This window comes from Cryptomeria japonica, chromosome 8, assembly GCF_030272615.1.
Source record: "Cryptomeria japonica chromosome 8, Sugi_1.0, whole genome shotgun sequence".
NCBI classification, from domain to species: domain Eukaryota; kingdom Viridiplantae; phylum Streptophyta; class Pinopsida; order Cupressales; family Cupressaceae; genus Cryptomeria; species Cryptomeria japonica.
In genome coordinates this window covers 716,984,415-717,056,503 of record NC_081412.1, presented here as the reverse complement: position 1 = coordinate 717,056,503, position 72,089 = coordinate 716,984,415, and the positions used below count along the sequence as shown (strand labels likewise).

Below are 72,089 nucleotides of genomic sequence, written 5' to 3'. Positions count from 1 at the left end.
GTTACTTGTATGAGAATGGACTATATATGAATTCTAAAGGCAGAGATGAGTACTATACATACATTTTCTCCAACATAATATCCATAGATCTTTCAAACAACCAACTGAATGGGAATCTTCCTTTTGATTTGGGAAAGTTGAAGGAGTTGAAGTTTCTCAACCTTTCCATGAACAATCTTAATGGTACTATTCCAAATAGCATTGTTCAGATGACTTGGATGGAATCATTAGATTTTTCTACAAATCATTTTTCTGGATAAATTCCTCGAAATCTTGGTTCTTTGAGCTATTTGGGAGTCTTCAATTTTTATAACAATAACCTTTCAGATAGTATACCACAAGAAGGACACATGACACCATTTAATAAATCATCTTATTTAGGAAATCCAAATTTGTGAAGATGTTCACTTCCAAAGAAATGCTCTTGGGCAGAATTTACTCTAGCTCCTCCCATTTTTACATCAATTAATGAAGAAGAGTAGAGTGAGGAAAGTGTGTGGTATTGGATTATAGTGGGACTGTCATATGGAGCAGGTCTTGCACTAGTGGTGGTATTTATTGTAACAAAAAGGAAGTGGGGGCAAAAATTTGATTTTGAAATTTTGTTTTCCATGAATTAGAAAGTTGACATTATGAAAATTTATGTTTTCTTTGAAGTGAATCAATATAAATATATTACTATTTTTAGAGGCTCATTCAATTTATCAATTTTTTTTAAGTTATTCTAAATTTTATTTTGTTTATATTTTTGTGTTTTACAATCTTAAAATTATTATAAAGGTTTTCCATGTATAATATTTGGATTGAGAAATAATTCACATTAATTATTATAGTGAAATTTCTATTTTAGTAACTAGTTATATTAAGATTTTATGTGTTGAACAACTACTATAAAATGAAATTAGATGTATTAACATAATTTAGTGACCTTGAATTTAAATTGATTTGTAGTTCTTGTTTTTATGATATATTTCTCTTTCTTTTTTTTGTTTTCCTAAATATTTTGTATCAAAAGTCTATACTTTATTTCTAAATATGTTATCCATAATAAGGAGATTAGTTCCTTTAAAACAAAAATTAAACATTATAGTTAAGGTATAATTTTATAAATATTAATGTGATTTACTTCTCTAAGCAAAATGCTAAAAAATAGTGTTTGTTTATTAATTTAGATTCAACATAATTTAAACATTAGATATACAATATGGTCAAAATTTAAGTACATTTCTAGTAAGGCAAGACCACAATAAATACAATACTTTATTACCATTGAATAATAAATTTTCTATTCTTAATTTACAATAATCTAAATATAATGACACTTTTAGGAAAAATTAAGTGAGAATTCATATAACTCGAGAATAATAATTTCATTGAATTAAAACATTTTTTAACTAGCCTTACTATACTTTACAAATTAATAGATTTTAATTCATGATGTTCTCTAGGGGAAAGAACCCAGCAGTTGTGCACCCTAACTTCGCGCTTCTCAAAATCCTACTTGGAAATTTCAAATCACTCTGTTTTTTTACAGCAGCTTACTTGGCAAGTCCCCTGCTTATAACTAAGGTTTCAGGGCCACATCATCAAATATGATGCCACATCAGCATGCTTTTTGCCAAGGTGTCCAAAACAGCCCCCAAAAAAAGTGAGACCAATAGGCGTGCAAAAGAGACCCCAATAGTTGTGCAGCTGACATGGCATCACCTGATTGGTTACTTTTTACAATATTAGTACATTTCTTAACAACTATTGGTACATTTCCTAATAACTGTTGGTACATTTCCTAACAAAAATTGATATTTTTTGTTTCAAACAATAGGTTTTATTTGTTCAATTTTTGGAACAAAAGGTATCAACAACCCTCACAACAATTGGTACATGCTCAACTATTGGGTCCTTTCCCCTAATTTAAATTCTTTAAGCAACACAATCTTATAAGAGTGCCTTAATTGTCAAGAATAATGATATTATATTCGTAATTCATTTACAACTATTTTTATCTATCCCGATTATAATAGAGTTTTGTTTAGAATCGGGTATAAATTTCGACTATTTGTCCATTAAAATGAATGGAGTTATAATCCTGCCGTGAGGGGTGGATAGGTTGCGAAGATTGTTATTTCGTCATCGTAAGGTCGATGGGTGTGCCCGAGAAAGATTTTAGCCTCCACGAGATTATACTCAGACTAACATACACCTATTTATCTCGCCTCACAACTTCTGTTAAAAGCTTCGCGTTGTCAAACAAGCTAACAAAACTAAGGTTCGAGGATTTGTCCAAAGCTGCCAGTGTTCATGATGTATAAAAGGCCGAGGGTAATGGAATTGGGTTTCTGTATTGGTACGTTGATGGAAATTGAAATCCTCGAATCGTCCACATTAATGGTAAGTTGGAGTAAATTATTTTATGAAGATTAATTTACAAGTTAGAACCAATTAATATATTCCTTCTATGTAAATTGTCACTTCGATACAAAAAATTGCCACAAAATGTTAATAATCCTATACTAAGCTACTGTTTCATAAGGCATGATGTATAATTTATTTATTAATTTTTTATGCAGTGTAGGATTAGAAAGATGAAATTTGCATTCAGAAAAGTGAAAGGAAAACGAGCATCCTAAAAAAGACATTAGAGATCAATATGTGCATCCAACATCAATTACAAATGTACGTGCTACTATGTCATAAAATTGAATCAGGCATAGATTGTTTTCCACATTAACACTTAGAGGAAAGAGATTGCAATTTAAGATCTTGCCAGATCAAACAGTAGTTTCAACAACACAAAATCATAAAACATAAGAAAAAGACAAAAGAATAGAACACAGATTTGTTGTGGGGAAAATTCTTTTGAATAAAAAAAAGCACACTCCAAAACTAGAGAGCCATTGTATTATTCAACAACAAAAAAAATAGTTACAATACAATCTTTAGGCTTTAGGCCTTTACATGGATATTTACATCCTACTCCATCTTGGAGAAAATCGGGCAGCATGACCCCTATAAAATCAACTCCTCTCTTTTACAATTCCTCTAGCAATTCTTATCTTTATAGAGCTTACAATGCAAAAACAACAATCTCTCAAAAGTGTCCACATTCAATGTATCTACGAAGGCAAATAGAAAATTCCTTTTGCATAACGCTTGCATAAATAATATTTAATTCAAATATTATTTATTCCATAAACATAAATCATCCAAGATGAAATAAAAAAGCCTTTTGCTAATTTGGGACTTTCTATTTTACTCCAAGCCTATCTAAATGGAAGATTTGATCTCTCTGAGAATCCTTCCAAATCTATGCACAAGAAAGGAAAACGAACTATGCAACCACGTGTTGCAAGGATGGGGTTTTGAAGAGCTCCATATAAATTTTCTTCTCCAAAGTTCCCTCCTTGTGACAAGCATCACAAGTTTGCTTCCTTCTCAATGCTTGTTGCACCCAACTTGCCATCGGGCCCTGCAATTAAGCTTTGCAATTTGGAAACTTAAAATGTTTCATTAAATAAATAAAATCAATACACAAGACTATTAAACTAATTAAATAATTTTCTTGGGATTCCTAAGGTTGAGGCACCTTAATCCCAACAATCTCCCACTTGACGAAGACCTTACATGAGTCATCTCATCGGAAGATTTACACTACTAAGAGCCACCCAAAGAAATCACATCATCACTGCCATCCATAAAACCACATAGATCTCAAACATGTTCTCATGCTACACTCAAGACACCTGCACCAACATCTAAGATATCCACCATCTCAGGCAACAATACCCATCATCCTCCAACATGCCACCTATGGAAGAAAAGGAATAAGCCAAGGTTAAAACGTACCAGTCCAAAAAATATAAACATAAGATCCCAATGATATCAAAGGTTACAGGATATTGCCACCACTCCAATGCGATCACAAGCTATACAGAAGCATCAACAACATCAACTTCAAAGACCGTAACTAGAACACAATTGTGAAGTTATTCTCCAGAATACAAGATAAAACACTAGCCAGAACTACAATCAAACTAACTGCTCCCATCCAACTAATAAATCCATGCAACTGAAAATAGAACCTACAACAAGTGTTAATCCATACAAATCACACATACCTTGAAGGTATACACTATCAGTAAACTCATGCCACTGACATAACCAACCCATAGAAACTACAACCTCAAGCTCCATATGCAAACCAATCAATGAAGACCAAACATGTTCAGGAACTCCCACTTCATGGGTAATGTCAGAAAGGATCAAAGGCATACTGAGTCTGGGTATGTGCAAGATCATGGGGGGCCAAAGAGTGGCAATGGAGAAAAAAATGTGTTTTCAACCTTTCCAAACATGCCAAAATCCGCTTTGACTTTTTGTTTGGGTCGGCCAAAATTTGAATTTGGTTTGGTAATACCAAACCAAATTGGATATCCGATTTGTGATGTCACCATTGTGATATCATACTTTTTCAAATCGGATATCCATTTTTCTCAACATAAAAAATATAGTTTAGTAAAATGGGCATAACTTTTGCATTTCTTATCAAAATTTTGATTTTTTACAAGCGTTGGAAAGGTAATTCAGAGACCTATCAAATGGATGAGGTAGTTGGATGATATTATAGACCAAAAATTAATTATAATCATTTGAAGTTAGTCCTTCAATTTTAAAACTTTAAATACTCACAAATTTTGCGTACAAAGTCTCATTTTTTTCCTATCACCTCCTTTATCTACCACATGTCTATCTATACTTATATAATATATTTTATATATCTCTTTCTTCTCTACTTATGTCACTTATTTTCTCATTCCATCTAGATAAAAAATTCCCAAGTTACATGCATCTCTGCATATATCTCCATCTTTCTATTCCTATCTCTCCCTCTCCCACTCCATCATTGTCACTCCTTATTTCTATATTTCTCTCTAATAATCCTTCTTCTCTCTATTTATCTCCCTCCTCTACCTTATCCTACCTATACTTATATATTACTTGTCTCTATCACCTCCTTTCTCTCCCTATCTTGTCCCCTCTATCTCTATATCCCTATAGATCTATCCTCCTGTATATTTATATCTCATTATCTCTAAATTTCACTTATTCACTCCATCTCTCCCTCCATTTGTCTTACTCTCTCTTTCACTTTCTATCCATATCTGTCTCTATCTCCATCTTCACATCTCCATCTCTTTCCCTATCAATCTCTCTTTTTATATGTTCCTATATCTTTATATATCTTCCTCTATACATGATTAATCTACTTCTCTGTCTCTTCCTCTATCGCCCTCTTGAAGCACCTTTCCCTGTCTCTACTTTTATCTCTTTATTTGCTCCATATTTATATATCTTTGGCTCTCTCCCCACATCCTTCTCTATAGTGCCTTTATATATCTCTATATCTTCCTCTTTCTCTCTCTCCCTCTCTATCTATCCCTATCTATAATCTCTATCTCCCTTTCTCACTCTCTTACACTATCTATATATCTATATCAATCAATATTTCTCTTCCTCTATATCTCTCTATCTCTTCCTTTATATCTCTCTATCTCTTCCTTTATATCTCTCTATCTCTTACTTTTTTTATCTCTCTCTTTACCCCTCTCTATCCATTTTTCTCCATCTCTTCATATATTTATCTTTGTCTTTACCTCTCTCTTTCTATATATCTATTCACCTCCCTCTCCCTTTATCTTCATTTTTTATCTCTATCTTCCTATCTCCTTTTCAATATCTAGATATGTCTACCTCTTTCTATTCATCCTTGTACTTTCATTTTTCTCCCTCTCACTTCATACTCCTTAATATCTATATCTCTATTTATGTCCTTGTCCTTTAGTTCTTTTCCCTCTCTTTAGTTCTTCATCTCTCTTCACCCTTATATCTCTCCTTATTTGAAACTTAGTATATATGGTCTCCTAAGGGGTTATATCATGTCCTAAGGGGTCATAGAACATCATATGACCCCTTAGGACACAATATGACCCCTAACAACACCATGCGATCTCCTAAGGGGTCATATGGTGTCCTAAGGGGTCATAAAACACCATATGACCCCTTAAGATGCAATAAGACCCCTAATGACACCATATGGTGTCCTAAGGGGTCATAAGACACCAAATGACCCTTTAGGACACCATACAACCCCTAATGACACAATGTCATGTCCTAAAGGGTCATATGGTGTCCTAAGGGGTCATAAGATACCATATGACCCCTTAGGACACAATACGACCCATAGCACCATATAGTGTCCCAAGGGGTCATATGGTGTCCTAAGGGGTCATAGAACATCATATGACCCATTAGGACACAATACGACCCATGACGGAACCTAAGGGGTCATATAGTGTCCTAAGGGGTCATAGGACACCATATGACCCCTTATAAAACCATACGATCCTTTACGACACCATATGGTGTCCTAAGGGGTCATATGGTATCCTAAGGGGTCATATAACACCATATGATCCCTTATAACACAATAATACCCATAACGACGTGATATGGTGTCCAAAGGGGTCATATGGTGTCAGGAGACACCATCTGACCCCTTAGGACACAATATGACCCCTAACGATACCTAAGGGGTCATATGGTATCCTAAGTGGTTATATGATGTCCTAGGAACCTTTAGGACATAATATGACCCCTAATGACACAAAATGAAGCCTAAAGATACCTAAGGGGCCATATGGTGTTCTAAAGGGTCATAGGACACCATATGACCCCTTAGAACACCATACAACCCTTAATGACACCATATATCCTAAGGGGTCATAGGACCCCTTAGGAGACCATATGACCCATAAAAACATAAAAATGGTGTCCTAAGGGGTCATAGAACACCATATGACCCCTTAGAACACCATACAACCCATAACGATACCATGTGGTGTCCTAAGGGGTCATAAGACACAATATGACCCCTTAGGACATAATATGACCCCGAACGATGTCATATAGTATCCTAAGGGGTCATACAAAACCATATGACCCCATAGAACACCATATGACTCCTTAGAATGCCATATGACCCTTTACGACACCATATGGTGTCCTAAGGGATCATATGGTATCCTAGTGGTCATATAAAACCATATGACCCCTTAGAACACAAGAAGATCCATAACGACATGATATGGTGTCCTAAGGGGTCGGACACAATATGACCCCTAACGATATCTAAGGTGTCATATGGTGTCCTGAGAGGTTATATGATGCCCTAGGAATCTTTAGCACATAATATGACCCCTTAGCACACCGTACAATCCCAAACGACACCATATGGTGGCCTAAGGGGTCGTAGGACACTATATGACTTGTTAGGACACAATATGACCCCTAACAACACCTAAGGGGTCATATTGTGTCCTAAGGAGTCATAGGAAAATGACCCCTAACGACACAAAATAAATCCTAACGATACGTGAGGGGTCATATGGTGTTCTAAAGGGTCATAGGACACCATATGACCCCTTAGTACACCATACGACCCTTAATGACACTATATGGTGTCCTAAGGGGTCATAGAACACCATATGACCCCTTAGGATGTCATACGATGTATAATGAAACCAAATGGTGTCCTAAGGGGTCATAGGACACCATATGACCCCTTAGGAGACCATGCGACCCGTAAAAACATAAAAATGGTGTCCTAAGGGGTCATAGAACACCATATGACCCCTTAGAACACCATACAACCCATAACCACACCATGTGCTCTCCTAAGGGGTCATAGGACACCATATGACACATAACACCACCAAATGGTATCCTAAGGGATCATATGGTGTCCTAAGGTGTCATAGGACACCATATGACCCCTTAGGACACCATTCGACCCATAGCACCATATAGTCTCCCAAGCATATAGTGTCCTAAGGGGTCATACGACACCCTATGACCCATTAGGATACAATAAGATCCCTGATGACACCTAATGGGTCATATAGTGTCCTAAGGGTTCATAGGACACCATATGACCCCTTAGGACACCATACAACTCCTTGCGACACCATATGGTGTCCCAAGGGGTCGTATGGTATCCTTGGGGGTCAAATAATGTCCTAAGGGGTCATATGGTGTCCTAAGGGGTTATAGAACACCATATGACCCCTTAGGACACCATAAGACCCATAACGACACCATATGATGTCCTAAGGGGTCATAGGACACCATATGATGTCCTAAGGGGTCATAGGACACCATATGACCCGTTCGGACACAATATGACCCCTAACAATACCTAAGGGGTCATAGGATACCATATGACCCCTTAACACACCATACGACCCCTAACGATGCCATATGGTGTCCTAAAGGCTCATAGAACACCATATGACCCCTTAGGACACCATAAGACTTATAACAACATCATATGGTGTCCTAAGGTCTCATATGATGTCCTAAAGGTTCATGAGACACCATATGACCCTTTAGGACACCATTCCATGCATAATGACACCATTCCATGCATAATGACACCATATAGTGTCCTAAGGGGTCATAAGACACCATATGACCCCTTAGGAGACCATATGACCCATAACAACATAATATGGTATCTTAAGGGGTCATAGAACACCATATGATCCCTTAGAACACCACACGGCCCATAATGACACCATGTGGTGTCCTAAGGCGTCATGAGACACAATATGACCCCTTAAGACATAATATGACCCCTAACGACATCATATAGTGTCCTAAGGGGTCATAGGATACCATATAACCCCATAGGACACAATACGACCCCTTAGGACATAAAATAAACCACAATGACACTTAAGGGTTCATAGGACACTATATGACTCCTTAGCACAACATATGACCCCTAACGACACCATAGGGTGTCCTAAGGGGTCATAGAGCATAATATGATGTCCTAGAACACAATACGGCCCCTGAAAACACCTAAGGGGTCATAAGACACCATATGACCCCTTAGGACACCATACGACCCCTTACAAAACCATATTGTGTCCTAAGGGGTCATATGGTATCCTAAGGGGTCATATAACACTGTATGACCTCTTTAAGCACAAGAAGACCCATAACGACACGATATAGTGTCGTAAGGCGTCACATGGTGTCACAAGCCACCATATGACCCCTTAGGACACGATATGGCCCCTAACGATACCTAAGTGGTCATATGGTGTCTGAAGGGATTATATGATGCTATATGAAGGGGTCGTATGGTGTCCTAAGGGGTCATAGGACACTATATGACCCCTTAGAACACCATAAAATCCATGATGACACCATATGGTGTCCTAAGGGGTCATATGACACCATACATGACCCCTTAGGACACAATATGACCCCTAACGATACCTTAGGGGTCATATGGTGTCCTCAGTGGTCATATGATATCTTATGACTCCTTAGCATGCCATACAAACCTTAACGACGCCATATGGTGTCCTAAGGGGTCATAGGATACCATATGACCCCTTAGGACACCATACGACCCATAACAACACCATATAGTGTTTTAAGGAGTCATATGGTGTCTGAAGAGGTCATAGGACACCATATGACCCTTTAAGACACAATATGAACCCTTAGCACACCATATGACCCCTAACAACATCATATGGTGTCCTAAGGGTTCATAGGACACCATATGACTCATTAGGACACAATATGACCCCTAACGACACCTAAGGGGTCATATGGTAAAGTTAGAGGTAAGGATAGGTATGACAGAGAGATGATATTTGGGGAAGAGAGAATTAGAGAGAGTTGGGGGTAATTAGGTGTTGGGAGGAGAGGGGGGATGGGAAAGTATCAACAAAGGGAGAGAGGGAGAGATGAGGAGAGAGGTTCAAAGAGAGAGGTCTAGAGAGAAGGTAATTAGGGAGTGAGGAGAGAGAGGGAGGGAGTATCAACAAAGGAAGAGGGGGGAGAGATGGGGAGAGAGCCCCCTGATTACCCTCTCTCTAGTCCATCTCTTTGTTAATACTTCCCTCTTCCCCTCTACTCCCGCTAACTATCCTCTCTCTATCACTCTCTTCACCTCTCTCCACATCTCTCCCTCTCTCTTTTTGTTGATACTTACTCTTCTCCCTCTCTTCTTATCCGATAATTACACCCAATTCTCTCACATTATTTCTTTCCCTCAATTACCCTTGATCACCTCTCTCCTCCTATGGGTTTATAGATACTTCCCTCTCCCCCTCTCCCCACCCCCTAATTACTCTCTATGTCTCTCTTCACCCCTGTCCCCATCTCTCTTCTCTTTTTGTTGATACTTTCCCCTCTCCCCATCTCCTCCTACCCCCTAATAATCTCAAACTCTCCCTCTCATTCTCTCTTCACCCCAATCACCCCTTCTCTCTCTCTCTCTCTTTGCCTTCCACCTAATTACCTATAGCTCTCTCTCTCTCTCACTCTCTCTTCCCCCCAATTAATATCTCCTTCTCACCTCTCTCCCCCTCTCCTTTTTTTGATACTTCCCTACGCCTCTCCTTGTCCCCTCTGAATTTTGTTGTTAGAGATGAGAAGGAAATGCAGAGAGACTAGTCTAGATCTTAGGGAAGAGAGAATGACATAGATGAGGAAATTATGAAGAGGTAGAAATATAAGCACCTTTTAGAGCTTGAGATATTAAATGAGGTATTCATTGATAGTTAGAGATATAGGTCTAGAGAGAGATGTATTATTATCGACAAAAGAGAGGGAGGAAGAAACAAATAGGTGGAGTGATAGGTTTAGGAGAGAGAGGTGGAGAAAGGAAAAAACATAGATAACATGGTTTATCAAAATTTATCAAACTCAATAAAATTCATAAACTTTCTATTATTAATTAATTACTTATTTAGTTTATTTTGAGATGATTGTTACAAAAATTCATGCAATAGGGAAATCATATGAAAAAGTCATGAGTTTTTTATATTTTAAAAATGAAGGATGAATTTAAATGAATTATAATTATTTTTTAAAACAAATAATTGAAAATATACCTATTCCATATCATAGAGCTCTTAATTACCTTTCCAACGCTTGTAAAAAATCAAAATTTCGATATAAAACGCAAAAGTTATGCCCAATTTACTAAAATATTTTTTTTATTTTTTCAAAAATGGATATCCGATTTTAAAACATAAACTTTTCCCTCCATCTTTTGGTTCGGGTTTGCTTTGGGATTTGGCTTGGAAGTGACAATCCTGGAAAGTCAACTGAAAATACGTGTTTTTCAGTATTCCTTGATTTTCTAGACTTTACACTGGTAGCTAACGACTTTTTTTATAGCCAAAATTAATAAAACGAAAAGGGTTTTTTAAGGAAGTTCTCAGCTTTCCAACAATATAAGGATTTTCTTATTTCGACTTTAGTAAATAATTATTATTTATTTTCTAATTGAATTATGACAAAAGTCCTGATTGATAGACTGATTGAAAAATAATCATAACTTTCAAACCGCATAACATTTTTTGAATCAGAAACATGCGTCACATCCTATGCTTTGTCTACTATAGGGAAAAATTTTAAAAAATTAAATTTTATAAGGTTTTGACCAAGTTAAGGTGGTCAGACGTAGGAGTTTCTGAATTTCTGAAAAACTGTAGTAAAAAATTCATAAATAATTATTTACTTTATAAAAAATTATAAAAAAAATATGTGTCACATCCAGAAATGAGTCTAATACTTATATTATAAATCTTATAAAAAAATATTATGATTTTATTGTGATTAGGGTGGTCAGACATACACCTACTTCATATCTTTTTCCTGAAATTTTTGTACCACTGCATTGAAATTTAAAATTTTCATCAAATAGGATTTTTTTTTTCAAAAAACAACTAGTAGCTTAGAAACTACATTCAATTTTATATATATTCTCTTCTTACATATTTTAAAAATAATGTTCATAACTTATTCAATTTTTCATGTCAAGTTGCATAACTCTGATTTTTTGAAATTTCATTGCCACTTAAGGGCCTGTTTTGGCACAGCATGATCCTGCACATACCCATCTACCAATCACAATACATAGAGAGTGTAACCATACAACATTATGGACCACCCACCGAGATATGCACAACCTATAAACAAAACTCTTGCAAGAAACATCTCTCTCACCAAGTCTCCATAGCTCTTCCAAGTTCTCCACATTTGACAGAAAAAAGAGATACATGAAGCTCAATGTCATCACCCAAGTGACAACATATAACCACAAACTAGTGATCACTACAGCTCCATGCAAAACCTCACATCCAATGCCAAGTGATTCCAAACCTCCTAGAAGATCACTAAGACCAAAGAGAAACTGCAAACCATAAACATGTAGCATGTCCTTCTACAAACACCTCTAAGTGTCGGTTGTGCCAAGTAAGATCTCCTTCACATCCCCATGTGAAAATTCATAACAACATCCAAACCCGTTCAACCTCAAGAGATCAAACATAACATATGCATCATGAATGTGCATGGACGTAAGCCTCTCAAAGAAAATCAAACTACTCCAATTCCCATTTTATGAAATCATCCCACTACCATTCCCTATGATCATTATAAAAGAAAACAAATTCCAAGGAGATAACCATGCTATCTATCTCTCACAATGAATCCTCCAAAACTAAATTTAGCTCAAGATCCATGAATTTGAAAAAAAATCATAACCTACCTGAGAGAAACAATGGGCAATACCTCTCAAGTTATAAACCACCGAGTAGACCAAGAGTGGGGAATGAGAATGCTCCTCCAAGATATCCAAGAGTAATCTCCTCATAGGTGTCTATTGAACTCATGTCTAATCAAGGTGTAGGCTACTTATACTTCTAGTTGAAATATCATCAAGAGTTTAACCATGTCAATACATGTCTCTCATCTCAAGAGAACTACAGCCTAGTCTCCATATATCCATGAGTACTAGCAAATGATCAATCCATGCCAGACTCCAAATGCATCTCTACACTCCCATGAAGTTCTTAGGCATATCGACAATGCACCCAATACAAAGAGAACTCACTAGACTATTGTCAAATCTCCAATCAATTGAATTAGGAACCCATCATGACATTGTGATCTTATGATGTAGAGGTGGGGGTAACATCAATCAACATACAAGATATACTTAAATAAATTCAAGGTGCATTCCAATTACACCACTTAGATACTTTGCTTCTTTGTCTATTTCACACATGTCATCTAAACTCCAGCAAGTACATATAATATTGGCCTGATCATGGTCTCTCACTATGGATTTTGATGGCATAAAAGTCATCACTACATCAAACAACTCAACAATGTATTATTTTGTTAAACCCTCATGACAACATTTACTATGAAAAGACACACAAAAACATCCATATCTTTCCCAAATGATAAAATAACCCAAATTAATTTCTTGGAGCCTTGTACAGAAATGTAAAGAAGACTCTCACCAATTTTGAGCCTTTTGGGATGATGCAATACAAAGATATAGTTTTTTTAATGCTTGTTGGAAACCCTAGTTTTATCACAGACCTGCTCTCACCAAAAATGTCATAACTCATTCAAAACTTAATGAAATTGGATCAGATCAAAAGGAAATGAAACTAGACTTATTTATCCAAATTTTTCCATTGGTTTCAAAATGTTATTGTATCTTACCAATATATACCATACGTTTCTTTCAAACTATTACAGAAAAATCAGTCATTCAGGATAGCCTGCACCAAAAATTGCATATCTTACACAAAACTCAATCAACTTTAATGAGACAAAAATATTTAGAAACTAGAAAAAAATATCTTTGAATCCATATATTACAATCCTCAATATGAGGCCATCAAAAGGTCATACAATGGCATGTTTCAGACTACAAGTTCTAAAAACTTTAGAAAACAATGTAAAGATGCTACAAAAATAAGTTCCTTCTTTATTCCATCCTTCTCCAACCTTCTCCAACCTCCAAATTCAATTTTGTGAACAAAATTTATACAATGAATCATATTCAACTACTCAAATAACTACAACTACCCATGAACAACTTATAACAGAGTTTTAAAAAGTTGTCATCAAGTTGCAAGAGTTGTCATGATAATTTTGACAACTTTGGAGCAACTTTTACAATTTTTATCCAAATGACTCAAAACTTGACATAATGATCCAAAATGGTCATGAAAGGTCACAAATGAACTTAAAAACATTAAACAACACAAAACAAAACAAAAATATAAATTTTTCCTCTTGTAGGAATATTAGGTCCTAAGGGTGCTCTTGCACTAGGGTGTTATTGCATCGTTTTACCATCCCCTACTAGAAGATCAAATGCTCCAAGTCAACATACCATGATCTCAAGAGGAATTAATCATGCCAAATTATAATGTGCACAATCAAGAGTGTCCCTTGACATAACACCAACATACTCTAAACCAAAATCACCTATCAAGAATCACCAACACCTCAATTCAAAGACTCTAAGAGCACTCCATGGCTCCAAGATGTTACACATCCTCAAATAGTGTACATGCAAAAGATGAAAGAAATATTGTATAGCAATAGGATCTAAGAGTCCCTCCAAACCATCTGTGACACTAAAGAAGATCATCCATTGAACCAAGCGATGAATACACAATCACTGCTAAAGCTCCCACTAAATAGTGATACCGAGCTCTCCAAGCACATGACGCACCATCTCCCAAATCTGAAAATCATCCAGGTCCACACACATACAAGTGTACTATAACACACCAAGTGAAACCAAGATCTCCAAACCAAAGAAATATGCCATCCTACAAGACCCCATAACTGACTATCCAGGTACTCACTTATCATTCATCCTCTCATCCCAGAGCAAACACACCAATGCACAAGTGACCAAAGACAAATCCAGCTATTATTTATGCATCAACGCTAAGTCAAACCTCATGGATATATTATGTCCACATCCGAGTTATCTGACTACAACTGAATAGGTGATCAGTCCACACAATTACATAACTCATAGATCTAATCATTGAAATATAGAAACCCACTAACACAAATTAGCAACGTGAAAAATGAGATCTCAAAGAGAAAAATCATATAGATAACTTGACTCAAACACCAAATCAAGCACAAATCCGATTTGTCAAACATGTACACATCGAGCAACATAGTCTAGGAATCCACCAACAATCACCATAGAAATGTTGAGTGACAAATCACGTACCAAAATCCCCATGCAGAGAAAGCATCTCACCTTCTCTTACCATGCACGAAGCATGCATGCATAACTGCAACTATCTCATCTAGTAACACCCCAAAGGAAACAAGGTCTAGAAAATAGCTCCCCTCAGCTCCTCAAAACCGCAAGTTTTTCTTGATTGTGTAAAACCTACAAAACCACTGTGTTTGAGAACACCCATGCACATCCATACCCACTTCACATATGGAAGACTCAAAAGTCTGAAAAAGAACCAAATAGCTTAAACCAGAATAATGCACTACCATAGATGATTATAGGATGATCATGCATAAATTTATATCCAAATGAATTTCTTTAAATACCATTACATAACAATAAACACAAGGAATGTGTATCAAGTCAACACATGGTAAGAACAAAATATGTGGGAGTTGGAAAAGTTTAAAAATTATTAGTTAGTTTCACATTGTCCAATATCAACTTCATACCATGGGATTGATGCAAGACAAGGAAAAAATAATATATGTCTAGGGAGTCATTGTCTAGACATGGGGAAAGGGCTATAACAAATGTCAAATAATTGTGGTTGTGTTTAGATACGGATAAAGTAAGGTCAAATATATAGGATTGATTGGAGCTCAAGATATGTAAAGGATTGGTCAATGAACTTAACTTTCTAGAAGAACATGCCATTTATTGATATGTAATTGCATTAAGGAATTCTTCCAAAATGAGCTTATTTTTATTTCCACAATGCACCTTATTGGATAAACTATGGATTGTGACATAGAGTTGTTATCAAGGATCTAGTTGATAAGTTTATGACGCTAATATTTCTGCATTGGATAGAGATTGCTTGATCACTTAAGATAGTACTTGAGATGTAATTCTATCAAAAGATCAATAGTAACTAAAATAGTTATTACATAATTAATGGTTAAAGAAATCTCAAGTACAACTTGGAAATAATAGATATTTCCAAAATGAATTGAAATCCATAAAAATATATAACCGTTGTAAACTATTTTAATAAAACCAAAAAATAAATATTATGATACCTATTATAGTTATGATTAATTGTGAATTTGTAAAGATTAATTAATAAAAATATATATTATCACATTTCTATAAAAGTATTAAAAAGGTAATATTTATAGTCAATTGTATATAAAATCATATGAAATTTGACCATGAATGATATTTTATTTTTTATAAAAAGTTCTTTATCAGCAAAAACACATATTCAATTTAAATGATAATCAAATTTTGGGAGAGACCTTTTTTGAAAAATGAAAACCGATCAATAGTGGGCTGAACGGTCATTTCTTTGAGGATCAGTGGTGATCTCCATTGAGGGCCTGAGTCTAATTTGTTGCGGTTATTGTCTACTCACTAGTGGCTTTCACTATTGCTGCCTAAGACTTTGATCAATCTCTTTATTGGTTTTATATTGGAGGCTGCGCATTCCTGCAATCCATGTTTTGGTCGGGACAACGTTAATTCTCGGTGGATGTGGAAGAGATAGAAAATGCTCAGAGCTTGAGATTTTGTGAGGATTCATTTTCCCTAATTGTATTATCCACACTAATGTTCTGAGGTGCTGATTACAACTGTAGTATTGAAAGAGAGCGGCATATACGAACATTGCAAGAGCTTTTGAAAACCATTGCTGGTTCTTCTCATACCAATGACATTGTCTTCACAAAATAGGATTTGACGTGGATGGTTTCATTGGGCATTGGGGTTTTCTCCTTGAGTGTGGAGGAGGTGGTAAGGCCTCCTCCATAGTGGTCTCACTTCTTGGCTCTTTTCATCTTTTATTGTTGCGACCCTTTCTTTTCCGCATTTATTCTGCCTGGTTTTTTTCCTCTAGTTGGCTTGATTGCAGGCATGTGAAGAGTCATCCGTATTGAATGCCCAATGGACGAGGATTCAAGTGGGGTGGGCATTAATTCTGTGCAACTGATGGCCTCGAGTTTGGTGGAAGAAGGTCTTATTGACAAGTCCTTCAGGGATGTCATTGTTGGCGATTATGTGCAGGTCCCCCTCGAGGCTAAGTTTGATCTGGTAAGTGCTTCTTCCTCTGGGTGCAATGGCAGAGATGTAGGACAAGGTAAGGGCTCTTCCTCGCCTCTTTATACCTTTTCTATATCTCCTAATGACTCTATGGCAAAGGATATTGAAATGGAAAATTTCAGGCTTCAAGATATCGTCATTTTCTTTGTTGCTATTGATATTGATAAATGTTTGACTAGAAAGTTTTTAGACGATTGGATGAAAAATGTTTGGAATAAAAGATTAGGGTTTAAATTCTCTTTCTGTAGAATGATTCAGAAAGGTTTATTCATTATTTTTTCAATGATAATAAGACACAGTTGGAGGTCCTCCAAAAACGGTTATGGGTCATTGGTAAAACCACTTTCAAGACTCTTAAATGGTCTTTTGATGCAATTAATGAAGAGATTTTGGCTCTTTCTTGCCCTCGCTGGCTCCTGATTAAGAAATTGCCTCCCATCTTTTGGAATTTTGTTCCCTAGATTCTGGACTCCATCGGTAGAGTGATTAGGGTTGATCACTCATTGAATCTTCTCCCCCACCTGGATGCTAGTCCTGGTCTCCATTAACCCTGGCATTGATATTTCGAGATTTATTGAGATTAAAATCCAAGGTTGACACATTCACATGTGTTATCAAAACCCTAGGAGGCCTGAACTCTTGCTTTCTATGTAGACGTGAAGGCCACATCAGAAGATTGTGCCCTATCCGTGTGGCCAATAGAAGAAATGGTATTAACCCTTCCGAGACCGTTTCCAAGTGAGGTGATGTTGCTCCCCCCAATTCGGCCACTAAGCTTGAAGGAACCCCTCCTATTTTGGATAAATTGGATTCTCTCAGAAAGACCATTAATATTGCCATGGCTAGTTTTTTGAAAGAACAACCTGTGAACCCCCCTGTTATTGAAAAAGGCTCTGTTTTTTGCTCCTTTAATGTCGAACCCCCCCATTCGGCTATTTCTGCTGCCATCTCTCAAATGGAGGGAGTCGAGGGCTCTAGCTTTTAGGTGGTTTCTAGAAAGAATAAGAGGTCTAAGAGAAAAAATGCACAACAATTAGCATTGGATCAAATTAGGGCTAGAGGGCAGGAGAAGCCATGCTCTATCGAGGCCCACATGGATGATGATGCTAGTAGGCCCCCACCTAAGGTTATAATTAATGAATGATTCTGATAAGGATTCTCATGTTAAGTCTATTATTAAGTCTTTTGAAGGGATTGATCAAGGAAAGTGTGGTTTTAGGAGGGATGTAACCTCCTCTCCCTCTAGTGATCCTTCTTCTGCTCCTGACTCTAATCAGTTTTAGGTCTTGTCTGATTTGACCGACTCAACCATAGTGCAGACTGGTTTTGGGGATCCCTAGGGGGATGGAGATTGCCCCCCTCCCTGTCAAACCATTGTCTCTTCAGGCTCTATCCCTATGAAATCTAATTCCCTTATTGATGATGACAGTGTCTTCTATGAGGTTATCCCAGTTGAACCAATGATTGACAATACCAAGCCTAATTTCCCTTCTGAGTTAGGTTTTTTTGAGAATGATACCCCTGAGGAAGCCTCCTCAGTAGAAATTCATGAGTCTGAGATTGAGGCTGAGTTGAGATCCAACTTTTCGGTCACTAGTGGTGAAGGGATTAGGGACAAAGGTAATCCGGATGAGGAGATTTCTGAGGCTAAAGTCGTCACTAGAAGGAAGAGAGGCAAGCCCCTAGGCTCTAGGAAGAAGCACTCTTTGCTGCATAAAAAGTCCAACCGGAAGTCTAGCTTCCCCAAGTGTTTTAGCAGCTTTAAAGATGACAAGAGTGATAATTAATTGATTGGTTACCATGAAGTGGTTATCTTGGAATATCTTAGGGTTGGAGTCCCCTAATAGGAAATATGTGGTGAGAAGGATATTTAAACAACACAAGGATTTGGACTTTTCCTTCTTGCAAGAAGGTAAATCCATTAGCTTCTCGTTGGAGATCAATCTTAATTTTGTGTGGAGAGATGCTCTTAGATTTTGCACTAAGCATGAGAAAGGAAAAGGGGGGGCTGCTATTCTTATCAACCCCAAGTGGAGAAATTTTATCCTTTGCTTAGGGATCTCCCCCTACAATAGGTTTGTATGGGTCACCTTTAGGGATGACGATTCCACCTTTGGTCTTTGCACTGTGTATGCTCCCAATGACTATAGGAATAGATCTGACCTCTAGAAATGGCTTGCATCCCTACTAGATATATCACGTGGATCTTGGGGGGAGACTTTAACATGGTTGAACACAAGGATGATAAGCTAGGGGGAGCCAATGTTCAATGGAGAGGGGGGGAGAAGCTACATTGGGAAAGATTGAAAGGTATCAAGAGACTTTTTGACCTCTTGGATGACTTAAAACAATCTTGCAAAGGAATCTGGTTTACCTGGTGCAATTACCAAAAAGGCAGGAGCAGGATTTTCTCTAGATTCAACAGATTCTACGCCAATAAGGATGCCTTCTCCTTTGTCCCAGATCAGCAAGGGTGCCCGATGGTTGTGAGGCCATCTTTCCTATCTAACCACCACCCCATTCTTGCCAATATTGTCTTCAAGAGCTCTATCAAGGTGGGAAGCAAAGGTGGTGGCAAATTCATTTTAACACTAAATTACTGCAAGATCAAGATGTTTTACCTGCTATCCATATTGTGAGATTGTTCAATAACTGGAATTCTCAAGCTATTTCTAATATTGCTAGGTGGAACACCTCGGTGTCTAGTTGGCATAAGGGTCTTAGTGCCATTGGCAAGAAGAAGGCCAAGGATGCTAGACAGGTAGTGCTTATCCTCTCTTCTAATATTTATAAGGCAGAGGAGGACATTCAAAATGATCCTAGCAATTACATCTTACTAACTTGGTGGCGGTGGCTAGAGATAAGCTTAGAAGAATGCATCATGTAAGAGCCATTGATGCCAGGACTAGGGCTAGGATGCAGTGGTTGTCTCAAGGAGATAAAGGATCTAAGTTCTTCTTCAACCTGCTAAAGCAGAAGCAGATCAGAGAGAAGATAGACAAGTTGTGGGTGGACAACAGGGAAGTCTCTGAAGAAGAAGATATCATGGCATAATTCCTTAGCTTCTACAAGCTTCTTTTCTCCTCAGAAGATTCTCCTTCATCCATTCTTGCTAGAGACAAGTGTCGGTCTCTTCTCCCCAAGATTTTGTCACTTGAAGAAGGCCAGGCTCTTAGTAGACCATTTTCAGTTGAGGAAATCAAAAGAGCCATCAACTCTCTACATAATGATAAGGCCCCTGGGCCAGATGGGCTTACCATTGAATTCTATAAGGCTAACATTAGTTGGATTGCGGATGACTTGCTTGAGGTGTACAAGGAAGCTACTATGACAGGGTCACTGGGTGTTGACATTAATAGAGGCCTTATCAAACTTATCCCTAAAGAAGGGGACACAGCTCTTATCAAGAATTGGCATCCTATTACACTACTTAATATCCTATAAGATTCTTGCAAAGATGCTTGCTATTAGACTGGAAAATAACCTACCTAGGTTTATTTGTGCCATAGAAACCGGTTTTATTAAAGGGAGATACATCATGGAGAACCTCATTACCAGCTGGGAGGCTATGGTGTGGGCTAAAATTTTGGATCAAAAGGTGGTCATGTTTCTGTTGGACTTTGAGAAGGCGTACGACAGGATTGAATGGAACTTTATTTCCATGATGCTTAATGCTTTTGGTTTCCTTGAGGTTTTTTGCCAATATGTTCAGGTTCTCCTTAAGGATGCACATGCCCAAATTGAAGTTAATGGTTCTATCTCTCAGCCCTTCAAGCCTAGTAGGCCTATTAGGCAAGGGTGCCCTCTTGCCCCTACCCTATTTGTGATAGCCTCAGATGCTCTGTGTTACCTACTTAGGGATAACTCTCTCTCCCCTGAATTTAGAGGGATCTCCCTTCCGGATAAATCCGAATTGCTTAACATTTAGTTTGCAGATGACACTGCTCTATTTCTTGAGCTATCCAATGAAAACATAAGTGCTTTATCCACCAAGCTCACCTTGTTCTGTGACACTTCAAGGGCAAGAATTTCCCAAGCCAAATCTACTTTTCTCAGTTGGTTTTAGCGGCCACCAGACTGGCTTTTCATCTATGGGTTTCAATGGGGAGGACCTAACATAGTTGTCAGGTACTTGGGGATTCCTTTCGCAATCTCTCCTTGTCTTAAATATATGTGGTTTTGGATTAAGGGCAAGATTGAACCCAAGCTTACCAAGTGGAATAAACACTACCTATCGCTTGCTGGGAGAGTACAATTTTTTCAAAAGATTCTATCATCCCGCCTCTGTGTGGATGTTTAGTAATTATCAAATCAATGAGTTGTAGAAGGTCGTCAGGGAATTCTTGTGGTCAGATGGTAGAGGAAACAAAAAAGCACACTCATTCAAATGGGAGTGGTGTTGTATGTATAGAGCTATTGGAGGACTGGGCCTTAAGGATCTTAAAGTGCAAGGGATTGCACTTTCTACTAAATGGATCTTCCATGCACTGGAAGGCAACGAACCTTGGAAAGTGCTCATTCGAAACAACATGAAACTAGGTGTTCCAAAGAAGGCTAAATCCTGGGGATCCCTTCCTATTAGTGACCTTATAGCTAGTAATTTCTCAGTCTCTACCTCAGGCCCTGCTATCTTCAAATCTATTTGGAAGGCGTGGGAGAGCGTTAGGCTTAATATTGGTAATCATTGGATCAATCGGGATAAGCAATTTTGTGGGTAAAGATCAATTTGGTGGAACTTAACCCACAATGGAAAACCCCTCGCACTCACTCAAGGGTGTTCGGCGAAGAAATGGGCCAACAAAGGTATATGTTGTTTTAAGCATATTATTATAAATGGTGCTCTCATTTCATGGGACAATATTTCCAGTAAGTATCAACTTCCCTTGTTTAATAGAAGAAAATTTAACATCATGTGCAATGCATGTGGTATCTTGCAGCTTTCTAAAGGATGCAATGTGAATGATGACAGATTTGTATCCTTTTCATGGGTTGATGGCAGCTTGCTTTGTAATGTGAAATCAATCTCTATTTATAAAACTCTGACATATAATGTTAATATTTTTAATCATGTTAATGCTAATTGGCATTCGGATCCATCCCTGGCTCAATGGGGCAAAATGTTTAAGGTTCTTTGGAGCTCTCCTCTCACCCCTAGAAAGAAAACTTTTAGATGGTTGTTAATGCTTGATAAACTGCCTATCAAATTTGATTATAATAAAGATGATCTTTGTAATATTTGCAAAGTGAGGGACTCCATCAGGCATATTTTATTTGATTGTATTATTGATAAGGAAGCTTGGCTTATTTTCGGGCTGATTTTACCGATGCATATTAACATACTTGATCTTGTTACTGGATTTATTAGAGGCATTAAGAAAGACACTAATCTTTTTTGGAATTTGTTATCTTGTGAAATACTTTGGTATCTATGGAGAATTAGAAATATAAAAATATTTCAAGGGGAAGTAAGGGCCCTTATGGAGTCTTTTCGTAGACTCACCTTTCATTTTATCTTCTCGCAGGTTACTATGGTTATCAGGTTGAACAAGGAGAAATTTCGCAGATTCCTTACTGATGGTCATACAAGACTATTTATCTTAGAGCTCTCTCATGGTTATACCCGGGGGATAATGAATGTAGAAAGGACTCCCTTTGTCAATGCCTTGATTGATCTTATGGAGGAAATCAGAGGAAAAGAAGAGTTGGTTCGCCATCAAATGGTACACTCTTCCAGAATGATGGATGAACAAAGGCTGGTTTGGATGGAAGGCCCCCTAGGCTGGGTTGCCTAGATCTAGTTTGGGGTTGTCTCATGGTGGATGTTTTATATAGCTGGATGGCTTTTTGTATATGCCTGTTTAGATGTATAGGACTGTAGTATAAGATTGGTATTTTGTATAAACTTGTGTATTAAAGGCCCGATCTATACATACTTACTGATGTGTATACCTAGATAGTAGGATGACATGAATTGTTGGCTGCAGTTCTAGTTGTTTTGTAAATCAGTTTATTCTCTATAATCAATACAAAAAACAAATATATTCCAAATTTCCATATTTATATGAAAATGTATAAAAATGACATTTGTAATAAATTATGTCCATTTAAAACTCTAAACATGTTCTCCGATGTCAAATTCATCAATAAATCGATCATTGTACGGTCATAAGTAATGCATGTCTCATGGTTGTCTTCATTTATACGATAAGTCTAGCAAGCTTATCAGTTCTACGTAAATGAGTCAACTTCTTTTCAGATCTTTCTTATGCCCAAACAATCTTATATGGTGTATATGCAATTCATACATGAGCTAGTTAGTTCTTGTTTGTTTAAATGTGATGTATGCATGAGTTGTTCATTATGTGGTTTGTGTGTGTCCATAAAGTAGTGAGGACATTGAACAAACATTCAATTGGAAATGCATTTGTTATGATATTATTGTTTATGGATTGAATTAGAAGGGTAAACTCAATTAGTGTCTTGGTTCAAAAGGGAGGTGTAAGATCTCATCCCAAAACATGTAAAAATGAAGTCTTCCTATGTATAGTGTGCAAACCATAGAGCCACTAATTCCAATAAAAGTATATATGTAGGCAAGTTCATTACCAATGAACTCTCAAGGTATAGGTCTACATCTAGAGTTAACCTTGATATTGGGAGCTTACCATATTTACTACACATTAGATTGTGTCATAGAATTGTTTTTGATAATAAAAGCAGCCAAAAATGAGGGGGCTGACCCATAGGTACAATTAAGAGAACAATGGAAGGACCATTGTCCACAAACAATCAGCACAAAAGCAGCCTTTTACCTCTATCAAAAATAAAAACCATCTTATGAGAGTTTATCAGCAATAAAATACTACCAGTCAGAGTATACTTCAGATTCCACGCAGGGCTATAAGCAACAAAATATAAACATAAGCCGAAACTAGGCTTATCCAGCCAACAACTACACAGCATAGACAAAAAACTTCTCCATATGCAGAAAACTAATACTTTTTCCCTCGGCTCTTCTTAGGGAGCAACTTCTGAGCCCATTCCTTAGTGAGGAACTTGAACAGGCCTTTGAAGTCGTTGTCTTCCTTGCCTTTACCTTTGGCTGCGCTATCCTGCAAAAGGCACAGAGTAGTAGCCGAGCATCTCATGACATTCAGAGCGAATTTGGACACATCATGCATCTTGGACTCCGTCGCCTCCAATCTGCTGGTAATCACCTGCAGATTGTCAGAGAGGTCTTCTATATTTTTCTCGAGCTCTGCCAGGTTGGGATCTTCTTCCTTCACACTACTGGCATCTTCAACAACCAACATTTTTTCAATCCTGAAGGTCGGGGAAGGGAAATTGGCTGGCTCCGGACTCATAGAGGAGGCAGGGATTTCAAAAAAATTGGTGGAGCTCACAAAAAGGGGGGACTATTTTTGCTAGGCCTGGGGGATTTTAATAGTCAAAATGGAGTTTCCCATGTTGTGCGAGGAGGAGGGTTCTCTCAAGGATTTATCCGAGGGTTTAGAGGCCAATTTGCTAGAGTGGCGAGGCGTGTTGGCATCTTCAGTAATGTCCAGGTCAGAATCAATCTCTTGGATTTTGACTTTTTTAGGGGTTCTGACCTCCTCCGGGGAGTGATTCTTGGTTTTCTTGCTGGAGGAGCCAAGTTCCGTGCATTGGGGGCTTGAATCATTGATGGCCAAAGGTTGGGTCGAGGGGCTGACATTCTGCACAGAAATGGAATGGGGTGGGCAGAGGGCGAGGTGGAAGTTGAAAAGGCAAAGCATAAGGCCCTGGTGTAGGATAGGAAAGTCTTTTCCTTTCTTTTTAGCTTCAGCTATATCTTTAATGTTAGCATCCATTGAATGCAATAAAAAGAATGGAATGGAAATGAGGTCTTTGTTCCTTAAATGGTTCAGGAACGGGAGATGGTAGTAGTAGAAAATGCCATACCTGCCCTTGAGCGTAAAATACTTCATCACGATGTAGTAGACTTCGTCCCAAGGGTGCAGGAGTTCCTCCCTATTAAAGCCTTCGGCCCTCTTGATAGGGTTCTCACCATGGCAGAAAAACTGGTTAAGGCTAGTAGAGTCCGCAATGTGGCTCTGTTTTTTCCATTTTCTGCCCTCCTTTCAGAGGCCTGTAGCCTGGACAATGACCTCTTCATTAATTTCGAAGGAGATTCCCCCTACAGTCACCCTTCTGTCCTCCCAAGAGGTCATGAATTGTTTAGAGAGTCTCTCATTGTTGCCCTTCATGTTTTCCATGAATTTGTCAATGCCTCCTTCAATGCACACGAACCAGGCCGCCGGTTTGGCTTTGAACTCCTCAACTTTGTTGGGTTCCAGTTTGAGCCTGTCCCCCCCCATTCTAGAATCCTCTAGCTTCTCAGTTTGAAAATGACAAAAAGCCAGAACGCAGAGCCGAAGCAAGCTCAAGATGGAATGGTTAGGGAAAATGTGTCAGACTTGAAATAAATGGTCGTAATAATCATCGTGATTATTATCCCTTAAGGTCTCGTAGATATCGTTGGCCAGAGATCTACTCGGAGCATGCGAGCCTTTACTCGGGTCAATGTGAGTTGACAGCTCCCAAACGCCACCTTTGCCATCGCCAGTTGGCACCGTCTGAGTCATAATTGAATAGTAATCATTCCCGATGTCAGTCCTTTCTTTATAAATTTGTCCCCTATGGTAGTGATGACTCAGCATACCTCTGATACGTGTCTGTCTGAGGTAGAAATTGGTAGGATCACCGCACCAATTTGAAAAAATTAACACATTTTCCTTCATCATTGGGCGGAAGGGTTTGTCCTTTCCTGGCAAAAGGTTTTTCCTTATCCAAGATTTCCTTAACAGTGATTGGCAGCAGATTGAGGTCCCTCCAGCATCGTAAGCCCATCTGTAGCCTTCCTTCAGCTGCCATGGAATCAGCCGCTCTATTTCCTTCTTTGAAGATGTGGCCTATGGTGAAGTCCTCCATTTTGACTAGAAAGCATCTGATATCCCTCAGAATGGGTTCCACTCTCCATCCTGCTGAAGCAATCCCTTTGATAGAGTCGATAATGACTTGAGAGTCTCCTTCGATATCCAGATGCTTTATTCCTATGTCGTTAGCCATTTTTCAGCCCCCAAAGGAGGGCCATTCCCTCAGCTTGAGAGACCGTACTTTCACTGAGGTTGCCGACATAGGCTGCAACCATGTTCCCTAGATGATCCCTGATGACTCCACCACCAGCCTAACTGTTGCACTGAGCAGAGCCATCAAAATTCAATTTAAACTAGTGAAGTCTGGGGGAAGACCACCTAGTCATTTGTCTCTTTTTCTTGGTGTTGTTGTTGAAGCGCTCGAAGCTAGGGGGGAGCTTCTAGCCGCCAGTGATCTTCTTATCCGTCTCATCAGGAGGATAGGGGGGATTTTCCATTTTGTAGCTTCTAGATTCTCAAAAATCAACTTAAAGTAGGTGTGGGCTACAGATTCTGGAGGGGTCTCAGTGTCTCTGAAAATTCTGTTGTTTCTCTCCTTCCACAAAGCCAAGCAGATGTGCAGAGGAATTTGTTTCCAAAGTTGAATGATGAGGGGATGATGGGATGGGGGGGTCCAATCAAATGCAAAGTTTTTTATATTCTTCTGGAAGACCCAACAAAGACCACATTTTTGAAGAGTGACAGACCAAATGTGAGCCGCAAAGGGATAGAGAATAAAAAGGTGCTCAATAGATTCCTCATCCGATTTACATAAGCTGCATCTATTGGGGAGATGGAATCCCCTCTTTTTCAAGTTATCAAGCATGAGGGTTTTGCCATGCATGAGGGACCACCAAAAGAAATTAATTTTGGGAATTAACTGAGGGTTCCAGACTTTCTTCCAACCTTCGGCATCCACAGGGTGCTTAAGGAGCTGAGTGTAAGCAGATTTGACCGAGAACTGGCCTGATTGTGTCTCTTTCCAGATGAAGCTGTCTTCATTCGTGGTCATGGGAATTCTAGTTTTCAACAATAAGAGTTGCAACTCCTGAGCCAGGGGGACCAGGTTAGGTTGATTGCTGCATATGGGAACTAAGTCCTTCCATCCATTTCCTGGGACCAAATAATCTATAGCATAATCCCCCAGGATAGCCTTGAAATGGTTCCTGATTTGATGGAAGTGAGTGTTGATCAAAGGTCTATCCCCCATCCAAAAGTCCTCCCAGAATCTCACCTTTTTTCCATCTCCAAGCTGCCACTTCAGACCTTCTCTGACCATCACTCTATTCTTCAGGATGTTGTTCCATAATTTGGAGCCTTGGGGAAGGTTAGTAGTATTTAGATTATAAAAGAAATGCTCCCGGTCCAAGTACTTAGCTTTGATGATGTTGCACCAGCCCACCTCACCTTTAGCCAAGGTCCATCCAACCTTGGCAATTAGCGCCTTATTGAGGGCATTGATATTTCGTATACCCAAACCTCCCAGAGATTTGGGTAAACAAACAGTATCCCAGTTGACCAGAGCAGACGTTTTTTTTCCTCTAAGCCAGTCCATAAAAAGTTTTTTTGTATTTTTTCAAGTTTTTCTACCATGGTCCCTGATATTTTGAACATGGAGAGGAAGTAGACTAGAATTCCCTGTAGGGAGGCTGCGAGAAGCTGGAGCTTCCCTGCACTATTGAGAAATTTCCCTTTCCATCCCGCAAGCTTTTTCTACATTCTTTCTAAGATAGAGTTCTAGAAGGTGGGGATGACTTCCTTGACCATGAGAGGGAGCCCCAGGTAGGTCTCCGGGAGAGTAGCCACTTTGCATCTGAGGATGGAGAGAATTCTGAGTTGGAGGTCATTTGGAGTGTTGGAGAAGTAGAGATTACTCTTCTCATAGTTGATGCATTGTCCCGACGCCTTGGCGTAGTCCTCTAGAAGAATTTTCCATCCTTTAGCCTCCATGACAGAAGTTCTACCAAAAAGGAAAGTGTCAGCTACGAACTGCTGGATATTAGTAGGGGGGGTGTGGAGGCCGCTTTGAATCCTTGAAGCCTACCATTGGTGACTAGATGAGTCACATTTCTATTTAGGACTTCAACTATCATGATAAAAAGATAAGGGGATAAGGGGTCGCCCTACCAGATACCTTTCTCAACTTTGAAGCCTCCCCTTGGATTCCCATTAATTAGAATGGAGAATTGGACCATGGTAACACATTCATGAATCATACTCTCCATTTTTTGGTTAAATCCTAGTTTTAGAAGCACTTTGAAAAGAAATTCCCAATTAACCTTGTCATAAGCTTTTGATATATCAAGTTTAAAGGCCATACCTAGCAATTTGCTCCTATCCATGGAGTGGATTATCTCCTGAGTTGTAATGGCAGCATCTAGAATTTTTCATCCCAGGACGAAGCCTTTCTGAGACGGACTAATAAATTTTTCTAGGAAGGGCTTAATCCTATTCATAAGGACCTTGGAGAGAATCTTGTAAATGGTATTGCAGAGGCTTATGGGATGATACTCCTTCAGGCAGCTGGGAGTGGTGGTCTTGGGGATGAGGAAAATGAAAGTGTTGATCTTTTTTAGCAATCTCCCCATTTTGAAGAAATCTTGGACAACTTTAGTAACATCATAGCTAACAATATCCCAAAAGTCCTGGAAGAAAGCTGGGGGGAAACCATCTGGGCCCGGTGTTTTATAAGCTCCCATAGCAAAGACCGCCATGTGAACTTCCTCAGCAGAGATGGGGGACAAAAGTTTCCAGTTGTCGTCCTCCTTAATGGCCATCGATAGTTTACTAATGAGGCAGTCCTGGAGCAACAAAAGCGTTCCACCATCCGCATATAGACTAGTGAAAAAGTCCACCGCATTCTGTCCAAGCAAAGAGTCATCAGAAATCTCCTGGCCTGTTTCATCCTTAATACTTTTGATGTAGTTCCTCCTCTTGTGGTTAGAAGCCGATCTATGGAAGAAAGTAGAATTTTTGTCCCCTTCTTTCAACCATTGGATCCTGGATCTTTGCTTCCAGTACACTTCCTCCCTAGCAAGGGTATTTTTCCAGCTTTTGCGACAATCTTCCTCCTCCTTCAAGATGGGGTCCGGGGGGTTACTAGTAGCCATAATAATTTGAAGTTGTTCCAGTCTGGATCCCAGGTCCTTTTTTCTTTTAAAGATGTCTCCAAAGGTGGTCCTGTTCCACCCTTTGACTTCCTTGCTAATTAACTTTAGTTTCTCCATAATTCTGAACATGGCAGTCCCTTAGATCGGGGTGGACCACCAGCCTTTGACCAAATCCCTGAAGTTAGGATGGGAGGCCCACATGATTTCATAGCGAAAGGGGGGGGGACCCTGGTAGGGTTTGTCTTTCCAATGGAGAAGAAGGGGGTTGTGGTCAGACGCCGTCCTTGGGAGGGATTTCAGGAAAGAGCTCGTTCCCAAGTCCCAGTTGGTGGAGATCAGGAATCTATCCAGCCTGACTTGAATGAGATGTTTGCCTTTCCTGTTATTCAACCAAGTGAAGGGGGCACCCTGAAGGTCAATATCCGTAAGGTTTGTAGCATTGATGAAACTAGCTAGGTCGCTTATGTTGTCAGAGAAATCCTCCAGGCCACCACACTTCTCGGAAGGGTAGAGAGGGGCATTGAAATCTCCAGCAAGCATAAATAGGTCCTTCTGGTTAGTCATAATGATAGTAGAGATTTCCTCCCACAGGATCTGTCTCCCGACCTAGAGTTGGGAGCATAGATGTTGAACATCTACCAGCAAAGATCACCATAGTGGAGAGAAACCGCTAGGAAATTTTGGGAGCTAGTGAATAACTTGCCTTTTATTTTCATGGGATCCAAAAGGGTAGCAATACCTCCAGACGCACCCAAGGTGTCAACATACAAATAGTCCGCTCCAAGCCAAAGTTTACCAGCAATCGCAGTGAAGGTTTGAGAGGGCATCTTAACTTCTTGAATTAGACAGATGTCAATTTTCATCTCAAGAATGAGTTGTTTTATTGCAAACTGCTTCTAGGGGTTGTTTAGACCCCTTATGTTCCAAGAGAGGAACTTCATTTCTTACTTTTGTTAAGTCCATCCAGGGTTAGTTGTCTATCCTTTACAATGTCCCTTGCCATAACCTTGTGTCTTGGGACTCTTACTAAGGGTCTCCCAACTTTACTTTCATTTCCCCCCACATCTGCTTTCTTGGCTTTGACTTTCTTCTTCTGGATTATCCATTCTTCATTATCCGTCCGAGGAGAACTCTGGGGGGACACTTTCAGCAGAGTTGCCAGGGAGTTTCCAGGGTACTCCTCTCCATCCCCCGTTGTAGGGGAGGAAGGGGTTGAAGAGGTGGGCAAGATACTTCCAATCTTAAGAGGTTTAACCAAAGCTAGGATGGGGTCAAGGAGGACAGGGGGTGAGGGGGAAGCAGAAGGCCGGGGGATGGGAGACATGATGTGGGCTATCGCTTGAGGGATCTCCCCATCTTCCAAGGGGTAGTTAGAGTTTTTGACTGGGTCCGCTGGGGATTTTAAGATCTCAAGGATCTTGTCTGTGTGTGGGTAATCTTCAGGAATAACATTCTTAGTAGTCAGCTCAGGAGGGGCCGAGGATGAAGGGTCACCAGAGTTGATGGGTTTAGCCCAGATGGCTTTATTCTTGAACTTGGGTTCCGCTAACACAAGGGCTTTACAATTAGTATAGGAATGCCCCTGAGTATTGCATTTCTGGCAGTACAGGGTGGCATTTTCATAAACAATGGCCTGGGACCATTTTCCCCATTTGGACTTTAGGGAGAAAGTTTGGGAGGGCCTTGTTAATCGTAACATTGACACAAAAGCGAGCATACACCAACCTAGACTTGTTGAGAGTGACCGAGTCCACTGCAACAAAGCAACCAAATGAGTTTCCTATCTAGCGGAAGATTTGTTCATCCTAGAACTCTAGAGGGAGTCCAGGTAGCCTGACCCAAACTGGGGCGATGTGGTTTAGTTCTGTAGAGGGGTCAAAACTAGGCTTCCATTTAGCCATGGTTAGGAAGTGCTTTCCGTAAGCCCGAGACCCCGACAGGACATATACCAGATCCTCCTCAGTGATAAATTTGAATAGAAAGAGTCCCCCCGGCATGGCTGAAACCTCCAAGCTTCCTTTAAGCTTCCAACATGATTTTTCCCATCGCCTAACCATGTCAATAGAAGGTCAGAAGGAGAAGAAATGACCAACTATAGCCAGGTGAAGGGAGGAGGTGATTCTGTCCATCAGGTTGTCCGGGAGTTTGATCTCCGTTCTATCTTCCGTTTGGGAGAAGGAGGCCACAACATCATGAGGGATCGATTTTGTTGACCCAAGGAGGGCGTTCTTCCAGCTAGACTTGGTATTCTCCTCCATAGTATCCTTATCCATCTGACCGGCAAAATTTTTCGGTCCGGGATGAGGTATATTCCTTTCCTCCTCTTTCGATCCCGAATCAGTCAAACCTGGAGAAGTGGAAAGGGTGTGAAGACTGTCATTTTCTTCTGTATGGTCCACAGAATGTGGGGACCCCGGAACAGGCCCAGAAGCATGCGCACCAACCGTGGAATCAATCGTTGGGTCCAGCAGGGGAGGGGGGGCCTCCCCAAAGGGGGCAGACATCCAGGCACACAGATTCAAAATCAAAAATGGGTGGGAGAGTTGCAGAGCGATCCCTAGCGTTACTTTTCAAAACCCAGTATTGTTGTCAAAGCTCTAGCTGATAAATTTATGAAGCTAATATTTCTACATTGGGTAGAGGTTTCTTGACCACTTAGATTGTACTTGAAATGTAATGCTATAAAAATATCAGTAGTAACCAAAATGATTATTACATAATTAATATATCAAGTCCAACTTAAAAATTATAGATATTTCTAAAATGAATTGAAATGATATCTAAAAGATAAATATAATGATATCCAATATACTTTATAATTTAACTGTTAATTTGTAGAAAATTAATTAACGGAAATATATATTTTATCACATTTCTATAAAAGTATTAAAAAACTAATATTTAGAATCAATTTCATATAATTTTATATGAATATTGACAATATATAAAAATCTCCATCAAGAGAAACTTAGATCTTCCAAATTTCCATATTTCTATAAAAAATTTGAAAAATGATATTTATAATAAATCATATCCATTAAATCTCTGAATATGTAATTTTAATTGCAAACTGATTTTAAACAGGTCTGTCAAGTCCGTCAATTAGTAGATTTTACAGTGTTAAAGTTGATTTCTGCTTTTATAACGAACATCTCACAGCTACCTTCATTCACATTTCTAGTCTAGTCAATACAAGACTTCTCACGATTCTATAAAAAGTCTATCTAAGTGCAATTGCATTGAAATTGTTGAAGGGGGAAAAGCAATAGGTAATAGTCCGTCAATAGAGGGGAGCAACGCATGTCTCACGACTGCCTTGATTTATACGACAAGTCTGCAAGTCCGTCAATTCTTTGTGAGTGGATTGACAGTAGGTGGTGTAGCATCAAAGTCTCGCAAGTCCGTCCGTTCTTCGGGAGTGGATGGAGAGTAACATCAACTTCTTTTCAGATCTTTCTGATCATGTCTCTACTCCACACAATTTCCACAAGTAATAAAGAAATATCACGACTGACTTCATTTACGTGCTAAGTGCAGTTTCATCGAAATTCTGTCAATATCTTTTAATAACTTTTTATTAATTATTAGAATATTATGTTATAATAATAATTTAATATTAATAATAATATAATAATTTCTTCAATAAAATAATGAGTAAATATGATATCTTTGGCTAGATGTGAAGCATCACTTTATTTGTTTGAGTTATGTTTTAGTTTTATGTTCTCCTAATGGTCTCAATTAGCATTCATCATTTTGTCAAAGATGTTCATTTAGCTCTTTATCATGGTCATGTTAGCATCATATTGACAATTTTTCTAGTTGATTTATCTACACAACTATTCTTTTTGTATGCATGATTGAGGTAAATTGCATCGTATTCTTTGAATAAGTTTAGGTTTATACTTTATTGAGAGAAGTTCCTAGTCTCGTGTGTCAATGTGGTCATAGTGTATTACCATAGGGTTTCTATGTTTTGGATCGAATAATAGAACTTTCATTTTTAATTCACTTTCTCTAGAGGATGTCCTTAGAGTTACATTACTATTAGTAAGCTTTAATTTATTTTAGGGCCCTTGTCTTGGTCGAGTGATAGGAGTAAACTTCTTGAAATAGCTACACTCAGATCCAATTGCTTGTGGCGACACTTTCTCGGTTGCGACAAAAAGCGTCAGATGAGTTCAATGAAAAGTTGCACAATGCTCCATCTTTCAATCCCTTCGTCGTGGCACCAAACCTTCAGCTCGTACGCATCGAGGTGGCCAAGTTTATGCTAGGAATACCTTTTTTTTTCTCTCCAACTCATCTGATCGATGCAGGCCACACCCTAGTAGCGAAATCGCTTAAGTACTCAAGTTGCTCAAAGTTGTCAATATTTGGCATCACGTTTCTTGGCATCCGTTAATCATAAGAATGATTTGTCTAATCCTACGGGATCGTTCTGTGGCACTCTAAAAAATCCTCTCTCGATTTAGGTAGACTCGGATCCAATTGCTCGTGGAGACACTTTCTCGGTTGCAACAAAAAGCGTCAGAGGAGTTCAATGAAAAGTTGCACAATGCCCGATCTTTCAATCCGCTCGTCGCGGCACCGAACCGTCAGCTCAAACACGTTGGGGTGGTCGGGTTTACACTAGTAATGCCTTCGTTTTTCTCTCCAACTCGTTTGATCGTTGCAGACCACACCCTCACAGGGAAATCGCTTAAGTGGTCAAGTTGCTCAAAGTTGTCAATATTCGACATCGCGTTTCTCGATGCCCGTTAATCATAAGAATGAGCCATCTGATCCTATGGGGTCATGAGATGGCACTCTAAAAAAGCCTCTCTCGGTTTAGTTAGAATCACATCCAATTGCTCGTGGTGACACTTTCTCGGTTGCGATAAAAAGGGTCACATGAGTTCAATGAAAAGTTGCACAATGCCCTAACTTTCAATCCGCTCATCGTGGCACCGAACCGTCAACTCGCATGCGTCTGAGTGGTTGGTTTTTCAATAGGAATGCCTTTGTTTTGCTCTCCAACTTGTCTGATCGATGCAGGCCACACCCTACCGGTGATCCCATTTAAGTGCTCAAAGCATGAAAAGTTGTCAAACTTCGGCGATGCATTTCTCGATGCCTGTGAGACATATGAATGAGTCATTTGATCCTATGGGGTCATGCTATGACACTCTATTAGGTGATGCATTAGATTAATAGACCTAAATACTCTTAAGTATTATTAATTGTTGGGAGTCATTTAAAGTAGCTCTATTAGGGTATGCATTAGATGAATAGAAGTGTATGGGCTATGCAATTTTTTTAGAATGGGTATTGGTAAAATGGTGTCTTACATTGTCTAATTTTGGTTCTTTCCATGTTTCCCTTATATAGTCTTATTTCTATTGGTTACTATTGGTTGGAAATTCTTTAATCATTAATTATGTGATAACCATTGGTTACTATTGGTTTTTAGCATTTCACCTCAAGTACTATCTTAAGTGGTCAAGCAATCTCTATTAAATGTAGAAATATTAGCTTCATAAACTTATCAACTAGAGCCTTGATAAAAACTCTATGTCACAATCTAATGTGCAGTAAATATAGTAAGATCCTAATATCAAGGTTAAATCTAGATGTAGACCTATACCTTGAGGATCCATTGATAATGACCCTGCCTATGTATCTTTCTATAAGCATTAATGGCTCTGTAGTTCACACAACATACATAAGAAGACTTCTGTAGACATATAAAAATGACCACTTTCCTAAGTGAATATTTAATATTCATTTTAACCTCATTCCTCTATTTAATTAAATTCTATTTAATTAAATTATTCACATTCATCTATTTAATTAATTGAATTACTCAATTTATTTGATTAAGTTCACCTAAGCCTTTCATAACCTTTAATTAAATAAATCACTTTATTTAATTAATTCCCCTTTCTCCCCTTTTAATTAAATTTACATTTAATTAAATTGATCCTTGCAAGTAAATAAGTCTAATTTATTTATTTAAATCCCCCACTTGTATTTATGCAAGTTGCATCTATTTTTGTTGAAATAAAGTAATTTATTTTAATCAAAATTCCCCTCCATCCACTTGCAAAATCCTACATCTCCCACTTGCCTCCTTAACCTCCTTCTAGATTCTTCTAATCACTTCTAAATTAGCCTAATCCATCTCCTAAATATTGTCACATCCCTAAGCAAAGAGAAGTCACTTCTCAAACCCTCAAAGTCTTTGAAAACCATTAAAGGCTTTATGTCTTCAACAAGTTAACCTTTAAAGTCTTCCTAACCATTAATAGTTAGCTCAACCTTCTTGCATGATTAGAGACTTTCTCTCTAACTCAACCTTCATCTAACCCAAGGGTCTCATCAAGCATTCATTGCTTTGACCATGATTATCCCTTTAACCCTTGCACAAGAGTTTATCCTTTGGGTAAAAGCTTTATCCAATGGATAACTCTAACCTAACCTTAACCCTTACCTCCTAAGGTAACCATCATGTCTTCTTAAGCATTTAATGCTTCTTTCATCTCCTCTCAAGCAGTCTTTTGTTGATTTTCTATTGATATGGATCTTTGATTTTTGCCTTTCAAATGAATTTGATGTCTGATATGAGTTTCGATTCTTGATTTTCGATATGATTCCTGATATGACGCTTGTGTTATGGATTTTGAGTTGCTTGTGTTATGGGTCTTGGATATGATTTCTCGATATGGTGCTTTGATTTTCGATATGGATTTTTGATTTGATTTCGATATGGGACTTGATTGATTTAGATATGGGACTTGATTTTCAGTATGGGACTTTGATTGATTTCGATATGGGACTTGATTTTCGATATGGATTTTTGAATTGCTTGTGTTATGGGTCTTTGATATGATTTCTCGATATGATGCTTTGATTTTTGATATGGGTCTTTGATTTGCAATATGATGCTTGATTTGATGCTTCATTGTTTAAAGCTGATTTTATTTTGATTGGATATATTGGATAGATATGGGAACTAATGATGGACATTTATTGTTTTGCAGGCACAACTTGGTGTACTTTAGTCACGAGAGCGATTTCCGTGACCATGGTCATTGATTCTGCCATTGTCATGGGTTGATATAGATGTGATTGAGAGATGTGGTTTGACTTCTTTATTAGACATGCCTTGGTATATCATTAACTGGGGTTTGTTGACAACTATGGGGGAGAGGTGGCAGAGTGACACGAACACCTTCCATTTGGCTACTAGCGAGATAACAGTCACACCAGAGGACTGTTATCGCATTCTATGGATTCTGATTGTGGGGGCCTTGTTGCCATATGAGTAGATTGAGGAAGGTGGGACAGAGCCTCTCCGTCGCATCTTCCAGGATGATCAGATTTGTGGATATGAGATCCCATGGCAGGAGTTTGTAGATCTTGATTATGCTCCTCTAGCCTATGTTTTAGTAGGCTTCATTGGTGGATTTTTGTGTCCCGACCTTAGGTCAAAGGGACTAGCTATGGGATGGGGATTGGTTTTAGAGGACATGGTTACACAGGGATGCAAGTTTGCATGGGGGTCCTACATGCTAGCCCACCTTTACAGAGAGCTTCACCAGGTGGTATATCTAGGATACAATAGTTTATCAGCGGGGGTGACCTTATTACGGGTGTGGGCCTGGGAGCATATTCCTACAACGAGGCCACTTGCAGGTAGGGATAGGATAGTTGGGCAAGCATATGCATATGGGTATACAGGTATAGTTGTCCTACATAAGCTAGGCAAACTAGAGCACTGGCAGAGAGTACTGGATGATATTGATATGGTCATCTAGAGACTGTATATGGATTGCGAGGTGTGGGCAGAGAATGGGATAGAGATGCCCTATGTGTATATGTCAAGATATTTGATTGGGCGGATGCCCTTTATTATTGAGTGATTTTTGCATAGCCGTGTGCAGCGATAGTATGGGAGATAGTAAGGGATATCACAAGGAGCATGTTTATATGCTCGCCGAAGATAGGATGTGTCCAAGTGGGGGCCCACAGTGGATAGAGTAGCGGCAATAGAGGAGTACATGACATTGGCAAGCTAGATCTGGGATTAAGGAGCTAGGGTTGTTGATGCAAGGATGACAGAGGAGTTTTCAACCTACTCCGTGGTACATGCAATGGCATGGATATTGGATCCAGCAGAGATGTTACTCGCTTTTGATGATGAGGAGGATGAGCAACCAGATAGACGAGGAGTTAGACAGAGAGATGAGGAGGGAGAGAAGGTTGGAGAGAGAGGTGGGGATGATGGAGGAGGTGATGGAAGAGGAGGAGGAGGTGATAGAGGAGGTTTGAGGAGAGATAGAGGAAAAGGGGGTGATGGAGGGAGAGATAGAGGACGAGATAGAGGATGAGGAGGGAGAGGAGGAGGACTTCTCCTTGGTGTTGGTGGTGCTGGTAGGGTAGGTGTAGTTTTAGTGGTCATGGGGGGTATAGAGGATGATAGGCAACCCACCCAAAGGAGGAGATCAGATGTTCTACCTCCACCGGCACCTTGGACAGGGACAGGTATGGGTGGGACCACAACACAGGTACCCGTTCAGATTAGGGTACCCATCCATCGACATGACTCACAAATTAGATCCCTATAGGTCGCAGTATAGTAGCTACAGGTATAGGTGCTAGCACAACAGCACCAGATTACAACAGAGTGGGATACAGAGAGAGAGCGTCGGGATTGAGTAGAGGAGCTTGCAGAGAGATTGTAGAGAGCGACATGTGGTACTGCGATGTGGTACACACTGAGGGAGATACCGTATAAATCCATGGCAGTCGAGTACTACAGGTGGTTATATGAGGATCTAGTCCCTAGTGAGCAGAGAGCTCCTATTTTTGCAGCCAGTCGATCTGCTCGGAGTCAGACGGGGACAGAGAGCAGAGGTGTTACGGGGCCTTCTTGACATGATCCACCTGGGGGAGATCCAGGAGCTGGGACTTTTTCTATGAGACCGTCAGCCTCAGGAGATAGTCATACCTGAGAGACTTGTCTCTATTGTATTTTGATCATTTTGTTGTATTTTGACAGACATGACATCCCTTGTACATTTCGACCATTTTGAGATACATACATATATATATATATATATATATATATGGCATTGAGTTTTTTGATTCTCATGTGATGTGTTATGAACGATGATATATGATATGCATTGATATGATGTTGTGATGATGATGATGTAATGCTTTTGATTTTGATTATGATGTATGAGCTATAATGATGAAAATATGATGATGCGTTGTTTATCTTGATTTTATTAATGTATGATGTGAGATGTATCTTGAAAATGAGATGTATGTTACTGATGTGCTGTGAGATGTATCATGAAAATGAGATGTATGATAATGATATGCAACTAAATGAAATTTTTAAAATGATATATAACTAAATGCAAGCGTAAAATGATATGCAACTAAATGCAAGTGTAAAATGATATGCAACTAAATGGTCACCCTCATTTTTTCGTTTGTCATTCCTGTGTACTCACATGTTTTTTCTCTATTTTTGTTTGTCATCATTGAGATTTTGATATGTTGGAAGTTTATACAAGCATAATGGTATAATTGAACCATAATGACCTGAGTAAAACGTACATAGATTTTGATATTACAAGACAACACAAGCGTCGAGGTATAGTTAAACCAAGACGACCTGAGTGTTGCTTGCGTAAAATAGACAAGAATTAACCATTTGTATGCGCAAAGTGGAATAATGTCTTCAATGATATGTTTCCAATCATGTCTCAAGACAAAATTTGCACCGTACAAGTGATCACCTCACAGACAGAAAACCAAAAAAATATTAGACTCCCCCGCTACTTTCTCTAGCTTGATGCATTGTTGAGAAATTCAGGAGATCCAATGATTCAAAAATTTGAAGTGAAAAATAGTCAAAACTTCATGCGAGATGTAAACAAATTATAATTCAGAAAATCATCCATCATGTGTGTGTTGAAGTTGTTAATTGGATTAGTGTCTTATTTTCTCGGCTGATGAGCTGTTGTTGACAGGGTTTCCTTAGCATGTTGTGATTCTTGTGTGCTTGTTGTTGGAATGCTTGAAGTTAGAGGAACACTGCCCCTAGTTATAGATACCTATCGATGTGGATATTCACAGTAATTACCAAGCCATGGTGGGATATGATGAACTGATCTTCAGATAAGCAAGGACAATGACTATGCTAAGTATGTCCGGGATAATGTTGTGTAAAAAGTGTTAGGCGATGGCCATTAGCTTTGAATTCAGATGCAAAAGATATGAATAATGATAGATAGAGGAGTTGTTATCTCACAAATAGCGCCTGTTGCCAGGTTTTCACCACTTGTGTTTATTGCACCTTTGTGTTGTTTTTCTGATTTTTTGATTTTTTTGTATTTTTTTTATTTTTCATGCATTAGACCACTCAAGTGTATAATTTATTCAGATGGATGTTGTTGGTTGGCTCGTCGAGCACATCTCCCTCTGAAGTTGTTAGCTGATAGGTGCCTGATCCATAGGCTGATATGATAACATGGGGACCTAACCAGTTAGGTTCAAACTTCCCCTTCTTTTCTCGATCCTATTGATTTCTGGGATTTTCTTTGAGTACAAGATTACCGACTTTAAAATCCTAGGGATGACTCTGTGGTTGTAGCTTCTGCACATGCACTGCTGGTATGATTTGAGATGATCATAGGCATGTTGTCGTTTTTCATCCAGAAGCTCTAGTTCTTGCAATCTGTTTACCCGACACTCCTCATCTGGTATTGTATATGGTGAAAATGGATAACAATAATAACGATATTGAAAGGCTAAATGAATTCAACCACAAAACCCTAGCCTAACAACAACAAAGATCCACCATAACATATGAAGATTACCTAAGACAATGCAAATCAAATGAAATCACAAAGATTATACCATCACATGTCCAATAGGGTTTGGATCTCCATTCTTCCTATCTCCATTGATCTTGCTTGATATATTTGCTCTCAGATTTTATGTGTGCACAAGAGCTCAACAAAGAACGGAAATGTGGTTGCAAGTAGGATCGCATATGCCAAGTAGTCAATTGATCAAGTAGTTAGAATGATTGATTAAGGTTTGATAATGAAGTATCTCCTTATATAGAAGACACAATATGAAATGGAGGGATAAGATTGAGAGGTGTAAAAGGAGGTCGGCTATGATTAGAGGGTAGGTAAAAGAAATAATAAAATAATGAAAGGGTAGGTAGTGTATGAATTAAGAGATGAATGACATGTGTCATGGGTAGAAAAGGTTAATGAATTAATTAAATAAATAAAGATTTATTTAATTAATAGAAGAAGTGGGATCAATTAAATAAATAAAATATTCATTTAATTTAGGAAAAGGATAATTTAAATAAATAAATGTATTTATTTAAATGAGAAATAAGGCTAGAAGAGGATAAATGAATTAATTAAATAAATAAAGATTTATTTAATTAATAGAAGAATTAGGCTTAAAATAATTAAATAAATAAAGATATTTATTTAATTAGACATGACAATTTTAGGTGTCTACATTTTGCCCCTCTTTGAGACAATGCGGCTTGTCGCGTTGTTTCAAAGAAGATAAGATGAACTGATACAAAGTTGCCCCAAGATGGGAATGATATGCCCCCTCGAGAGATTGGATGAAAATATCTGAAAAGGTTGCAGACAATCTCTCGATAAGAAGAGAGGCTAGAATGGACTGACCAGATAAAGTGACAGAGTCACAAGATAATGAAGACTGACTTGGGAAACGAGGGCTAGGGCAGTCTATAAGATAGACCACGAGGGAAATACATCTTCATTGTCATCTACACCTCCAAGAGATTAGAGTGCAGAGAGAGAAAAGAGCAGCAGCAGTCAACAGCGATGGCTTTGGTTGATAGATTCGACTGCGTTCGCCGATTCTAGAGGCCAGCAGAGGCAAGAGAGCCAGTAAGTACCACAAAACCTCTTTGTACTTTGATGCATTTATTGTTGTCATTAATGCATGCTAGGTAATGTAATAAATGTGCGTTTATGTCAGGAAAGCGCATTTGTGTCCAAAAATATGAACTTGTGTCTTCTAGGTCAAATCGGCAGTTCTGTGATGAACATACGCTATCGATTGGATAAGCTGCTGAGAGGATACACTCAAGTAGGTCCTCTAGGGAAAACTAGGATAACAAATAGGGCTAGGATTGACAATTCTGTGATAGAACATACATTGCCAATTAGGAAGATACTCAAGAGGATTCACTCAAGCATAGGCCCTAGGATAGGATAGATCAAGGCACTTTGTGATGAACAGTGAGTACCAAGATATAGAAGCAACACTTTGTGATGAACAGTGAGTGTCACTAGGATAGAAGCAACACTTTGTGATGAACAGTGAGTGTTACTAGAACTAACATGATTGATTTGCTTGACTGCAGGAGTATTTGCCTATACTGGAGTCGCGAGAGAGATTCTTGTCGACGCAGAGATTGCGACCTGAGTTGACAGCCGAGGACCGAGCTGCGATTGAGGCTATGGGATTGAGACATATTCTATATGTGCCTGAGTTTTGGGTGAACATGGGATTGTTGACTGCACTGGCGGAGAGGTGGCACTTTGAGACTTGCACTTTTCATTTGCCGATGGGGGAGATGACAATCACCCTGGAGGATGTATACAGGATTCTATGGATACCGATCGATGAGGAGCTGATTCCGTTCGATCGAGATGGAGATAGGGAGGCTCTGAGAGGAGTGTTCTAGGATCCGGGATTGGAGATGAGGGTGGAACATGTGGCATGGGATACTATGACATGGATAGGATTAGCACTACCAATAGTGTTGGTAGGAGTTATCAGTGGGTTCCTCTGTCCGGATAGGGTGACACGAGGGGTGGCTGCAGAGGACACAGGGGCCAGGAGAGATGATCTTGGGGTGGGTCCTTCTAGGGCTCAGACTCCATCGAGGCTAGCCAGCTATGAGGAAGGGAATTCATCATAGCCGTAGAGGGCTCCCTATGTATTAGTATTGTACCATTTTTGTATGATGATGTAGACACCTGCGGGTGATTGTAGCCATATGATTTTGACATCATTGTATCATGACACTTTATATATATATATATGAGATGATTCATCTTTGCGACAGCTATATGCATGAGTACCTATGTGATGAGATGTTCTTATGTGATGCTTATGATATGGATGCAAATATGTATATGATGCAATACAATATATTTTTGTTTTCTTTTATGTTTTATATGTGTATGCATGATGCAAATGTGAATGTATGTAATGCAGATGAATATGATAATGCAGATGTAAATTGTGCTAACAGGTGTTGTGTGTAGGATGTGATGCAGTTGTGATATCTATATGTATGTATGAAATGCTTATATGTGGTAATGGAGGTGCAACTATATGAAATGCAAATGTTTTTGGTGTGTCATTATACTCAGTCATGTGATAGTAGGCTACGCAGACTCGAGAAGAATGATGGAGGTCAATCAAGAAAGGGGGATGAAAGATAGAAGATATGAAAGTGAAAGAGCTTCTTGTGCGTTATCATCATTGAGCTTTATTATGGCAAGTAGGTTATGACAATCGAGGCACATGTTTGACCCAGAAAGTCATTGTACCTATTTGCATGGAGATAAGACAGTCTCAAACAAGGAATGCCCCAGTTCACACTAGACTCACAGTGTCCTCATATCCTTGGACAAGCCATAGCATTACTAAGAGACAATCCACAGACAACAAAGAAAAAAAAAAAAAAAGGTGACGATACCCCATCCTCGCCCTTCTAGTCAAAAACATCCTAGAGATAGAGTCTCTAGTCAGAGACATCCTAGAAAAGCTAAAAGACATGTCACTAGAAAGATAAAATCAAAAGAAAACCAAGACTCGACACCAACATCCACTGTAGTCCTCAAGTTTAGTGTCTCTTGTCACTTGTATAAGTCTTATTTGATTGTGGTCACAATGTTTACTTTCACAAAAAGGATAGATAGCACTAAACCATAATGTTGTCTGAGTCTGTTGAAATATTTGATTTGTTGAAGTCCATTATTGCTGTTGTGTCTCATCTGAAACTGGCTGAATCCATGAAACTGATACTTTATTGTGGAGAAAGCGAAACTTTATTGCGGATTGGCGATGCAAATGCTGTTTTATTGCAGATTGTGTGTGGATAAACTGAAGGAAGCTGGAAGAAACTGTACTCCTCGAAACATGTGATGTTCTCAATTCCACACCCATCACTAGACGTAGGATTTGCCTTAGCCACAGATAGGAGCTGATTTATTATGGATGGAAAGGGAGGTTTATTATGAATGGCTAACCAATCTTGGGTAAATCAATAACAAGCCATGATGGGAATGGGTAAGTTTATTATGGATGAATTGGTCGTGAGTGTGTGCAAAGTGAAGTGATGAAAGAGAATCCTGAAGGAGGGAGGAGAAATGTCTCTACACATGGCGCTGGTGACCCAGTTTTCACCATGGTACTTGCCTAGGGCGCCACCGAAGTGGTTTTCACCGTTGGACGAAATGTTTTTCTTTACTTTTTTTTTTTTTCAATTTTTTTGTGTCACAAGGTGCCTATTTTCCAGGTTTTCACCATGTAACGATTTTTTATTTTTATGTTTTTTTTTTTTTTGTATTTTTGAATTTTTTGAATTTTTTTGTATTTTTGAATTAGGATACTCTGAAGAGCTATGTGTAAAACCTGTGAAGGTGCATGTTGTTGATAGGATCCTCCAAAGAGTCACCCTCTGTGGTTGAGAGCTGATATGCACCAGATCCATGTGCTGCTGTAATGATGTAAGGACCAAGCCAGTTTGGTTCGAACTTGCCCTTCTTCTTTCTGTCTTGCTGATTTTTGGGATTTTCTCTGAGAATCAAGTCACCCACCTCAAATGTGCGATGCTTACCCTTATGATTGTAACTGCAATGTTCCTTGACTGAATGATGTGTAGCTTGAGTGACTGTCTTTCTTGATAAAGGAATTGAGATAGAATTACTAGTGTGTGGACTGCGTAGGCCCATATGCATGTCACCTAAAGAAGCTTGGGCATCCTTGACAACAAAGTCCTTCGAGGAAGCTCGATTAAAGGTCCATGATGTATCCCCAAAAGGGAATGGATGTGTGGAACAAGTGGATGAGGAATGAAGGCTTATGACTGTGAAAAGAAGTGAAAGTAGGATAGCATGATGGAGACTTAGGATCAACAAGTATATTTTTTGACTTGAAATTTTGGAACTTTTGCCTCTAGTTATTTTGATATTAGGGGAGATCAACTCTTGCTCTTTTTCTTTCATAGGATTTTTATTCTTGACTTTGATTTTTGTAGAGTCCAATAGCTTTTGATTTTGATTTAGACTAAAGGACTTTTCTTTATTATTGACTTTTAGATTTTTCTTTTCAAAGCTTGATTTTTGATCCCCAATGGGTAAGGGCTTTTGTAATTCTTGTCGATCCAAGTCTAGAAGTGAAGTGGAAATGGAATGAGTGGGTGAAATGGCAAGGCTATGTGAGTTCTCAAGAGGGCTGGCGATATGCTCAATAGATTCTTTGTTGGAACCACTCTTAGGATAATTGATATCAAGAGTTGCTTGCACCACTAGAGGATATTTGCATTCAGACTTAGTAGCCACAACACTAGGTGGTTCACACCCAATTCCTTGGCATTGCAAATTGTTTATAGATTGTTCCTGTCGACTGAATGTCTTAGGAGACAGTGGGAGTTGATCAACATGAAAGATATACTCACCACATCCCATGTCTTTAATCTTGAACTTTTCTTTGATCTCTGCTTGTTTTGATGTAAAAGCTTTCAAGGATTCCGGATCCACATATGCCGATGAAGGAATAGCCTCTCAATTGATTGGTATTGTTATTTCTAATCTAGGTTGTAGATTATTGCAATATATGAATGGATTTGGGTCATCTTTGACGGTCACTTCAACTCCATTGTGTGGAAACTTGATACATCGATGATATGTAGATGGGTGCACTCATCTCATGAATCCAAGGACGTCCCAAAAGTATGTTGTATGTGAGATCAAGGTCTACGACTTGACAAACCACATCCTTAGTAACTAGCCCAACTCTGAGAGGCAAGGTGACTGTACCTTTGGATGAACGCTCTTCATCATCATATGCCTTTATGGTAATTTTGTTTGTAGAATTCATAGCTTTATTAGAATATCCCAATTGTTTAATAGTGCTCAATGTACAAATGTTTAGACTAGCTCCTCCATCTATCAGGACTTGTTTTATTCGATGTTTGTGTAGGAAGGCTTCGATGTGTAAAGGTGCATTATGTGGCTGACTTACGGAGGCGTCATCGGCTTCTGTGAATGTAAGTGAGTGTGGAACGGAAAGGTATCCCACCATGGCTTGAAACTGGTCCACGTTTAGATCAGTAGGGACAGAAGTATCTCTCAAGATTTTATCAAGAATGGCTTTATGTGCGGGGGATATGCGTAGGAGCTCAAGAATGGAAATGAGTGCGGGTGTCTTCCCTAATTGTTCTACAAGGTCATACTCAGGTTTGGTTGATGAGGAAGTGGTGTTCTTAGCTGGAGCACCTTGCAAAGTGATTTTACCTCGACGGGTTGTAACATGACATTCAGAGGTAGGTTTGGAAAAAGATCCAACACCTTTTAGGACAATCTTGGGTCTCCGGGTAGAATTCTAAGGGTTTTTGTCCTTGATGATAATGGTAGAGACGTAATTGTCCATTGAAATGTGATTGATTGTTGAATCATAGTTATAGGTTGCTCTGGTATAGTTGGTTTGGTCATCTGTGGCTTTAGCTTTTCCCTTGTCATGCTTTGGGAATGGTTCCTTAAACATCTCATGTTCTTGAATGGATGAGTGCCCTTCAATCTCAATGTCACCCCTATCAATGAGATCTTGTATGATGTTCTTCAGTTGATGACAATTTCCTATCTTATGACCCTTTCTCTTATGAATTTCACAATATTCGTCATCATTCCACCAATTTGGTTTGACCTTTGGCTCATATGGAGGAAAATCTAGAATATTGATTACCTTGTTTGCCACTAGCTTTTTGAAAACTGACTCAAGTGGTTCTCCCAATGGGGTGTACTTCCTTCGTGATCTGGAAGTTGTTTGAGTATTCACTTGATTGTTTGTAGAACTTGATCTTGAAAAGATGAATTTGGGTCGCACCGTGTTGGCATCAACAACACCATCATTGACTGTGTTCTTGTTTTTATTCCAAAATCTTGGCTTGTCTTTTCCTTTAAAGTCATCTTTGTTTTCCTTGAATATCTTAATAACTCCTTGTTCAATTAGGACCTTCTCTGTTGCTAAGCCTTTTTTAATGACGTCCTTGAAGGTGGACAAACAAGCTTTCCTTAGATCATAGCCAATGTCTTTGTTAACATTCTAGGTGAACATCTCTACCATTTGTTTTTGTGGAATTTCACAAGAGCATCTGCTGGCTAGATTCCTCCATCTCTGTAAAAATGATGAAAAAGACTTTCCATCTTTTTGCTTGGTGTTGCTCAAAGTAGTGACTGATATGTCTGTCTCTATGTTGTGGGAGAAATGTTGAATAAATGCCTCTGCTAAGTCACCCCATGACTTAATTCCAGGTGGAAGTTGGGAGAACCATTCCATAGCTTGATCGCCTAGGCTCCGTGGGAATAATCTCATCAAATATGTCCTTTTGCTGCTATCTCAATGCAAGCTATGAAAAATTGTCTTATGTGTGCCTTAGGATCCCCTTTTTCTCTATACTTATCAAACTTAGGTGTCACCAAGTATGTAGGAAATGCAGGCATTGGAATGCTTTTGTCAAATGGATAGGGACATATGTCTCTCATTGTGTAAGTTGGCTTTAGTGTATTTATGTCCTCCATTTTCTTTTGTAAGTCCCTGATTTGTTGCTCCAAATTGTTCTTAGGTGGAGATCGACTTCTTGGACCATACCCTATGCTTGAGGCACCAATTGGAGGAGGAGCATGTTGCATATATGGATGATATTGATCATACACATGTTCATATGGAGGAGGTCTATAGTGATGTTGCATATATGGACCACTTGGTATAGATTCATGTTGAGGAATGAAATATCTATTTTGTCCATGTATACCATACTCTACAGGCATGTCATGAGTTTGTTCTAGTGTGTTGCCCCCAAATTTGACACGGGGTTTCCTTGTGTCCAAATTTTGAGCATGCCTTTGAATATCCAATTGCTTTGGTGGTTGATCCTTAGCATTGGTATGTGATTGAGCATATCTTTCTGCATAAGACTTCCATAATGCTCTACGAAGGTGAGTATCATATGCTTGACCATGTGTATGTGGGACCTTTGGTTTTTGAAACAAAGATGATGGTGATTCAGGCACCATATGTGGTCCTCTATTGCCTCCACTATTAGGTCTCCTTTGATCCATGTTGGAGTGAGGTTGTTGCAAAGGTCGATTTTCCATTATTTGAGACATGTCAAAATCATGAGGTATCTTGGCTCCACTTTGTGCCATCATTTGTAAGAAGTATTGTCTATCCCTCCTCATTATTTCCTCAACCAATCGATTGAAAAGGGGATCCATAATGGATTCTTCCACATCTGCTGAATGTACTAAAAAATTGTCCATATCATCATTGTGTGTATCATTGTTGTTCGTAGTGTCCATGTTCTCAACATTTGGAATGTTTCTATAGGCATCCATGTCAGGTAATGTAGTATGATCAGAATTGAAAAAGATATCATTGTCATACTCATAAGAACTCATGTTTGCGGACTCTTGAGCCTCTTTAATTTTTCTCCTAGATTTTTGAAGACGGGTTTCAACCATGAACTAGGTATTGATCGAGATGCATGAGACTAGATGAAAATGGAAAAAGTATGGAAGACCAAGAGTTGGATGGAATGTAAATGAATCTGAGGTGTACTTGCAATGTCCAAAGTGTAAGACCAAGTATGTATGTAGTAGAGTAGGTGTGACTTCCAAAGAGAGGATAGTTTCTCTTGATGAGGTAAGTTGACCTTGACTCTAAGTAAGACCAAATGAGACCCAAAGGTGATAGACCTTGATGAGGGACCACTTAGAAAAATGTTGTTGTATGTAGTGTGTTGACAAAGTATGATGAGGACAAGCAAGTGACCTTTTGACTCAAGTTTAGACAAATGTAAATTTAATGCAAGATGTAAAGCAATGATGGACTTTGTGAGACCCAAAGACAAGTTGAATGCTAGATGAAAACCTGGAGAAACAACCTAGGAAGCTCAAGAATTCCAAAACTGATTGCTCTTGTTTGCTGGACTGTAAATATTTTCCAATTTGTGAAGTTGTTGGTTGTGACCAAATCTGAATGTTTGACTATTTTTTGTGACAAGAGGACACAATGTTGATGAGGACTCAATGTTTGCAACTTTTTAGACTCAAAATGACTCCAAGAAAAGTGTGTTGTTTGATGTAAAAATGTTTTGCATACACTTGAAGACACAAAAGACACAATGGTTTGCTGTTTGGTCTTGAATGTTTTGAATGTTTAAAATAAGTCAAGCACAATTCTTATGGCTGGCCAAGACAATAGTTGTTGATCCCACATGAGGTTTTACCCTCGAGGCTACGCTATTCAGAGCGGATACTTAGATGCTTGACCTCACTAGCTCCACCCTCGGCACTCACTTCTCGGGTCAACCAAGCATCAGTCCCCATGAAAACTCCCCGTGGTGAACTTTGTATCTCTACTAAGAACCATATGTGTGTGGGCCACTACCAGAGGTCCGACCTCCTGCCTCAACAACTAGAAAGATTTTGGCTTCTAAAACAAAAAGGTGCTAGTAAGGGCATCCGCTCATGTGGCCATACATGCGACACTTTCAGCTCTATAAATACAGAAGGCTCCCAGCTGGTAGGGGTTACGCCCTACAACTGATCAAATAAATTTGATCAAACGGGTTTATGGGGAGACATAGTGTCGGTATGAACTAATCAACACACGTTATCCATAGTTTTCACCATGAATATAGTTGTTTATAGTGGTTCGAAAGAGGTGGGTTTTACTCGCTACCTCTTGGGTCATTCTCTTCTCACTAGTAGTCCTAATGACCACACAGGAAGACAGGCCCTCTAAAGATTAAACAAAAAGAGCCTATTGCTCAAGACACAAAAGACAATGATTCAATTTTAGTGCACCAATTGAAGTGTTTGATAGTCTATGAAAACAAGGAACACAATAAAAATCCAAAAACCCTTGCCAAGGACCTGCAACAAAGATTTATTAGTAGTTTGGATTGTTTGAAATAATCACCCCTTCCTGCAAGCATACAAGTTAGGTAAATTTTAGATCCAAAAGACTTTGTGAAATAGGGGCCTTCAACAATGCATTTTGTTGACCAATTCAAAGATCTGATTCATCATAAAAAAAAGACCACCTGTAAATTTTCAAGAGATTTCTAGAAATGTAAGAAAATCCAAAAAATTTGCTAATTTGCTCCAAAAATTAATTTTTTATGAAAAATCATAAAAAATTCATATAAAATGCAAAATCGATCCAAAAAATCTGAAATTTTTACTAGAGAGTCCTGATGGTCTTCCAAACCTACATAAAAAAATTTCTGCACGAAAAAATTTTATGCCAAAATTCGAAGCCGTTTGTGAGATTTGATCAAAATAAGGAAAAACCCTAATTTTTAAAGATCCAATTTTTAGGGAAATATTTTGCATCAAAATTAAAATCACAAACAACAGATCCTGTGTATAATTACTATATATTTCCAAAAATATAAGAAAATCCAAAAAATTCTCTCATTTGCTCTCAAAATTAATTTTTTATGAAAAATCATAAAAAATTCATAGAAAATGAAAATGTGCTCCACAAATTCTGAATTTTGTATTGAGAGCTCCTGATACTTTCTTCAACCTGTAAAAAAAATTTGGTGCAAAATTTCCTAGCCGTTTGTGAGATATGATCAAATCTCTCAAAGATCTTGATTTTGTGTCCAAAACCCTAGCTGCACAATATTATTCTCCATATTGTTTTACAAAACAACAATAAAGGTTTAGAAAAATTTGCAAAAAAACACAGATCTAACAAAATTACATGTCCCACAGGGTGTGCCAAAATGTATATGGTGAAAATGGATAACAATAATAACGATATTGAAAGGCTAAATGAATTCAACCACAAAACCCTAGCCTAACAACAACAAAGATCCACCATAACATATGAAGATTACCTAAGACAATGCAAATCAAATGAAATCACAAAGATTATACCATCACATGTCCAATAGGGTTTGGATCTCCATTCTTCCTATCTCCATTGATCTTGCTTGATATATTTTCTCTCAAATTTTATGTGTGCACAAGAGCTCAACAAAGAACGGAAATGTGGTTGCAAGTAGGATCGCATATGCCAAGTAGTCAATTGATCAAGTAGTTAGAATGATTGATTAGGGTTTGATAATGAAGGAAGTATCTCCTTATATAGAAGACACAATATGAAATGGAGGGATAAGATTGAGAGGTGTAAAAGGAGGTCGGCTATGATTAGAGGGTAGGTAAAAGAAATAATAAAATAATGAAAGGGTAGGTAGTGTATGAATTAAGAGATGAATGACATGTGTCATGGGTAGAAAAGGTTAATGAATTAATTAAATAAATAAAGATTTATTTAATTAATAGATGAAGTGGGATCAATTAAATAAATAAAATATTTATTTAATTTAGGAAAAGGATAATTTAAATAAATAAATGTATTTATTTAAATGAGAAATAAGGCTAGAAGAGGATAAATGAATTAATTAAATAAATAAAGATTTATTTAATTAATAGAAGAATTAGGCTTAAAATAATTAAATAAATAAAGATATTTATTTAATTAGACATGACAATTTTAGGTGTCTACAGGTATGAGGCCTTTTAAAGATACTCTGAGGGATGGAATTTCTACCTCAAGGGGTAAAATTGCTTATGATCCATACACCAATGAATATGGCATAGCTCTTGTGGGTGTCCTGATGCTAGTCCTGTATGCCCAGAGTGCTGGATTGAGTTGTACATGCCAGTACTTACCTGCATCATTTACTGTCTTCTTTAGGATTTTCAAGATTGTTTTATTTGATGCCTCTGCTTGACCAGTCCCCTATGGGTAGTAAGGTGTAGAGAAATGATGTTGGATTTTGAATCTCTCACATAGTTCTCACACATCCTGATTTTTGAAGGGATGCCCGTTGTCGGCAATGATGGAACTTGGAATGTCATATCTACAAATTAGATAATTGAGAATAAATGAGGCAATTTGCTTTCCAGTTACTGTGGTCATTGGGACTGCTTCAATCCATTTTGTGAAATACTTTGTTGCAATGATAATGAACTTGTGTCAATTTGAAGAGGAAGGATGGATTTTCCCTACTAAATCAAGTCCCCACTGACAGAAAGGCCATGATGTTGGAAATGTTTGCAACTCCTGTGTTGGTGCATGGATAAGATTGCCATGAATTTGGCACTTAGGGCATTTCTTTGCAAATTGATAAGAGTCTCTTTCCATTGTCGGTCAATAATATCCCATTCTCAGAAGTTTTTTAGCAAGAGTAGTACCACTTGAATGCGTGCCACAGATACCCTTGTGAAGCTCGTGTAAAGAAGAGTAAGATTCATTACAATCAAGGCAACGAAGAAGAGTACCATCTAGACCTCAATGGTAAAGTGTGTCAGCAGTTAAGGTATAATGGGCGACTGGCCAAATAAAGTTGAGTTTTTTATTACGAGATAGGTCGATGGGTAGGGTATTGGTTTTAAGATATTCATAGATTATTTTATATAGAGGAGAGTCTGAACCGGTTAAGGCATAGATGACATGGGAAGCAGAATTATCATAGGCTGGGGAAAATAGTTGCTCTACCAGGAACTCATAACGACTCTGTTGCTTTGGAATTTGTAGCAGTGAAGTGATAGTGGCCATTGCATCGACCACTTTGTTGTCCAACCTTGGTATTTTCTCGAAGGTGATGTGTACAAAGTACTATTTGAAGTCATCTACCATTCTTTTGTATGGCAACAACTTGTCATCCTTTATCTGATATTCATTGTTGATCTGATTTATAACTAGTTGGGAATCTGCATAGACTTTCAATTCTGTGATTCTCCATTCCACCACCATTTTGATTCATGTGACCAGGGCTTCATACTCAGCAATGTTATTGGTGCATGGAAACATGAGTCTATGCGATCTTGGAATGGTGTGTCCTTCGGGGGTGACGAACAAGATGTTGACACCTGAGCCATGTTGAGTATAGGAACCATGAAAGTAGAGGGTCCATTGATTGAGTATAACAGTAAGGACATCCATGTCTAGAAATTCCGCCTTCATTAGTTTCTTATCTGGTACTGGTGCTTCAGCTAATTGATCTACAATTACTTGTCCCTTGATAGCTCAACGTTCTGTGTATTGGCTATCAAACTCACTCAAAGTCATGACCCATTCAGCTCGTTTGCCTGTAAGAGCTACTTTGCTAAGTAAATATTTGAGAGGATCAATTTTTGCTACTAGCTTGATTGTGTGAGCTAGCATGTAATGGCAAAATTTTTGAGAAGTGAATACCACAACTAAACAAGCCTTCTCAATGAATGTGTAATTTAACTCATATCTGTTTAATGTTTAGTTGATGTAATATATAGCTCGTTCCTTGCCTTCTTGATCTTCTTGTGCTAACAGTGCTCCCAATGATACTTCCATTATTGTTATGTAGAGAATGAGTGGCTTCCCTGCTATTGGTGGTACCAGAACTGGTAGGTTCATTAGATATTGCTTGATTTGATAGAATGATTCCGCACACTTGGCTTCCCATCTGAATGGTATGTTCTTATGTAGTAGATGATTGAATGGTAGACTTTTATCTGCTAGTTGGGCTATGAATCGCCCGATTGACTGCATTTGTCCCTATAGAGATCTGTGTTAGCTAATGTTCTTGGGAGGTGGCATCTCCATGATGACCTCTACCTTCGCTGGATCTACTTCAGTGCCCTTTGCTGACACAATGTAGCCTAATAGTTTACCTGATGTTACCCCAAAGACACACTTCTTAGGGTTTAGCTTGACTTGGAATTGCTCCAATCTTTGAAATATTTTATCTAATATGCTTAGATGTTCTACCTAGGTGAATGACTTAGCCAGTAAATCATCCACATAGTCCTCCATGAAGGTATCCATCATATCATGAAAGATTGTCTTCATTGCTCTTTGATAAGTTGCCCCAATATTCTTCAAGCCAAAAGGCATGACGTTCCAACAATACGTTCCCCAAAGATAGGTGAACGTTGTTTTATCTTGATCCTCTGGAGCTATCTTGATTTGATTATAGCTAGATAAACTATCCATTAATGAGAGCATTGCATGGCCTACTGTGAGGTCCATAATTATTTTGATGTTGGGCAAAGGAAAGTCATCCTTTAGATAGGCTTTGTTGACATCTCTAAAATCTGTGCATATTCTGATGCTTCCATCTGGTTTTGAAACTAGTACAATGTTTGAAATCCATTCAGCATAGTCTATAGGTTGAATGAATCCAACATCTAATAACTTCTTTAGTTCAGCTTTGACCATTAATGCTACATGTGGATTCATCTTTCTTAACTTTTGTTTGACTGGCTTAGCTCCTGGAGCAATAGATAAATGATGCATGATTAGGTTTGGATCTATCCCGGGCATATCAACATAGGACCAGGCAAAATTGATTTGCTTTTCTGTGAAGAATCTAAAAAACTCTAGTTTTTCCTCTTCTGTTAGTGATTCTGCTAGGTGTATATTTTTAGTTACTGCTTCTGTACCGATGTTGATTGATTGAGTGGGCTCAATCAATATGGGTAATTGCTCCTAATAGTGTTCAGGAAGAGTGTCAAGTCTCCCATCTTTAGGTGCCTTAAAAAGGTTTTCACCCTCATATGCGTCCTTTATTTTGACTTTTTTGTGATCTAGTGCTGCCATTGACTGGTTTTCAACATCAAATCCTTTGTTTCTTTCATTTTGTGACTGAGAGACTTGGCACCCTCCCGATTGTAAATATCATTATTTTTTTCACTGGTAGAGCATGTTTCTGGGTTGATTGTACATAGGTAATGGACAATGGATTCATCATCTAGAAAAATAGGTATATCATGGTGTTCAAATTCATCCCAGTCTATCAAATCAGGAAATACAAGCGATAGAGAGTCATTTGGTGGGTCGAGGTCGGCTGCGGTAAGTGTCATGATAGAGGTATCGTTAAGGCTATCTGGGATGTTGGTTAAGTTAATGATATTTTCAAGGTCTTCGATGGTATCATCTTCCATGTAGACTTGTTCGTAGTTCCCCTGCTCATTTTCCTTAGCTTCGTAGATATGTTGTGGACCGAATTCAAGTAATCGAGACTTTGTGGCCTATCCTTCCAAAGAAAGGGGTGTGTGTGAATGTATAGCACCTTCTGTGACATCCTCAATAATATTTAAGAAACTACCCCATTCGTAGTCATTAGAATCAGTTTCAGAAGTACTGTCCCAAATCCTTTCAGTGCTGCTGATAGGTATGTTGTAGGGTGAAAAGAAATCTTTGATAATTGATACTAGTCTTGTAGTTTTTTTGGATTCTGAATCAGAACCTTCTTGTACTCTTTGCCTTTGTTCATACATTGTTTCTCCTTGGGGAGTAGTTATGTCTTTAGGAGGTGACTCTGCCTTGTTTTGAATAGGTTCTTGAACATGATGCACTTTCTCATAAGATGCTTCTTCCCTTTGAATGGTCAGTTCCTTTTGTCATTTCTCTTTTTCTTGGTGTTCTCACTCTTTCCTTGTTGTTTCTGCTGCTTGGTGTAGTGTCTCTTGCCATGAGTCCTCATAGTATTTATTCTTTGCTTTCCACTGATGTTTTTGATACTTATTTTGTTTTTGTCTTGGGGGTATGTTGTGTCCATATCCCAGTCCTGTTTTGTCTCGAGAAAGTTGTGAAGGAGGGTCTAGTGGTTCTGTATAATGCCTTCTTGATGCTTTCCTATAGGTCCTTTGCCATTGTATCCCATCTATTGCATGATCAGAAATCCTTTTCCATATTGTTGTGTTGGTATGGCTACCTCTAGAGTAGCAGCTCTGAGTTCTCCCTCATCCTTGTATAGCCAACTAAGGATGTCTTTCTCTTCCGATTCATGTGCTAGTGTGCTCAATTGGATAAATTTGCCATCAACCTTGGTGATGAGCTATGTTGCTTGATGTGTCGATGCAGAAGGTTTTCCATGAGATTTTGGTGATGTTGGTAATCTAGATAGACACATGGGTTCAAAAGAGTATTCTCACATGCCTTGGTCTTTGATTTTCATCTTTTGTTTGAAATCCATGGATAAAGATTTGAGCTTTTCTTGATGATGGTATATTGCTGAGGAAGTTGGAGCTTCCCTATTGTGTGGATCCAGGCTGTCTTGAGCTGCCCCCATAGCATTGCAATGTTGAAAGGGATTATTATTAGCAGATATGGAAATCTCCTATCCATTATATAGGAATTTGACACACTGATGGTAAGTTGATGGCACTGCTTGCATTTCATGTATCTAAGGACAGCCCAATAAAATATATATTGTATGTTAAGTCTATGTCTAAGACTTGGCACACAGTGTCTCTTTGTATCGATCCTACCTGAATAGGTAGTATCATTGTTCCTTTGGATGATCTTTCTTCATCATCATATGACTTGATGGTGATCTTTTTGTGTGGATCAATAGACTGTTCAGAGAAGCCTAATGCACTGATAAGTTTTAAAGTACAGATATTGAGACCAGCTCCTCTATCTATTAATACTCTTTTAACTTGATGTTTGTAGACTAAGACTTCAATATGAAGGGGAGTGCTTTATGGATGACTTAAATAGATATTATCATGTTTGGAAAAGGTGAGATTATGAGGCCCTGTCATATGAGCCACCATGGCTTGATATTTGTCAATGTCCAGATCTTGAGGCACATTTGTTTCAACGAGTGCTTGTTCAAAGATGTCTTTATGTTTTGGTGAGAGTTTGAGTAACTCGAGTATGGATATCTGAGCAGGAGTTAATCATATTAAGTCTTGGGGATAGTGGTCAATGTCGATGTATGCCCTTTCAAGATGTATTTTTGAGCTCCAGTTGTCACATTGATTGATGTATGGTCTTGTTTGTCTTTGATCTTTATGCCATTTATTTGGTTGTCATCTCTTGATAGGTGATTGATGGTGTTGTTGTACAGATGATTTATGTGATCTCCTCGTGTATCGTTTGATGATGAAGCTCATTCCTTGTTGTAATTTGGAAGAGGATTTTTAAAGGCGACATGATCACCATTCGTTTTGAGACCATCAATAGTTAAATCACCTCTATTGATCATATCTTGAACAATATTCTTAAGCCTCATGCAATCATTTGTGTGATGTCCTTTGTTTCGATCAAAATCAGAGAAATGTGAGTCATTCCACCAAGGTGGTTTGATCTGGGGTTCAAAGTTGTTTATGGATGGCAATGTGATAATATTGTTTGCCAGGAGTTCGTGAAATGTTGATTCTAAGGATTTCCCCAATGGTGTGTAGATGTGTCTATTTGGGAAAGTGTTGGTGTTACCTCTTTGATTTGTATTATTCCCTCAATTAGTGTTGTTGTCTTGGGTATTGTTGTTGGTGTTTGAATTTGAAGGTCCCTGATTGGTATTCTGTGGATAAGTGTTAGTGCCTTGGTTAACACTTTTTTAATTCTTGTTAGATTGTAGATTACCTGATAAAGCTAATACTGGTTGTTTGGATTTCATATCATTACCATCAACTCCTCCCCCATTAACAATGTTTTTGTTTCTGGTCCAGAATCGGGATTTGTCTAAAGTGTTGTTGTTGTTTTGGTTGTTAAAGTGAGTGTTGGATGAATTAGTTCTTTCCTTTAAGAAATTCAATGTTCCTTTCTTGATGCAGGCTTCCTCTACTTGGATTCCGTTTTCGATCAACTTAGCAAAAGATAGTATGCACTGGAGCTTGAGTTGATAACTCATCTCACTATTTAAATTGTCGATAAATATCTCCATCTTTTCCTTTCCAAGCACATCTCTACGATATCTTGAAACCATACGCCTCCAATGTTGAAGAAACACGATGAATGTTTCATTGTTTTTCTGTTTGGTATTACATACATCCAACATGGTGATCGCGTGTTGAATATTATAGGAGTATTGTGTGATAAATTTGTTTACCAGCTCATTAAAGGATCTGATGGGAGGTGTAAGTTTAGACAACCACTCCATTGTTTTCCCTCCCAAACTTCTTGGGAATAGCCTCATTAAGTAAGTGTCATCGTGAGAAAATTCTAGGCTTATGGTACAAAATTCTCGAACATGATCACGGGGATCACTTTTACCATCATATTTGTCGTATTTTGGTAAATCTGAATTCAAGGGAAAAGGTATCATGTTTAATCTCCTGTCAAAGGGGTAAGGACAAATTTCATTCAAGGAGTATCGCACTGTGGTCGCCTATTGCATGTCCTGCATTTGTCTTTGCAGCATTTGAATTTGTTGTGTAAGAGCGACCATGGGTGCATTTGTACGCCAAGGGAAAGCTTCTTCCCTTTCATTCTACCTAGTTCGGGCATGGTTGTGTTCAGGTATGATTTCAGGATCATTCATTTCTTCTTCTCTATGTTGTTTTTGATAGGCGTAATTTCGAGTCCTTGTCCTAAAAATTTGTTCGTCGACCTTCCTTAAGTTTTCAATATCAAAATCTTCAGGAAGTCTAACTCCTTTTCTAGTTAGCATGAGCATATATTTTTCTTTGTCAGCTTCAATGAGTCTTTCCATGAGCTTTTGGAATGAGGGGTTTTCTTGACATTCTTGGAGAAGTTCCTCAGTGATCTTTGTATCTCCTAGATCAGTATAATCGAAAGGGTTGGATAATCTACGACCCATACTTGACTCTGGTTGTGGTTCACTTTGCTTGTTCCTTTGACAACGAGTGACAACGAGCATCTAGTAAAAGCTTTCTGTGACAAAGGGGATAAAATATTCTTCTTCTCGTTCAGGGGTTGGTGGTTCGGATCGAGCTACGTTATAAGTGATGCAGATATGTGGGAATAAAGCGAGATTAATCTTTCCTCCATGATTCAAGCATTGGTTGAATGTCGCTTTTTGAATGTAATCTCTGCTTCTTAAGGGTTCTTTGTCAAACTTGTTTTATTTGCCTTGAAGATAGAATCGCATATGACGCAAGAATGCGCGATGTGATTTAAAAAGTTGGCAATTGATAGAGAGAAACTTATTCTGTTTGGCAAGTTTTATAGAACTAGGTTGGCTTTTCTTCAACTCAGTTTTGTGATGAAGACTTCTCAAAATATGAGGAGTGGTCATACACGAATGATCAATGGTTTCCTTCGATGTTGGGTTGAGATACTTCGTTTGAAAAAATCAAGTTTACTTCATCAAGAAGAGGTTTAGATTTGCCCCCACGACAAAGTGTGTCAAATGACATGGATAAGAGTCTCCTGATATGGAAACGTGTTTTGACAACTTAAGGTTTAAACTTGGTATGATGTTTTGTTTTGATAGAATCCGTTTAGATGGCAGACCTTTTGATCAATGTGATGGTACTACCTAATTTTGGTTGGATGAATTCTTATCTCGAGCTAGTTTAAGATTCGACAAATTTGTTCTAAGGATGCTTGCTTGATTTTGGAAATGACTTGGTTCGGATTCTGACTGGTGAGTTTGACAAAAGGCCCAAAAGGGTATTTAGGACTGGTGATAAAATTTTCTAAAAATGCCTGGTTTACTCTCTGTTTTTTTGTGTTTTAACCATGCACTAAAACAGAGACTAGATGTGCTACCTGATGATCTAGATGCGCTACAGAAAATTTGCTATGCGCTAAGATTCCTATGTTACGTGCTAACTCAGAGTTCTGAAAACTGTTTCTAACTGGGAAGGTTATGTGCTAATATGTCCTGATTAAATATTGTAATTTGGACTTCAAGCGCTAAGTTAAGCCTCTTATGTGCTATACTAATGCTTAAAAGCGCTAATATGGTTTCACAAAGCACTACTGAAATGTTTACCAGTATGACAACTGTTTGTGCGCTATTTTGATAGATGGAAGCGCTAAGTTCTGGTTTGCATGCACTATAAAATGGTCAAAATGCGCTAGGATGTTGCTCCTATGCACTAGAATACCTTGATTGCTTTGTTGTTGGTTGTTTTTAGAAAATTTTAACACTTGTTTATTTTGGTGGATGATTTTCTGAAAGTAACTCGAAAACACGACATGAAATAAATAACCAATTTTGTCTATGCTAAATAGATAGTGTATGTTCTGCGAGGATGTGTTCAAATCCCCAATGTTTTCTCAAGTTTAGATACAAGATAAATTAGATAGACTCTTTATTCAAGGGTCATCAACAATACCATAGCCCACTAGTCTCGATACTCCGTCAACTCAAATAGTCGTGTTACCCCCTAGGGGGCACTCATTTTTTTGCCTTTTGCCAGAAATTAACTCAAAGTGAATTGCTTCACAATTGATTAGTTATCTTGGGAGATATATGGTGAGTATTCTTGGGGGTGAATTCTTTCCCACCCTTACACTATGATATTGGAGATGTTTAGATACTAATTCGGCTCAAAGTTTCTATTTCTAAAGTTTTTAATCAGGCTTCCTGTTCAGTCTTTAGTGATAAACTCCCTCAGGAGGCTTCCCAACCTTTAGAACAAAGGCTTTACATATTGTAAAGATACTGGGGGAAGGCTAATCACTAAGAAAAACCGTTGAAGGGACTTTTGTCAACCTCCACTTTTGATTATAGTGGGTTGGAACACTTGGCGATAAAGTCATTTCCCACTTAGGTCGTTCCCCTCTCACCGACCATTTAAATGGCACTCTAAGAGCAACTCGGGAGGGCAGGCCTACTAAAGGATGTAAATTCTTGAAATGAAGAAAGCATAAGAGTGGTTTGGCTTTTTGATCACCCAGTTAAGGGGAGAGCATATACCTTCCACTTTCAAGACAAGGCAAACAATGGTTCTTTTTAGCCTTCAAGACAATGATTTTCTAACTTCTAGTTGAATATTTTGCTCCAAAATCATGGTGTTCTTTTTAACCTTTCATAGCAAAGTGTGTATTTCCAAAAAACTTTGAATAAACCTGGTCAACAAAGTAAATCGTGAATTGGTCAACAAAATTTAAAGTCAATAGGGGAAATTTTTCCCTCTTTGCTTTGCATAAAATGAAGATGAGGTTCTTTTACCTTTGCAAAAATAAAATTGATCATTTTAGACACCAAAGGAAGGTGAAGTTCGTTTTAACCTTACTGAAAGTAAATTTGTTTCGTTCTTTTTAGACCCCCAAAATGAAGTGTTTTTCCTTTTCTAACTTGCAAGAAAGAAAAAGTGAATTTTATTGTTCTTTTTACCTTGCAATAAAGAAAAGATGAATTTTCGTTTTAAACACCAAAAAGAAGTCTGAGGTTCATTTTAAGCATCCAAAATGAAAATATGAGGTTTATTTTAACTTGTACAAAAGGGAGAGTGAATTATTTTTAACTAACTTCTTTTGAAAGAAAGTTAAAAAAAAAGATAAAACTTCTAAACGAACTCCCCCTGCACAAAAAAGATTAGAACCTGCATGAAATTCATCAGTAATCAAATGTTAGTGGGGGCTTACACAAGCCTAAAATGATTTTCCTCGATTACAATTTTTTTTTCTCTGCTACCTCTATGCACTACACTATTGCACCAATGCACTACAACAATGCACAAACGCGCCACAAAATAATCCCTATGCGCTAGACTAGTTTTTTAATGCGCTATGATTTTACAGTTGACAGTCAGAGTGTTATGCGCTAACCTAAGTTCTCAATGTGCTAAACAATGAGCAAGATGCGCTAGCAAACGGTTTCTAAGCGCTAAAAGAAGACTCCAATGTGCTAACTCATCTTTTTCGCCTACCTGCAATATCCCTCCTGCATTAAAAATGATATGTTTTATGGGGTTATGCCCCACGATGGGCGCCAGAAATATGTGCGGGAAAAGTGGTGCAAAGAAATGGAAATTTTAGTTTAAAAAAGGTCCACACACCAATGGTACTATTGGTGCAAGTTGTGGAGCTATATTGAATAGCTGAACTCCCCAAGGGACATTCCATTGTTCTCTATCTCATAGGATCCCTCAAGTCAATTCCTTTGCTCTCAGATCACTGAGCAAAGTGACTTTAGGAATGACAACTCCAAGAATGAGGGATGTTTGATCAACCTAGTATGAATGCATTCCTAGTTATGCATGATATTAAATCTAATATGATTTAAACTAGCATGGATATGATGATAAGATAAAAGATTAGTAAAACCTATCCTAACATGATATACTAGTCTAATATGAGAGTGTTATGATAATGGAAATGCTTCTTAAAATGCTTATTCAGATGATTTCTATTCAAAGAGAGGCTAAATGATTGATTTAAAAATGATTACGGATTGGATGCATGAAACTTGGATATACTTAGTAAAATGTCTACAAGCTTGATACTAAAGACTTGGATATATAAAAATGAGAGAATGAGAGCTCTATTTATAGGAAAAATAGGGCAATGAATGGTCAAGATTGGATAATCTTAACAAGGGCCAGGATTGAAAGTTATCAATCCATGTATACAATTCTCACCAATGAAATGGTGACAATTGTCAACAAAAGACTGCTTGAGAGGAGATGAAAGAAGCATTAAATGCTTGAGAAGACATGATGGTTACCTTAGGAGGTAAGGGTTAAGGTTAGGTTAGGGTTATCCATTGGATAAAGATTTTACCCAAAGGATAAACTCTTGTGCAAGGGTTAAAGGGATAACGATGGTCAAAGCAATGAATGCTTGGTGAGACACTTGGGTTAGATGAAGGTTGAGTTGGAGAGAAAGTCTCTAATCATGCAAGAAGGTTGAGCTAACCATTAATGGTTAGGAAGACTTTAAAGGTTAAACTTGTTGAAGACATAAAGCCTTTAATGGTTTTCAAAGACTTTGAGGGTTTGAGAAGTGACTTCTCTTTGCTTAGGGATGTGACAATATTTAGGAGATGGATTAGGCTAATTTAGAAGTGATTAGAAGAATCTAGAAGGGGGTTAAGGAGGCAAGTGGGAGATGTAGGATTTTGGAAGTGGATGGAGGGGAATTTTAATTAAAATAAATTACTTTATTTCAACAAAAATAGATGCAACTTGCATAAATACAAGGGGGATTTAAATAAATAAATTAGACTTATTTACTTGCAAGGATCAATTTAATTAAATGTAAATTTAATTAAAAGGGGAGAAAGGGGAATTAATTAAATAAAGTGATTTATTTAATTAAAGGTAATGAAAGGCTTAGGTGAACTTAATCAAATAAATTGAGTAATTCAATTAATTAAATAGATGAATGTGAATAATTTAATTAAATAGAATTTAATTAAATAGAGGAATGAGGTTAAAATGAATATTAAATATTCACTTAGGAAAGTGGTCATTTTTATACGTCTACAGAAGTCTTCTTCAGTATATTGTGTGAACTATAGAGCCATTAATTCCTATAGAAAGATACGTAGGTAGGGTCATTATCAATGGATCCTCAAGGTATAGGTCTACATCTAGATTTAACCTTGATATTGGGATCTTACTATATTTACTGCACATTAGATTGTGACATAGAGTTTTTATCAAGGCTCTAGTTGATAAGTTTATGAAGCTAATATTTCTACATTGGATAGAGATTGCTTAACCACTTAAGATAGTACTTGAGGTCAAATTTTAAAAACCAATAGTAACCAAAATGGTTATTACATAATTAATGATTAAAGAATTTCCAACCAATAGTAACCAATAGTAGCCAATAAAAATAAGACTATATAAGGGAAACATGGAAAGAACCAAAATTAGACAATGTAAGACACCATTGTACCAATACCCATTCTAAAAAAATTGCATAGCCCATACACTTCTATTCATCTAATGCATACCCTAATAGAGCTACTTTAAATGACTCCCAACAATTAATAATACTTAAGAGTATTTACATCTATTAATCTAATGCATAGCCTAATAGAGTGTCATAGCACGACCCCATAGGATCAGATGACTCATTCATATGTCTCACGGGCATGGAGAAACGCATTGCCAAAGTTTGACAACTTTTCGCGCTTTGAGCACTTAAATGGGATGGCCAGTAGGGTGTGGCCCACATCGATCAGACGATTTGGAGACAAAAACAAAGGCAATCCTAGCGTAAACCCAAACACTCAGTCTCCTGTGAGCTGGCAGTTCGGTGTTGCGACGATCCGATTGAAAGTTAGGGCATTGTGCAACTTTTTATTGAACCCATTTGACCCTTTTTGTCGCAACCGAGAAAGTGTCACCATGAGAAATAGGATCCGAGTCTACCTAAACCGAGAGAGTATTTTTTAGAGTGCCATCTCACAACCCCGTAGGATTAGACGACTCATTCTTATGATTAACGGGTGCCGAGAACGCAATGCCGAATATTGACTATTGGCAAATGCACACTCCAATGAGAAATTGTAGGTGATTGAAGGTTTTGTCATTGATGGAAACCTTGCAATCATATGATACCGACAAGACAAATATATCGGCACCAGCAATGACAAACTCTACACCAGTGTACAGAACACCGGCAATGAAAGGAAGGATACCAGCATCCTGGCCGATAGGAATTTTGTTTATAATCTATTGTGTAATTAATTGTAAAATCATTGTAAGCCGACATGGCGAGTTGTAATATGACCCATATATGTATGAGCTCATTGTAGAACATTTTGTAATAAGGTGATAGACGAAATTATGTAGACCTAATATGTGAATTATAGGTTAAGGGTTTATTTATGTAGCAGAGCTAAAACCGGTACTGAATCTGGCATAGCAGATGCTAATCTTAAGCAGTACAAGACATTGGATTTGCATAATCCATTTTTGTAAGTCAGTGTAACTTCCCATTTTGTAATTGAGCAACGAGCTCTAGGCACTTGGCCTTCCTGCATGTGCAAGCCCCTATTGTAAGAATAATATTCGCTTATTGGCCAGTAAGCGAATATTGTGGGTCACAAATCCCACTGAGGTTTTTCCTACACTGGGTTTCCTCATTAAACTACTATGTTATGGTGTGATTCTCATGTGGTTGTTGTTATTCATGTTTATTGCATTATTTTTGGTTTACCAGTACATAGTATTGATATGCTTTTCATATTTTAAATCAAGTAAATTCATAAACTGGTAAGATACTGATTCACCCCCCCCCCCCACCCTCTCAGTATCTTTGGGAATCCTAACAATTGGTATCAGAGCTCGGTCCTCTACTTTCAGATCTTAACAGCTTGAGGAAGATCTTGACACTGGCACAGATGGAAAACTTGATGAAGCAATTAGAAATAGCTCTTTTAGACTACGATGCAGAAAAGTTGAAGAATATCAAACTCGAAGATGATCTAAAGGCTGCACAGGATATTATTCAAGTGCTTCAAGAAAATCTTACTATTGCAAGAAACAAGAGAAGAGAACTTTGTGAAAAGATGCAAAATGAGAATGATGAAAAGGAAACTCTTAGTGATCTGGTGAACAAGCTAAAACAAGAGAACAATACAACAAAGAATGAAATGCAAGATATGACCATGAGATTTTGTAAAGAAATTGAAGATAGAAAGAAAAATGAAGAAGACTTGACTAGAAGACTGAATGATGTTGCAAATGAAAACACAAGACTTAGTTATGAAAATGATATGTTGAAGACAGATCTGATGCATACACAAAATGACTCAAATAAACTCATGAGACAGAGATGATAGTTCTGATACTTAATATAAGTACAGATCCAATACCCAACAAGATGAGAGGGGGGAGGTGAATCATACAAACTTAATCATCCATAAAAACATCAGATTCAACCTCGGTAACATATACATCAGTAATATAACCAAAAACTGTCAAACATGCAAACTTAAAAGCATAGAATCACCATAAACCTCATAACACCAGATTTAACATGGAAACCCAAATAGGGAAAAACCACTGTGGGATTTCGGACCCACTAAGAAATATACTCTTCTAGAGTATGCTCGGTTAAAAGCAAATCCTGTTAAAGATTACAATCACATTGCTAGATGTGACCCAGTTAAGGGATTTCCCTCAGATCTATTAGGATCTTCACCTTGTTAGAAGTGACCTTTTTAAAGGATTTCAAACACTCAATCTGAATGTCACCTTGCTAGAGGGTTTTACATATAAGACTGTGAAGTCCACTTAGTTAAGAGATTTTCTGTCACTTTCACAAAATAACAGTAATAAAATCTATCTGCAACTTCACATCTGAAAATGTTGAAGCAGATTCCTATTTGCTCAATAATCTAGATATAGAACTAATCTTGTCTATCTGCTGGGCTCTATACTCTGTTATTCAAAACAGGTCTTCAAGCTTCTATGCTCGGTAATCACTATGTAGTATCCCTATGCATACACTTGCCCACATACATTGTTTATCAATAGTTTCCTATTTATAAACAATCAGGTAACCACTTAATCTCCTTGATCACATTTCCCATGATCAATCATAGCCATCAGATCTTCAATCTTGTCCAGGTTCAATGTATCCTTCGATCTAAAAATGTTTTACCCTGCCTTGGAACTTGCATTTTCACCTTGGAACTTGTGTTAGGGTATTGCAGTTTAATCTGAGCTGTAGATCTTCCTGCCGATCTTTCATTGCCATAGATTCTTTAAAAAACTTCATTCAGGGCTTACTAATCATTAAATCATCTCCAACTCATCAGCTTCCTTCATTAAATAACGCATGCAAACATTTAATGTATTATGTTATAGCTCGATTGCAACTCGGTAAATACTAAACTTCACTTAGTAGACATTCTGCCTTCATTAACCGATAGCGATAACCTTAGGGTTTACTGACTAGGTTCCTTAGGGTTTACCGACTAGGTTCTTTGCTCGGTAACATAGTATAGTATTAACCTTGCAAATAATATCATTTGTAGAATATCAAAACAATATAAACATCATGATCTCATCATTGTCTAACTCGGTAATAGTTGCCCATTGAATAACTGTATTTCTCCCCTTATTCATCATATTCTCTCTATGTCTTTTACCGACATCTTTATACTCATCAAATCATACTACTTAAGATATGGCAACATCCTACTAAGTCAAAAAATCAATTTCTTGACATCAATGACAAAATAATAATATTAAGACAGTAAATATCCTTAATCAGTTATATCCATAATCATCAACAACCTTCTCAATATCCTTAATGAAATATCAACAATCTCTCACTGTAATTGGAATGCCAACCATCTCATTTGTTTGTTATAGTGATGCCAACAAGAAAGGAATCTTGGAAAGAGAACTGGTTGCTGCAAATCAACACAAGGAGAAATTCAAGAAAAGATCAGAAGAACTTGGTGACATGTTGAAGAATCAGAAACCTAATGGTGATACAAATGGCCTTGGCTTTGAAGTTGGTGAAAGCTCCAGTACTGCAAACAATCATGATCATAGCAAACCGGTAAGACAACCTAATGCTTACAAATTCAAAGGAAAATGCTTTAACTGTAACAAGTATGGTCACAAAGCAAATCAGTGTAGATCTATAAATTATCAGAACACTAATACACCCACCGGTCAGTGCTCTAAATGCAACAAAATTGGTCATAATTCAGAGAATTGCATAATGAATGTAAGATGTTATGTTTGTGGAAGATTTGGACACTTATCTAATCAATGCAGAACACAAACCGGCATAGGATATGGGAAAGCTATTCAAAAAAACAATGTGACTTGTTATGCTTGTAACAAGATTGGGCATATTGCTAAATTTTGTAGAAGCAAGTCATCACCGGCAAATAACAAAGGTCCTAGTTTGAAGGGTAAAGAAAAGGTTGAAGAGGTAAAACAAGAATTCTCAAAATAATGGATCAGAAAGTCAGATCAAAATGTTGATGGGAATACTCCTCCACCGGCAGAATAGAGTAACACTCCATCGGCAGGAGACTCTTCATCTAACTGAAGAAAATTCCTTTGGGGGTTTAGCAACTAAATGAAAAACATGCTATTATTCCCTTGGTTGATGGTGAGAAGTTGAAATTATTTCTATACCGGTAGATGAGTTAAGTTGTGACTTAACCAGCAAGCATTAAATGTGGTAGGTGAAGAAAATAACATTATAAAACAAGTGTTTTGGCTCCATTTTCATTTCACTGAGCATTCAAATCTTCGAGAGCGCAAAAATTCCCGAGCGAAGGTATCCCAAGCGAAGAAGTGAAGCAATCCATCAAATCATTCATTCCTAAGGCAGATTAAGGTATTTATAGCTATGGCATCTTCATCCACTCCTGAATTTATTGCAAACCCTACTGTTGTTGAAGTAATTAAACGCCCTAGACCCGTGTTCCAGTTAGTTCCCGAAATTGCGAAGAAAGATGATAGCCTAGGTGCATTTTCTCAAATACCTAAAGGGGTAGTATATGCTGAAGACCCTAGGATGTATATACACTATCATATTGATGAACTAGGTGATGAGGAAATTAAGAATATGTATAAATCTGTGATTTGTGATGAATCTGGAAATATCAAACCTGAACATAAGATAGTAGAAACCCTAGGTTTCACTGAAATTCTCAGTATCCCGGATTTCCCCAAGGATAACATAAGGATAGTATTAAGCAGAGTACATGGTGAATTTTTCTGGTTGGACTCATTTCATAAAATCACAAAAGAAGTAGTAAAGGCTGTAACAAGGTTACCCTCCATCGGCAATAGACCTGACAAAACTAAGGTCTCAAATGACTTAGTGACAAAACTGACTGGTGCAACATTTGATAAGAGATCTCTGAGGGTAAATGATGTAAAGGATATAAATATCAGATTTATCAGTATGATCTTAGGTTATAAGGCTACTCATGCAAATAGGTTAAAATTAGTTTCTAGCCTATGTATTAAAAGTGCCTATGACATGGTAAATGACAATGCATGGATAGACATATGTGAATGGCTCAAAGATGAGTTGATAGACAATTTGGGTAAGATCAAAAGAGATAAGAAAGGAACATTCAAATTTGGAAACTTACTTGTTTGTCTGATGCTATACATAACCAAACAAGTACTCGGTATTGGTGCTAGAGATTTTTGATTTGATATACCGGTAGGAAAACAACTATCAGTACTATTGAACAATATGGGAGAGAACAAGGAGAAAAACATAAATGAGCATTTTCAAGCTCTAAAGGATCAAATGAAAACCAGAGTAAGGCTATCACAAGCTATTGTGGATAAGTATCAAAAGGAAATCTGATTTGTGATAAAGAAAGATCAAATTTGGATGGAGGCAGTTATCCCTAGAACTATTTGGTTAACTGAAATGGGCTATGAGACAGATGACAACATTATTGAAACTTATGCAAAAGCCCTCCTTGAAGCTCCTAAGGAACCGAAAGAGAAAGTATTTGGTAGTGCTGAAACAATAGAAAGTCAAATTCAATCTAGGAAAAGGCTTAAGAAGGTTGAGGCAACTGTAAGAAAAGGTACCTGGCAGGCAAAAGCTATCAAGGAAGATGTGCTAAAACAAACTGGTTTAACTAAAAGTGAGTTAAAAGTACTTCAACCAGAAACTCATCTTTCACCGATTAGAACTTCTTCAGAGAGTGACATACCTGCAGTATTCAAGATAGTTGAGAGGAAAAGAAAACCCTCACTGGCACCCTCTCCTTCACCAAAAAGGACAAGATAGAAGCAACAGGCAGTAAGGCCTCCGGCAAAGAAAATGACTCCTAAGAAGAAGAAGACAAAGCAGACTATTACTCCTCTTAACAAACTTCTTAGTGAAATCATAGAGGATGGTAAGCTGAAGAACATAAATAAAATATACAATACACTATCAGCTAATGATAAGGAAAGTATAGAGAATAGTGTAATTTTACACTTGGACATATACAAGAAATTCTTAATGGAAATTGTTGATGAAATTCCAAATGACTTGTATAGGAGATTAGAAGCTAGAAGATTAGCTATTGTTGATTTGGATAAAAAGATTAAAGTTGAAAAACTACTGGCAGTGCATCCAGTTAACTCACCTGATGAAATAGACAAATTAATCAGTGAGGCTAACCAGACAGTGTTTTCTACTGCTCACCGGCATGTAGCATTAATGGCAGGCAGAGTGAAGGAAGTTTATGAGGAAACTGTTGATGGATGGGATATTTTCTTTGTAGAGAAAGAAAAAGAGGAAGAACTACTCAGACATAAAACCATCAAAGTATATCAAAAGGACAGAGATAAGGGTAAAGGCAAGGTAGGTGGTCCACCAAGCCTAAAAATAACCGACAATATGCCCCCACCTCTTTCAGACACTCCACCGGTAGACACTACTGAAAATCAACTGGTCACTGAGAGTATGGAGACTCTAGTAGAAGACACAAACCCTAAATCAGAAATTTTGTATATAGTAAATGTAGATACTTAGGAAGTTAATGTCGTGGTTGACATAGAGACCACCGAGGATAAAGAAAAGGATGTGACTACTGAGTCACCGGCTACAGAGGTTGAGTTAAATATAGAAAAACCTTCACAAGAAGAGCAACTGGTAGAGGATACTACTGAAAAACTGGTAGATACAATTGTTAAACCATCTAAAGAACCGGCAAAAGAAAGTTCAGAGGTACATACTGAGATAACATCTGAGAAACCAGCAAATGAAAACTCAGAGAAACATTCTGAGACACAGCTAGAGAAACCCAAACTGGTACAAGTTGAAGCATAGGTACAAATAGAGACAGTGCCACTGGTCCAAACTAAAAAGCCTAAAACTTTGTTTGTGGAAATGCAAACTCAGACTGACCTACCAAAGGTCGAACCAAGCAAGGGAATAACCACAACCGGCAACATGGCTATTGTAAAAACTGTTGGACAAACATCTGGAACAACCATGACAGAATTCAGACCTACTAATGTAACTAAGGTCTTATTAGATTCAATAAAGAAGATCACGGATTGCAATGCACAAGCCTATAAGGCTATTGATGACACCATATCAATTCTTAAATTAATTGCACCAAAGTGCATAGTTGATAATAAAGATTCTTTAGGACAACTAGACACATTGTCTAAGTTCATCACCGGTAACCTAATCACTGTTGATCAAATAAATGAGAATACATTTAAGGAAAGAATGATAAAAGAAAAAGAGAAATTCTTTGTGGAAATTGTGAATAAGAACAAAGAGGAAATGGATACTCTTTTACCAGAAACTGAATGAAATCATTTTTTACTTCAAGAAACTGTATAGGGACACTTGTAAAACAGATGTATTGACAGAGGATCTTGACAAAGAAATCAGCAAAGCACAAGAAAAGATAAACAATATTGCTGACAATCTAATAGGAGCATCAGATTCATTTTTGGAGTTAGAGAAGAAAATTACAGAGCAAGAAGAGAAAATCAAGAAACTAGAGAAAGACAAATAGGAAATTAAGGATAAGGCAAAGGACTTGAAATGCAGACTTAGTCCAAGACTAGGATACCTTATTTCCTTGAGAAAAGAAATATCTGAGGCTTTGGTTCCCGGACTAAAGACACTGGAAGAACAAATGCACATACTCACCAGTATAGTGCAGAAAACATAAGAGGCAATAAGAGATAGCAAAACATTTAGTAATGATATAAATCTGATTTTGACAGACATCTTTCAGATTGTAACCCACCAGTTACAAGAATTCCGACAGGACTCCACTGACAGCGAATGACAACTTTTGTCATTGATGTCAAAGGGGGAGTAGAGGCTATGAGAAAAATGATCAGCAAATGGTTCATCAACTCAGGGGGAGCACATATTTTTGGTAACACGTTTTTGGTAAGACAATTCTGGCAGATTCATTTTTGGATGACACCTTTTGGATTTTTCTCATGAGTGTTGCCATCAATGCCAAAGGGGGAGATTGTTGGCAAATGCACACTCTAATGAGAAATTGTAGTTGGTTGAAGGTTTTGTCATTGATGGCAACCTTGCAATCATATGATACCAGAAAGAAAAATATACCGGCACCAGCAACGATAGGCTCTACACTGGCATTTAGAACACCGACAGTGAAAGGAAGGATACCAGCATCCTGGCCGACAGGAATTTTGTTTATAATGTATTGTGTAATTAATTGTAAAATCATTGTAAGCCAACATGGCGAGTTGTAATATGACTCATATATGTATGAGATCATTGTAGAACATTTTGTAATAAGGTGATAGGTGAAATTATGCAGACCTAATATGTGAATTATAGGTTAAGGGTTTATGTATGTAGCAGAGCTAAAACCGGCAGTGAATCTGGCATAGCAGATGCTAATCTAAAGTAGTACAAGACATTGGATTTGCATAATCCATTTTTGTAAGTCAGTGTGACTTCCCATTTTGTAATTGAGCAGTGAGCTCTAGGCACTTGGCCTTCCTGCATGTGCAGGCCCCTATTGTAAGAGTAATATTCACTTATTGGCCAGTAGCGAATATTGTGGGTCACAAATCCCACCGAGGTTTTTCCCACACCGGGTTTCCTCGTTAAACTACTGTGTTATGGTGTGATTCTCATGTGGTTGTTGTTATTCCTGTTTACTGCATTATTTCTAGTTTACTGGTACACAGTATTGATATGCTTTTCATATTTTAAATCAAGTAAATTCATAAACCGGTAAGATACTGATTCACCCCCCCCCCCCCCTCTCAGTATCTTTGGGAATCCTAACATTGACAACTTTGAGCAACTTGACCACTTCAGCGATTTTGTTGTTAGGGTGTGGCCCACAATGATCAA

General features: G+C 38.1%; 1 protein-coding gene across 1 annotated transcript; it reads left to right on the top strand.

Moving 5' to 3' along the window:
* Positions 1-37,360: 37,360 nt before the first annotated feature.
* LOC131857935 (uncharacterized) lies at positions 37,361-70,052 on the top strand. The gene is made up of 2 exons (XM_059210725.1): positions 37,361-37,571; positions 69,781-70,052. Exons 1-2 carry the CDS (start codon positions 37,361-37,363, stop codon positions 70,050-70,052), a joined length of 483 nt encoding a protein of 160 aa, XP_059066708.1.
* Positions 70,053-72,089: the final 2,037 nt, after the last annotated feature.

Bases quoted from the DNA above. Each gene is read 5' to 3' on its own strand.
- LOC131857935 (XM_059210725.1), top strand. From the start codon at position 37,361: ATGACAGAGGAGTTTTCAACCTACTCCGTGGTACATGCAATGGCATGG. The intron at 37,572-69,780 runs GTTTGAGGAGAG...TGGTTGACATAG, and splicing joins AGGAGGAGGTGATAGAGGAG to AGACCACCGAGGATAAAGAA.